Raw genomic sequence first — 72089 nt, 5'->3', positions numbered from 1 at the left:
AGAGGCCGGCATGAGGAATTTATGCGGACATTCCACTGTTTAAGGACATTTTTTTTAATGAAAGACGTACGCGCAAATTCGCCGAGTCGTTTCCCGTGACGACTCGGCAAATCTGTGTGCGCCGCGACAGGAAAAACACCTCTGTGTTGAAAAACCATTTGTAGAATTCAGGCGGCTTTTAATGGCTTTCACAAGTGAGTAACTGAGAAATTGTTAACAGCTTGGGCATGTTCCAACTTGCCCGTTAAGATTTCCAACGGAGGTGTTTTTCCTGTCGCGACCCCCCCCGCGGTCGGGTCCAGCCCGACATGCGACTCTGCCCGCACGTTCTTTCATTACAAAATGACCGTTAACAATGGAATGTCCGAATAAACTCCTCATGCCGACTTCTTCTGAAAGTTCTCTGTTCTCTGACGACTTACTGCGTCAACAGAGCCTGAAATGTGGAAGTTTTCAACTTGAAAATGGCGAGACGCCTGCCGCCTCGAAGCGCAGATCGCCGTCAGGCGCCGTGGACCGTCCTTAAAGCGACACTACCAGACCAAAATCTCTCATCAGCCGTTAAATTTTTACCGAAACCAGCTGAATTTATTGAATGGTGTCCACTCAGTTGTGCCTTACAGTTTTGAAAAAATTTTTATCAAACAAAGCAACAGTCTCTGAGCCATTCCTAAACACTGAAAAAATCGACGAGGGGTGTGGGCGACTCCTCACTCAAAGACTGCCCACAGGCGAATGACGTAACCGACAGGCGTGAAAAAACTCTGGCATGCCCACGAGGGTTCAAGCATGTCTGATGTAATCAACGTGATTCAAATCCATATGGTTTTTGAAAAAATAATAAGGTCGGATACTTTTCTAATAGACCTCGTAAATGCAGGTCTATTTACCATTTGTGCTGAGACGGGTTGTTTGAGGGTGTTGTACCTTTATGGGGGTCCATCATGATCAGAGCTGTCCTGCCCTGTGTTAGCCAGTCTGGATGAGTACCTGCTGTTAGTAGCCCACCCAGTTTAGCCTAGATTATGCTACATTATTATAGCCCCCAGTGGCACTAAAGATGAACAGAGCAAAATGATGAGTTACGTATTCAAATATTTTGTTTGTTGGCAAATTCATCTGTCTCCTGTGGAGTTGGGGCTCTAATGGACAGATGACATCACATTTCCACAGAGTTTTGTGGTGAGCAGAACTATTTTCCCGGTTTTCAGACAAATACGCTGCATTTGAGCAGAGTTTGGTGCTCCAAAAGCATGAAGTTATATTTCCTCACTCGAACAGCTCCACTACGTCTCCTCACTCAGAGAGAGACAGACAGAGTGAGACAGAAAGTGAGAGACAGAGCGAAAGAGAAACAGAGAGAGTGAGAGACAGATATAGAGAGCTACTGTATATTTGTCTATTTCCTCCAGACACGGAGCTGCACTTACTGTGTCAGTCCTTTTTCCACTTGCTGGACTTTTGACCAATCAGAACACCGGAATGAACAGGTGGACAACAGCAGGAAAAATAAATGACATGCAGAGGTCAAAATGAAAAAAAAAACACACACACACACACAAGTAGTGGCAAAGTTCTCCGCCTGATATCCACTTAAAGTTTTAAACACGCCTAAACTTTCAGACTTGGCGGACATCAGCTCGCAAGGTGCATATTTTGCAGATGGGAAAATGACTTTTGTCTGACAAAAATGAACACAAACATATAGAATCAGTTCCTCCTATGTTTCTTTAGTATGATTAGGGCTTATCATTAAAACTACAATGGGTTTACATGGCTAAGAATTGCTGGAAACAGGGGCTAGGCTGGGCTGAAGCCCAGGGCCTATCACGATGCGAAAAAATGTGCAGTTAATATGTAATTTGTTGATTAATCTCTCAGTCACTTTAAATTGTGGCGTCCGGTTGAACCCGTGACAAAAAAAACTGCCCACCATTAGGTTGCCAAGCAACAGCGAATCATATTGGAGAACGTTCATCGTGAATGGCAGGTGTGTGTCAATACGCTGAATGCGACCCTGCAAGAACAACATGTCGGGACAGCAGGCTCCAGGGAAGAGAAAGTTTGAGAGTGGGGCGCTGAAAAGAAAGGCCCTTAAAGAAAAGGAGGCCCGTGGCAAAGAGCTATTAAAGCAGATGCCCAAGTTAACCGGGTATTTTAAACCTGTAAGTGCAAATGCCACAAGCGAAGAGGAAGGTGTTTCTCCCGCCGCTGTCACTGGTGATAATGGCAGGGATGGTGTCGGCGGTGTCAGAGTGGAACCTGCGGCGGTTGTGGAGTGGAGGAGGAGGGGGGTCTCAGCGAACTGAGCGAAGAAGAGGAAGAAGAGACCTCATCATGTCCTGGGACTTTAGCAACTTTACATCAGGAGGAGTCAACGACACACCTGCTGCTACTGAGGCAAGCAGCAGCGCCAGCGGTGCCGAAGCAGGAGGACAGACGAGGGTGCACGACCCTTACAGCACTGAACCCGCTCTATGGGGACTGCCTGCAGATGAACAGGTACGCGCCTATTAGGCTAAAATGGGACCCACTTCGTGTCAAAATAGAGAGTCTGATGTGTCCTGCCTCTGAACGCACATACAAGCACCAGCGTAGATTTTTTTCCAATGCCCATTTTAATCGCAAATTGGTCAATGGAGAAAATGTGCACAGAGATTGGCTGTGTTACTCACCACGACAGGGAAATGTATTTTGCTTTGCATGCAAAATATTTGGTAAGAGCAGAAACTGTCCCCCTTTTCCAACTTGGGCTTCTCAGATTGGAAGCATGCCACAGAAAGAATTGCAGAGCATGAGAACAGCCAGATTCACAGAATGGCCATACATTAACCAATCAGCTGAACGTGAGACTGTGGACACAGAGTTCATTAAACAATTCAGTGAGGAATGTGAATATTGGACAAATGTTCTACAAAGAGTAATGAGTGCTGTGACATTTTTATCAGAGCGAGGGCTGGCTTTTAGAGGAAGCAGTCAAAGATTTGGTGATAAAGACAATGGGAACTACCTGGGATGTATGGAACTTATCAGCCAGTTTGACCCCTTTTTTAAAAGCCCACATTGAGAAATATGGGAATGCAGGAAAAGGAACACCCTCATATCTGTCATTAAACATTTGTGACGAGTTCATTCACTTAATGGGAGAGAGTGCTCAATGAAATCATAAGCAGGGTAAAAATAGCCAAATATTTTTTCTGTTAGTGTAGACTCAACCCCAGACATTACTCATGTCAATCAGCTTACATTTATACTCAGATATGTTTCACCAGGAGATATTGAAGAGCGCTTTGTGAAATTTCTACCCATTTCTAGCCACACTGGAGATACACTATTCCAAACAGTTACCAAGGCATTAGAGGACATGGAAATAGACATCAACAACTGCAGGGGGCAGTGCTATGATAACGCAAGCAACATGTCTGGGACATATAAAGGTGCACACATAAGGCAGGTCAACTCATTGGCTGAATGGGTACCATGTGCAGCTCACACACTAAACCTTGTGGGGGTAAACACTGTAAACTGTTGTGAAGAAAGTGAACAGTTTTTTAGTTTTGTTCAAACGCTGTACAACTTTATTTCAAAAAGCACTTCACGTTGGCAGATAATCACAGCAGTGCTGCAACCTAATGAAAGCCAAAGAATAGAGACTTTAAAGTAGACCTGCATTGAAATAAATGTGGTCAGATCTCAGAAAGAAATAGCTGATATGTATTCATAAGACCTTTATGAATCCAGTAAAGTAAATCTGTAAGCCCAAATTTGTAATTCAGCGGAGAAATCTTCGTTTAAAAATGACAAATTTGCAGCTAAAATTTAGCCCTCCGCAAAAACAGTTTGTACATCCGGGTCATTTCCATGACGTCGGGGAGAAGACGGAGCGCTCGCACCTTCAGTCCGATCCGCATTGAAATTGATTTTATCTGTTGGTAATAGGGCTGCTTGATTACGGAAAAAATCAGTATCACAATTATTTAGGTAAATATTGAAATCACGATTATTCAAACAATTTTTTTTTTTTTTTTAGTTACACAATGCATTTATTCAGCATTTCTCTCTCTAAAAAAAAAAAAAAAAAAAAAATAAATTGTTATAGACAATGTGCGCAAAACCTCTAAATTGAAAATGTACTGTACCTTACCTGTATAAAACATAAAATGAATAAAATAAATATTAAAAATATCATATTATATATTATTTTTCTGTTTTCCTCTCCCTTCCCTGTTGTCACTGACCAGTTGGTCAGTGTCTTTGGGCATCTCCCTGACTTGTGCTACTAGGACATAGTGCGACTGCATTGTTTTTTTTTTCAATTTATGTATATTTGTTTCAATTTATGTTCATTAGTTTGTGTTTTTGTCATCATTCCCTTGACCACGTCTCCTTATCTCCTTTTGGAGAAATGTATCCGTTCATTTATTGTTAAAATATAAAATGAAACAGCTTTTTTAAAAATAATAAAATAGTTGCTGTTGAAAGAGCCTTTTATTTAGAAGCAGGTGATGTTCTGCTGAATTCTCGGGACCAGATGAAGGTCTCTTCTGCAGCTTTGAACTCTGGTGCTGTTTCTTTCAACTGGACGTAGTGTTCAGCTCATCAATGGAAGTTTGGTTTTCTGCACAGCAAATGTTCCTGATTAGGACAGATAAAAATATTTCTTTAAATATAAAGAAACACTAAGTTTATATATAAAAAAGGGAAAAAAAAACGGGGAAAAATGATGGAAAAAAAACACCCGAAAAAATAAGTTATTTAAAGTTAAGCTTTTGTGGTGTCTGACAAAAGCTGTAGGTTTATTTGGTAAAAATAAAAAAGACTGAACCATTTACAAATTAAAGCGTTCACTCAGATCAACTGTGCTAAAAGGCTAAGCTAATGTTAGCCGATCATTAAACTTTCACAGCATTTCAGTAAACGTCAAGTTTTATTTTTACATTATTCTCACCTCGATAAAGCTGCAGAACTAAACTCTGTTGGGCAAACTGGGACTTCGCATATATCCAAAAGTGGGAGATTTCGGACTGAGTGGGTTGCTCCATCACCTTCGCTGCCTGCCTCGGTCTGCCTAGAGATGATGCCTGAAGGCCGACTTCTCCATGCGAATTGGCTCGCTGTCGCGGTTCGATCGATATCCCAAGTCGTCAGTCCTCCCTCGGTCGGCGTCACTCCGAAAAGTAGCTGAAAAAAATCTTCTCCCAGCAGGGTGATGGGAGAATCGTTCTACTGAAGTTTTTTAAAGCTTTTTTGTGGTTCATGCGACGCAAATTCAAGAAGGTGATCACTAAACTTTTTTCAGGTTGTGGAAACAGCCAGAGTGTGACGTAGCAATCCCGCCCCCTTGCCGCTTCCGAAGCGACGAGTCTGACGTCATGCGTCTTGGGACACATTGACGGATTGGCCTGATGAAAGGCCCTTAACTCGTTTCACTCGATTATACGAGTTTGGAGATCATTTGATACAGATATCGATATCGCGATCGAAATTTGGTTAATTGCACAGCCCTAGTTAGTAATGTTACTGTTATACGCATCCTGGTTTCAACATCTAAAAGTAAGCTGCAATGAATGCGAGATACAGTTCTGCAATCATTTTCAAGCAACAATAAAAGAAATGTGTACTCACCAAATGTACCGCAAGACAATATGAAGTTTTAAAAAAAGTTGATCCTTCTGTATAATACAAAATAAAAGGTGCTTTTGTAAGAGATGCAAACTGACGTAAATCCACAAATTACAGTTGATGCGCGCAATGCATGCTGAGATAGGGTCTCCTCTCTTACGTCTCGGCAGCGTCCAGGATGTGCTGACAGTTTTGCGGAGGGCTAAATTTTAGCTGTAAATTTTTAAACTAAGATTTCTCTGTTGAATGACAGATCTGGGCTTGCAGATTTACTTTACTACATTCAGAAGGATCTTATGTGTAAATATGTCATTTTTTGGTCCAAAGATCTGACTGCATTTATTTCAGTGCAGGTCTACTTTAAAAACTTTATCAGACACTAGTTGGTCTGCTCATGCAGATGCCACAAAAGCCCTATGTGGCAATTATGCCAACATACAAAAAGCCCTCCAAGCAATCGTAGCTGATGAAAAACAGGAGAAGAGGCCAGAGTTCTAAACAAAAAAATGGACAGAATCGAAATTGCTCTGCTATGCAATATGTGGAATACCATTCTAGGACGGGTCCAGAATGTCAGTACTGCTCTTCAGGCAGTCAATTTAGATCTGTGCAATGCAGTAGATTTAGTGAAATCATTACGGGACTATGTATCTGGACTGAGGGACAAATTTCATTTGTTTGAAACTGCTGCTAAAAACATGTCCCCCACTGTATCAGCTGAGTACAGGGCAGACACACAGAGACAAAGAAAAAGACATGCAGATGAATCAGCTGAACCTGATGTACAACTGACGGGTCAACAACGGTTCCATACATTTGTTTATCTCACTGTCATTGATCGCCTTGTGTCAGAGCTTGACAGGAGATACGAGTCCTATAACGGTCTGTGTGAAATCTTTGGATTTTTAAATAATTTGAAATCAATTTCATCCCAAAGCCTTCGCATTGCTGCAACCAAGCTATATAACGAATATAAAACTGATTTAGCGGAGGACTTTGTTGAAGAGGTTGTACATTCTCGTGATTTCATAAAAAACCAAACAGGGTGCTCCCTGTTTGGTTTTTTATGAAATCACAACTCAGCCATAGACTTGCTTAAAGACATTTGGAAAAAACAACTCCAGACAGTATTTCCAAACACAGACATTGCGTTAAGGTTATATTTGACACTGCCAGTTACAAATGCTGCTGGTGAATGCTCGTTTCCAAACTGTCCATTGTTAAATCCCGGTTACGATCAAGCATGCACCATCTTTCACTCATGTCTATAGAGCACGACATCCTTCGGGGGCTAGATTTTAAAGACATCATCAAAGACTTCTCTACCAGAAAGTCAAGAAAAACGCATTTCTGAGAAGGTAAGACTCCACTGGTTTATTTTAGGTTTTAAGTAGAAATTGCGATTGTATATGCATCTGTTAAACCAGTTTTATAGTTGCTTGCTCTATAATATTTATAATTCTTGTATAATGTTTAAATATCTCATCTCTTTTTTTTTTTTTTTTTGTCACTGATTTTTAGCTGTTTGCACAATTTTGTCTTTCTATGTATTTAACAGGCTTAAGAGCTGTCCCTCCTAATGGTGCTGAAGCTGTGGCTCTTTCCATGGTCCTTAGTAAGAAGGTCTATATGGTATGTGCTTTTAATTATTATTATTGATTAGTGGTGATAGCTCTGTGTTTGCTTTTCTTCATTCAGGCTGCTTTATTTTATGTTTGAAAATTATGTTTTTTTTTCTGACAATTGTTTTTATTTTAGCTATAGTTGGTGATTTAAGTTGTGTAGACCAGTGCAATATTTAAGTAATTCTACTGTTCCTTGTTTATTGTATGATCCTTTTGTATTTTGAAGTATTTATAGTTTTGACAGTTTACAATCAATTTCAATTTTAATATATGCTGTGTATAATTATTGAGGTATTTACTTTTGAGTGCAATTTTTTTGTAGTTTTATATTTTATTTATAAATGGCTCTTTGGTTTATGTTGTTAAGTGTTGTTCATAGCTTTAAAATGTTCATAACTGATTTCAATACTATAAGTTTACTTATTAGAATAATACTTTACATTTCAACTATTGCAGTTTGGTGGTTAGAAATATTTATATTTTGCTATTGGGTTTTTTATTTTAATTGAGTGTAATATTTTAATAGTTCTATATTCCATCACTAAATGGCACTTTGATTTATAGTATTAATGGCCACGAGTGCAATATTCTAAACAAATGTACATGTTGATTGTTAAATATGTTTTGCACTTTATGTTTAATTGTATTTTTTTGCTTGTGTTTGGTTATTAAAGTGAGTTTGTTAAAATTTCACCATTGTTTGTGCAAAATATTTGTTAGGAGAATAATACAATCTAATGTAACAATGTGGTATGTTCATTGTGTGCAGTAGGGGGCCTACAAACATCACTCAGCCCCAGGGCCTCTAGGCAGGTTAAGGTGGCCCTGGCTATGCCATGCAGATGTACTAATGTATTTGGTTTATGTTTTGAATTTTAGCATTAGTTCTAGTAACAGAAAAAGGCAGTTGCACACATTGCTATTTTAAAGCAATGACAAGACTATTTCCAGCCTGGTAAAACCCAAAAACAGCAGAAGAGCGATGATGAGCATACCTGTGATGCATTACAATTGATTGATGTATCAAAAAAAGGAGAAAAAATTTAGAAGACAAAAAAATCTCATTGTTATGTTCCATAGATTCATGTAATGTGGGGAGTGTAGGTTTTTGTTGCTGTTCGTCAACTGGTGGTGGCCAAATTGAGTGCAGGTATGAGGTTCATGGCCATGTGTGCGCAAGTACATATTTCTATTTCAAATAAAGAATTCAATGAGAAATGTTTGTTTATACTTTATTCTGAGAAAAGGAAATGAAATGAATGAACATAATCCTGACTAAATTTACTGTTGATTATACAAATAATGAATATTAATGAGTTCAAAGGTATTCACCTCGTTGAATGGTACATAACATTTTCAGTTCATAAAATATTAGTTCCATTGAAAGAATGAAAAAAACATTCATTTTTGTTTTATATAAGGGTGAAAATAGGTCCTTGTCATTTAATATTTTATTAATTTATAAACAACAGAAAAGGGACTTACATTTTGGTGTGTCACTGGTGCTTTGACATCAACAGTCCAACACAAACTTCAGGAGTCCATAATTGTTCTCAGTCAACTTGCAAAAAACAATTTTGACGATGTAGCCCGTGGTGCCGTGCACAGACTGCTGTCTGCTTTCCTCACTCCAGTGAAAAATCGTGTTAGAAATTTGTCCAGCTTTTCATCCTAACAGCTCTTCTTGCCTCCGAACGGCTGTGTGTGTGTGTGTGTGTGTGTGTTAGAAGAATTAGCACCATCTATTAGGGATAGGTATTGATAAGGTTTTATCAATATCGATGCCATTATCGATTCTGCTTATCGATCCGATTCCTTATCAATTCCCTTATTGATACCTCGTGAATTTTGTACTAAAAGTAGGCTTTACAGGTTTTCTATGTATTTCATTGAGTCTTAAAGTAAATAAATATGAAATTGGTCACTGTATCCTTGATCTCTGGACATAAATAAAAATAAACAAAACAGTGTTTCGCTTTGAAGTTATTAATTCAGACTGGATTCTATCGTTCTAACTTGACTCGTCAGAGAGCCGCGGAACGTTTGGAGCTGTGTGAACAGATCGGAGGATGATTCTCGTTTCTTTCTCAAAACAAGACAGGAGTCCCAGTTAGTAACTTTAATCCGCACAAAAGTGACTCATGATTGACATATTCAGGGATGAAAGTGGTGAAAAACAAAAAAAGCTGAAACCCAAAATTACCCCCCAACACCACCTGCACAAAAATGTTTCAATTCTAGAAGCTCTGAAATGCAATCTGGGACTATTCCAGACGATAAACTGGAGTGAGTGCAGCATCCATTTAGGTGAGAAAAAAAAAAACCAACTTTCCTTATTCAAATTCATTCCAGTAGTATTCTGCTCTTAAGCCCCAGTCACAACCCACCGTGCGTTTTTTTCGCCATACGTTTTCTGCGGTAACGATAAAGAGAGTTGACAATAAAGCAGTGTGTGTGTGTGTGTGTGTGTAGGGGGGGTCGCTTTTCTTTTTTATGAGCGGGACCGGAGCGGCAGGTGTTTTTCGGCGTCTGCGATGCATGAGGATGTCCAGCCTGCAGCGGTCAGTTGTACGAGTGTTTCCTTGCCTCGAAAAGTTACAGCTAGTTATCAGACTGAAGCTGTGGAGAGTCTGTGTTGCTGACGTTATAAAGTCCAAGTTCAAGTGAGAAGCTGCGTCATGCATGCAAGTCTGTCAGCCTCCATAGTATGTGGTGAGTGCCGTAATCCGTACTGCCTATGTACGGATTTGGTTAATTCAATAGTAATTGAATGAAAATGCGCTGCTTTGAATCCGTACTGAGGCAGTACTCACAATGTGCGTCATCTGTACTGCTGGTGAATCTGCAGCCTGACCGCAGTGAACGTTCTGCACGCACTAAAACCTCTATGGCGTGTCTGCGTGTGTCTGCATGCTCCTAAATTTGTACTGAGGCAGTACTTAACGACGTACGGATCTCCAAATTTAGCCCACGTTTTTGCAAGTAGACTGCACGCACGTGCAAGTATGGCGGGTTGTAACCACGGCTTTACTAGGATGCAGCAGTTTTCTAGTTTGGCAGATAGTTCTGGAAGAAATCACTGAAGAAATTAACACATTGAAAATATTGTTTGACCGAAACAAACTGTCATTAAACTTAAATAAGACAGGGATGAAATGGAGGTGTAAGAGTCACTAGGTGTTCACAGGAAACATTTATTTCTGTATGTATGTATGTATTTATTTATTTATTTATTTATGTTCATGGTTAGTTGCTTTTATATTTTCTGTTGTGTTTCTATTCAGGTTCTTTTTGTCTCTTTCTCTAAAACTGTATATAATAATCATTAGATTATTAATATATAAACAAAAATAAATTTAAGTATTACAATTTGAAAATAAATTCACCCAAACGTGATGACAGCGGCAACTGCTTAATGCTAACTTTTAACATTGAAAATGCCATAGACATGCTAACGTGTTAGCATCGCTCCCGTTTTTAAGTTATAAAATACATCTATCAACTGTTTCAGAAGACCATAACAGGTCGGTTTAACATAGAAAAGGTAAATAATACTCACAGACGTATACTCTTTAGGGTTTTAGCGGGGGGAAAATTAAGCGAAAGAAAGAAAGAATAAACAAAGCAATAGATCAACGCATTGCTTCAATCTGCGAACCACTGCTTCGATTGGTTCAAGGTTCAATGCAAAGCCGTGCTGCAGAAAAGTTGATTATGGACCCGCTGCAGGGTCTGTAATCAATGTAGAGAAATGATCATTTTCCTGACAAACACCCCTCAAAACAACGGCCACTCTGAAGGACCGATAACAGAATCGTTAAGCACAAAGCTTATTGATGTCGGTGGATCGAATCATTTCTTAACGATACCAGAAAGGAACCGGTTCTCGATACCCATCCCTACCGTCTATTAGCTCAATCAAATCATCATCCTTCAGCTAAACAAACTCTGCCATGTTTAGCTAAAACGTCGCCCCCACTACAGTGTGCACAAGCGGTGTGCGTGGGTCGCAGCGTGCAATGGTACAAAACATATGGAAGCAAATTTGCATGGTTAATGGAAGCAAATTTGCACGCTAAATGCAACGCAACACAAATGGGAAGAATAATCCATGTTGCGTGACACACAAGCACCAATCAAATGATAAGGATCCACTTAGCCGTTATATAAAAAGAAACCTGTAGGAATGCAGCCAGTCAGCTCTTTGAAAGCCTGATCCATTCCTGTCAGATCTCAGAAGCTCAGCAGAGTCCTAGTTGGTACTTGGATGGGAGACCTCTTCAGAAGCCCAGGGGCTGTGTGTTTCTCCAGTTAAAACTGGAGTTGCATCAGGAAGGGCATCCAGCGTAGTTTGCCAAATCCCACATGCTGTTAGAGCTATGAATGCAACTGGAAATACCAAATAGACGTGTCTCGCATGAAATGAGTGCAATATTTGTTTTTATATAACAGCTGAGTAGGTCTTCGACATTTGATTTGTGACTTCTATGTCACGTGACATGGATTATTCATACCATTTGCCATTGTGTCTCATTTACTCAGCATGCAATTTTGGTTCTGTATGAAATGTGCTATTACACACCCTGACCACCACACGTGCTCACACTACCGGGGTCGGCGTTTAGCTAAACATGGCGGGGGTTTGTTTTGCTGATGGATGACAATTTGAATGAGCTAACTGACGGTGCTAATTCTTCTAACATATACACACACATAAAAAAACTAATCCACTATGCCGTAAGCCGTCTGGTGGCACGAAGAGCTGTTAGGATGAAGAGTTCGACTACACGAAGTCAGTGTACGGCATCACGGACTACATCGTCAGAATTGTTTTTGAACTATCAGACATTTTTGCAAGTTGACTGACAACAATTTTGGACTCCTATTTAAAGTTTACGTTGGACTGTTGACGTCAAAGCACCAGCGATGCACACGATGCATTAATATTTTCTGTACGGTGAATAAACTGTATCTTGAATGGATAGTGCTGTTTAATTTCACATATTTGTAGCTCCATGTTTTCTCCACAACATATTCCATTTTCAGCTTTTAAAGTCTGTTTTTTGGGGGGGGTTAGAGCCAAATGACCAAGCCAAAGCTAACTAATAAAACAAGCCAAAGCTAACTAATAATTTTAGCAGTTTAGCAGTTTTTTAGTTTGTGGATTAGTTGTTATTGAAGCTAACTTTTATGTCAGCTGTGCCCACAACTATAGGTGGGCGGATCGATCCTAATATCGATAATATCGATACCAATGCTGGTATTGATATTGAATGATCCTTGTGTAAAAAGATTGATACTCAAGCTTTTTTTCTGTCTTGACACATTGACTGCTGCGCACCTAGATTAATCAAAGTCTACTCTCTGTAAGAGCAGCACTGCGCTGTGTCACACAACACGGAGCAGTGCACCCTTGTATTGTGGTTTGTCAGCCCTCTACCTCAGGAGATTTTAAGTTGTGTTGAGTGATTTTTTTTTTTTTTCATGTTGATTGTGATAATAAAGTATTTTGTTGTCACGTACAATGTTTGGCAAAATTCTATCCTAGGTCTTTTGAATCCTTTGGATCTATGAGCTTAAATATGAAAAAGTATCGGTATCGATATCGGCAATACTGGGCCTGTATTTACTTGGTATCGGATCAATACCAAAATTCCCGGTATCGCCCACCTCTACCCACAACTGCACAACACTAATTAAAAATGTAAGGGATAATATATTTATTCATTGAGATTTTAGTTTTTTAGCTCCACGCATGCTATATTGTATATTAAGACCAAATTTGCAATAATTAGCAATCAATTTTTCCATGTGAAGTTATGCTGTGTTTATATTACACACTTATGCCCTATAAATAAAACCCCTCATCCATTTAAATGTGTGTCTGGTTACTTTTTGTGTATTTTTGTGGCAATGAGCAGGAAAAGCCAAACAGCAGCTCTGCTCTTGACCAGTGTGACTTTCATTGCGTTACATAATCATAATCTCTTTTTCTGAGATGATGTGAAAGTAGAATACAAACTGCATGAGGACAGAAAAAGCCATTTCATCTTTGGACATTTCCTTTTATTCCTCTTGACTGATCTCTTCCTCATATTTCTTCTGAAAACCACCTGCGTGGCGCGGCGGGGTTAGTGCTTATTACAGCCTCGATTTTCCACCAATACGAGATATTAATATTATGCAATCATTTCAGCTCCATCAAAAGCCCGGTGGTACAAATGTGTTGAAACACACTATTATTCTGCAGCAGCAAAACACGGGCTGAAATTGAACTTTAACCGATTGCTTTGGAAATGCAGGGGAAAGTGGAGGGGGTTCGAGATCAATGCCCTAATGGTGGAAATACCAATCTTCCTCCTTGTTGAGGTGAGAGTGTTGAAAGTGGCTGTAACAGTGAGCCTTTCAGTCCGTCCACACACACACACACACACACACATACACAAAGAAAACCCCTGCAATGATTTTGTATGTGCTTCGATATCTAAGATTTCAGATTTCTACGGTGAGAGTATAATACTGTGAAATGAAGCATGTGCACGCACACGAGAGTCCATCAGGGACACATTTACATCACTGTATGCTGTGAATTTTTTATTGAACTCATTTACTGCAATAAATTGCCTTGACTTGATATTCTTATGAAGCCAAACACCACAGTATAACTACGTACAATATTTCACTGATCGACAAGGGCTAAATCACAAACAAGTCATTCACTGTATTTGAAATGGACTCGAATTGGCTGAAAAAGCATTTTTGTTTTTTTTTTTCAGTCGTTATACCGTTCAGCCAAAATTACTTGCGGCTTTGAAAACACTCAAAGCTCCTGCTAATGAATAAATAATTACATTTTCACAACTGCAGTTCCAAAAAATGCAACAAGAAAGTTAACAAATGTGAAATGTTAACGTTCCCATGACAAACACATCCATCATTACATTTAAGGCGCCGTTCGGCTGCCCATCAAAGCGCTAAGGGGGCGGAGTCGCAGGTTTTGGCAGATTCACAGCACAGCAGAGGCAGCAGAGGAGGGAGGGGAGGAAAGCGCGACAAATCAAACAGCAAGCAGTCAGTACGTCGGTGTTTTTAGCTCCGCAGCTCTCACCACCGCACGACCTGGCTGCTGTAGTCCTCCGTGGTGGCGACCACCTCCGGCCTCTTCCCGTCCTTTTCCTCCTCCTCCATCCCTCCTCCTAGTCTCCACAGGTCAGCCAGGTAGGTCCTGTGCAGCCGCTGCCTCTGCTGCCTCTTCTGTCGCCTCCTCAGCCGCTCCTCCTGGTGCTGTTTCTGCCTGGTGTACTGGTAGCGCCGCAGGAAAAGCTCCTTAGCGTACTCGTACAGCTGCATGTCAAGGGCGTTCAGGCCCTCGATGCGCCGTCGCACATTCTCACTGATTCCCACGCTGGCGGCACGTGTGCTGTTTATTTGCGTGAAGGCCCTGATGAAGTGCAGGCTGAACGTCCGCTCGAACAGGTACTGCGTCTTGCGCTGGAACTCAGTCAGGCCGTAGAACGCCATGTTGCGCAAGTTAGCCTTTGCGCTGGCTAGCAGCACGTGGCCGCGCTCCAGCTCACTCATGAAGGACATGTTGTAACAACCAACCAGGCTGAGGTCAGCCAGCATGCGAACCTGGCGGTTGTTAGCGAGGTTGGAAGGGCAATTCATAAAGTCCGCCAGGGACACGCCTGTCCAGTCTTCACCGCTGTAACAGGCAGGGAGCTCATCCTGAGTGGGCGGACGGCCATCGCACATATGAAGAGCGGTTTTCCAAGTGGCACCACGCTGCACGTGCTTCCACTCGCTGAGGTAGCGTGATACGGGGTCGCGGAGCATGGTGATGTAGTAGAAATTCCTGGGGAGAGAGAAACAGAGATACATGAGTTAAAGTTCCAAAGTATTCTTGGACGTTGTCCAGAATCCAGTAACATGTGCATGAAGTATCAGTATTAAGCTTCAGTTCAAGGGATTCAATAAAACATACTGCATTAGCCACTCAGGAGTTATACACAGTTTTCAGCGCCCATAAGTAATTGGACAAATTAGTTGTAAGGATTTTTGTTTTATTCCAAATATCACTTCAATATCCAAATCTTTTTTTTTTTTTTTTTTTGAGACATCACGGGATGGACAAATGAGCATTCCCAAGTCACTGAATATGTCCTGGAATTTATGTATTTATGTATTTATTTATTTAGAGCAATCATTAATAAACACAAGCAGTATGCTACCATTTGGTAAATCTGTCCAGAGGAGGCAGTTCTCAAAAAATGAGTGACTGGGAAATAAGGAGTCTCATGAGGGAAGCCACCAAGACACCCAAAACAACTGTGAAGGACTTAAGTTCTTCTCTGGATGTGAATGACAAAACTGGGAATAGTGCAACTTTTGTATTCTGTATCACCCAGTGATGCCGGTAACGTTTTACTTAGTTTTATATTATATATATATATATATATATAAACTTGTTAGCAGGCTTTTAATGAGCCTTTCATTGGATTCAGGTGTGTTGGAGCAGTGGAGTGTCAGGAAGGTAGAGCTCGAGGACCGAACTTGGGCACCCCTGCTCTACAGATTCCCTGCAGGTGATGAGCCCACATGGAGAAGACACGATGTTGTTTATTCTGGCTGAGCCCGACCGAGCCCCTGGTGGCCACCAGGGGCTCGCCTGCCAACCCCCCCTTCCCCAAGGCCAGGTACCAGGAGGAGGCCCCAGTTTCCCTGATCCAGGCAAGGTGGCTCCATCCCTATTTGCGTCTGTCATAAAGGGTCATAAAGATCGCCCTTTGTCTGTCTCCTCACCTGGGACCAATTTGCGAGGGTGGCCCTCCCAGGAGCTAATCCTCCAGACAACACAGCTCCCAGGATCACACAAACCTCCATCACGATAAGTTGGCAATCCAGGGAGGGAAGCTTATTTGCTCATGCAAAGACTGAGTATGATGTAAAAATGTTCTTTAAATCTTTTCCCAGTGTATTTGTTCATGATTACATTCCACCAATGCATAGAAAATATTTCATTTATTTCAGTCTGTCAGCCCCAGTAATTTCTTTGAAACTTGATTCCTTACACTGGTTTACAACAGAATTCAGTATTACGTTTTCAAAAATGTGTGTGTGTGCGTGCGTGCGTGCGTGCATCCGTGCAGTGAAATTACTGTCTGCCAAAACACCACCAGCCATATTTTCTGCAGAGTAAAGGAGGACGAAACTATACATCAAGTTGTTCATATCCTTCTGCAGTTTAAAAAGAAATATGAGTTGGAAGAAATCCACAGCAGCACTGGGAGTGTATACAAAAATATAAACGCAACACTTTTGGTTTTGCTCCCATTTTGTATGAGATGAACTCAAAGATCTAAAACTTTTTCCACATACACAATATCACCATTTCCCTCAAATATTGTTCACAAACCAGTCTAAATCTGTGATAGTGAGCACTTCTCCTTTGCTGAGATAATCCATCCCACCTCACAGGTGTGCCATATCAAGATGCTGATTAGACACCATGATTAGTGCACAGGTGTGCCTTAGACTGCCCACAATAAAAGGCCACTCTGAAAGGTTGCAGTTTTATCACACAGCACAATGCCACAGATGTCGCAAGATTTGAGGGAGCGTGCAATTGGCATGCTGACAGCAGGAATGTCAACCAGAAATGTTGCTCGTGTATTGAATGTTCATTTCTCTACCATAAGCCGTCTCCAAAGGCGTTTCAGAGAATTTGGCAGTACATCCAACCAGCCTCACAACCGCAGACCACGTGTAACCACACCAGCCCAGGACCTCCACATCCAGCATGTTCACCTCCAAGATCGTCTGAGACCAGCCACTCGGACAGCTGCTGGAACAATCGGTTTGCATAACCAAAGAATTTCTGCACAAACTGTCAGAAACTGTCTCAGGGAAGCTCATCTGCATGCTCGTCGTCCTCATCGAGGTCTCGACCTGACTCCAGTTCGTCGTCGTAACCGATTTGAGTGGGCAAATGCTCACATTCGCTGCTGTTTGGCACTTTGGAGAGGTGTTCTCTTCACGGATGATGCGAAGGAGATGTGTTGCACTGCATGAGGCAAATGGTGGTCACACCAGATACTGACTGGTATCCCCCCCCCCCCCCCAATAAAACAAAACTGCACCTTTCAGAGTGGCCTTTTATTGTGGGCAGTCTAAGGCACACCTGTGCACTAATCATGGTGTCTAATCAGCATCTTGATATGGCACACCTGTGAGGTGGGATGGATTATCTCAGCAAAGGAGAAGTGCTCACTATCACAGATTTAGACTGGTTTGTGCACAGTATTTGAGGGAAATGGTGATATTGTGTATGTGGAAAAAGTTTTAGATCGTTGAGTTAATCTCATACAAAATGGGAGCAAAACCAAAAGTGTTGCATTTATATTTTTGTTGAGTATATATATAGCGTACATTTTAAAAGTGTGATTGGGGTTTAAATGAAAAACATCATTGAGTTTGCCTGAGACTACTGGAGAATAATGACACAGAAGTAATGCAAGCCAAGCATGCACAACATTTAATATCCTGCAGACATAATTATTTGTTTCTGTCACACCAATTTACTCGGCTTTAACTCGTGTAATAGGTTTTCTTGATTCCAGCACCTTTCGTGTTTGTGTATCATTCTGACCTCCGAGTTTCAAACCTCTGTATAACGCAGGTACATGAAAACATTTCAGCCAACAAACAGCTTTCAGCTCTTATCTTTTCACTCCAGTGATGACCAGCACAGCGAGGTGACGGAAGGAGTCAGAGAATTCTCAAAAGTTTTTTTTTTTTTTTTTTTCCGAAAAGCAGCAAGAGATGAAAGTGAAATTGGAAATGTTCATCTGGTGTTCAAAGATCGCGGTGACCTTACCTTACGTGACCTTATATAGACGGAAAAGCAAATAAAAAGTGGATGTGAAAAACCTGAACTTTTTATTTCCTCCATTTCATAGCATTCTGGGAACATTCAGGGCAACAGCTAATAAAGAATTTCAGATTCAAGTACATTTATCGCAGCTCTGCAGACACCATAACATTCCTTTTTAACACCCTGTTCAATCAATATTCAGTTTGATTACATGAACTTGTAGATGATTCGGTCATCAACAACCTGTTCCTTTGTTGCTGTGCAATAAAAACTCTCTGTGGACTGAATCTGGCTGAGAAGAGAATAAAATATAAAGAGGGTGGACGGCTCCAAAAACACAGATCTCTTATGATTTGTGGGTTTTCTTAAGCCTCGGTCACACGGCACTAACGAAGGGCACGAAACAAGAAAACGAAACAAGAAATCTGGACTTACGAGGTCTGTGAGAAAAGTATCGGACCTTTTTATTTTTTTCAAAAACCATATGGATTTGAATCACGTGTGATTGCATCAGCCAAACTTGAACCTTCGTGCGCATGCGGGAGTTTTTTCACGCCTGTCGGTTGCGTCATTCGCCTGTGAGCAGGCTTTGTGTGAGCAGTGGTCCACCCCTCTCGTCGGATTTTATTGCGAATAAATGTCTGAACGATTTAGAGCTTTGCTGCATCAATTTTTTTCCAGAAACTGTGAGAGACCTCCAGGTGGACACCGTTCGGAAAATTAATATAGCTTTCAGGGACGATTTTATGGGGATTATACAGATTAAGGAGTGTTACTGCCGCTTTAAGGACGGCCCACAACTGCTGAGAGCGTGGCGTGCTCCCAGCGCCGATCGACATGCTCAGACCCCGCTGAAACAACCAGATAATTTCCAACGTGAAGGCTTTGTTGATCCAGGACCTCGTCTGACTTTCACAAAAAGGCAGGAGACGTGGACATCAGCACTTTTTCGGCACATTCCACCCGTTACAGGAGTTTTTTTCATGGAAAGAAAGCGGAGGGATGGCGCCACGGAACCATTCATTACGCGGGACAAAACCACCTCCGTGTTGGTCTCACAGGACGGCTTTCAGGTGGATTTCAGACAGATTCCGGTTGCTTTTCGGTCGTGTGATTATCCGATTGTGATTGTGCATGAGCTGGACATGCCCCAACATGTCCTGGAAGGCTTCATCACGGCGTTGCTTTGCGCCATGCGGCTCCACCGCGACGTGCGGAACTCCTCCGCACGTCTGTCTTAATGTGCCAAAAAATGTGCTGATGTCCACGTCTTTCACATTCCTGTGCTAGTCAGACGGACATACCGGATCAAGACAGCCTCCAGTTTAGAAATGAACCGGCACATCCAGTTACAGGAGTTTTGTCATGGAAAGACATTACTTTTGACTACAACAAATTGTGCTTTAACATTAACTATGTGTTTCTTAACAAACATGACACTGCCAGACATCTCACTGAAATGTAACCTGTGGACACCAGTAACAGAACTGAAACTGTCCATCACTAACTTTACTTATGTCTGTGAGCACCAGTGTTGCCACAGTTACTTTGAAAAGTAATCCAGTTACTGATTACTCCTTGAAAAAGTAACTTAGTTACTTACTGATTACTCAATTTCAAAAAGTAAACTAAGTTAGCTTACTAGTTACTTTATTAGTTACTTTCACCAGCTGCCGACAACACTCCTCACGCCAACCCAACATGAAACTGATAAGTTTTGTCAATACTCACTTTATAGTCACCCTTTCTTGACTTCAAGAACATAAATACTTGTTTTATAAAAAAATAAAACGAAGACATGTTTTTTGACCTCATATTTAAATGTTGACAGCACTGTAACAGTAAAACTTACCATTTATAATCTAGATTGTTTATAAATATAACTATTAAATTCTTTTTCTAACATTTAAATTATTTCTCAACATTTTAATTGTTAAAATTATTATTATTATAGTAGTAGTAGTAGTATGAAAAATTGTCATCAAAAGTGGATCTTTATTCTCGGGGTGTGGAGGGGGAAGCACGTGCCCCCCACCCCCACCCTTTCCATCTGGAATCGCCCCTGATTTGCCGTCTCAGCGAGAAGAATTGACAACATGTATTTATGGAAAAAGCACCACCAGATTGACAGGTAAGGAAATTTTTTTTTTATGTTTTTCGGCATTTTTTTTACTTCATGTCATCCTCAAAAAGAGACTTTAGGCGCATTTGGGTAGAAAAAACAAGCGTTAGCATTTGTTAATGCGTGCGGATCAGCTGTTTTTAGTGAGGACACACACAGCAGCACAGAGTTTTAAAAAAAGCATAAAAATGTCTTTGTAAAGCTCAGTGCAGGTGTGCTGCCGTCACCTTGCTTTCAGAGACAACTGTTCTCAACTCTGAGCTGCACTGCAGAAAACAGATGAAATGCTCGCAGCATGAAACGTTTTGTGGGCGAAGTGGGCAGTTGCGTCGAACCACGGCCTCCGCCTGCCCACAAGCTGCATTGACAGGTTGACATCACGTTGCTGTAAAGGGGTATCGGGTGTCTAGTATCAGAGCGGTTTTATGATTACAAGTACAAGTAAATACATACGGGATTGGGCCAATACCCGATACTGGTATCGGGATTGGTGCATCCCTAAAAAAACTGCACTTTTCGCAACTGCTTCAGTGATTGCAGCCAAAAACAAAACAGTACACCATCTTTCCGTGTGAAGTGATGCTGTGTTGTGTTGCGCACTGGCAGGGCCGTCCCAGAAGTTGGTCAAATCCCGCGATATCACGCAGGGGTTCGAACGAGACTGTGCTGCCCCATTCAGTTTTATTTATTGTTTGTAAAATCACAGAATGGGTTTTGCATTTTGCACAATAGGGGTGGACAGAACATTGTCACTGTCACCACTGGCGTGATAGTGCGCCACGATATGGACTGTACAATATGGCACTGTGACATGTCACCCCAGCGAGAACCCCTGCAAAATCAGAAATATTGCTTCATGACGCTAAAGAAAAATAACACAGATGAAATTATGAAAAATAATGCCAAATATCCATTAATTTGGAAGTCAATAATCATTTTGACACAGCTCCAGCTCATATCAGCCCTGCAGCACTAAGGCTGTGATAATCACAGGTGGGGTTCTTTATCCTGTTCTGCTGAACTACGCACACAACTCAATACAGCTCTTAAAATACTTCTATTATAGATGTAGTGGCTATAAATACATTTGCAAATGGAAAAAAATAACATGCAAGAAAGTGGTTAACTGTGATTCTGTTGTGGCACCAGCACACTTTTGTGCTGCTTACAAGTTTGTTGATGCTTAATTGGTACATTAAATGTAGCCATGGATTGGTAAGAATTTAAAACTGTGTAAAATCTCTTGATTCGTGACGTTTTTCATCAGAGTTTAAAGGAGCAGATCTGAAAATGAAAATAGTCCAGGTTGAACTCTTGTTCAACTGAGCAAATTATTAAAGGGGTTCATAGAGTGCAAAACAAGTAATAACAGCTGGATTTTTTTTTACTTCACAGTATTTGTTACTCAATACAACAACAGTTTGAAAAAACATCTATATTATACAAGTGTGAGTGAGAGTGCATGTGTTGTCTGTCTGTATTGGCCCTACCATGGACTGGTGGCTGGTCCAGGACCCTGCCTTTCGCCCAGTGACCACTGGGAAAGGCTACAGCCCCCCCAAATGTAGCTATTTTCCTGCATTAGATATGTAGACTGACATTAATATGTGCTGTGCATACTATATACAGAATAACAGGTATATGTATTTACTAATAAAGAAGCCAGTGAGTCCGTGTACAAACAAATAATTACATCCACCAAGGACGCAATAAAATAATCTGTGTTTATTTATTTGTCTGTCTGTTAGCAGGATTACATCAAGACTACTGCACGGATTTTGCTGAAATTTTCACCACAGGTAGATATTGGGCCATGGAAGACTCCATTAAATTTTGGAGGTGATCTGGGTCTGGATTCTGGATCAAGATTTCACTTTATATAGGCTTTGAAGGATTACGTCAAAACTACTTCACGTATTCTCACCAAATTTGCACCACAGACAGAGTTTAAATCTCTGACTGCTCTTGTTTCAAATCATTTCAAACATTTCAAAACACTTTTGCACAAACATTGGGCCTTATGCAAGAACTACTCATATGAAGAGTAATAATACTGCCATACTAATGTGTCAGTGTTCATTCGGCTGCTCCCCGTTTTGTTCGGGGTCGCCACAGCGGATACAGTCAGATCCGCATTGGTAGTTGGCACAGGTTTTACGCCGGATGCCCTTCCTGACGCAACTCCAGTTTTACCTGGAGAAACTAATGTGTCATTGTAATAATAAAATAATGGTGTGTTACTGTTTATGCATTGTTGCATGTCTTTTCAAATGTAATGCACATTCACAAACATCCGATGTGTGAAAAAAACATCAAATCCAAATTGAACATTTCCAAACAGTTTCCCCAGATATGGGTAATTTAAAAAAATAGCCCGTCATATTTTAGAATTCACTTACACAATGAGACGCTAACCTGTTTCAAATAATGTCCAATAATGAGGTCCAGAATTTGATTAACAGTATTTAACAGTATTTTTTCTTGATGCTTTAAAAGGTTATTAAAAAAAAGTGGCCAAACTTGTCAAGAGTGTGACACAATTTACAATCATGATCATTATTCTTGTGGAACCTATGTTTTCTGTCTTCTTTTAGAAGTTGTGGTGAGATGTGGTATGAAGGAAGAGGAGGAAAACAAAACAAAACAGCAATTTTAATCATCTGCATATATTCAATGTGAGATTCTGTAAGTGTTGGCCACATTATGTGTAATAACATTTACCAATACTGTTATTTACCATAATTCTGGAGCTCATTATTGAGCATTATTTGACATTATGTAAGTAAATGCTAAAATGAAGGGAAATTAAATGATTTAAATTTTTTAATTACCCAAATTTGGTTTATATTTAGGACTAAAAGTGCTACAAACCTTATCAAAATAAATAAATCTGGCTTAGATTCATAAAAGTTTGTCACTTGTAGAGGAAAACATTGTTGCTCATAGCTCGGGGTCTGGAGACACCCGACCCCACTACCCTTGTGTGAATGTCCACATTTGAAGACATATTTTGAGACTTTTTTTGGAATGTTAAAATGCTATTTAGACAAACTACGTCGCCTAAACAATTTTCATGTTCAACACGGTCAGATCCAGGGGGTTGTGGGGTGTGCACGCTCCCCACGCCCCCGCTTTTCATGGACCAAAAAAAACCCGCTGACTGCCATTTCTGAACCCTGTAATCAGCAACAAGTGACTCAGCCTGATAAATTTGTACCAGACCACGATTCAGCAATGTGTACCAAGGGTGGTCACCTTTTTAGCCACAGACATTTGAAATGTTCTCTGTTACACATTCAAGATTGTACAAGTTAGAATGAATAATTTTAAAAAACAGGTGAGAAAGTATCTTTTCTCTGTGAATGCATTCTGGGGTGAAATACGTATGCACCAAAATGCAGGCAATGGCACCTGAAAATTCTAAATATTGTAGGGGGGCATGCCCCAAGATGCCCCTTAGGCATGCCAGAAACACAAATCCACATCTCTCCCCACCCCCTGCCTTTACAAAATCCTGGATCTGCCCTGTAGAGGTGGGCGATACCGGGAATTTTGGTATTGATCCAATACCAAGTAAATACAGGCTCAGTATCGCCGATATCAATACCGATACCGATACTTTTTCATATTTAAGCTTCACAGATCCAAAGGATCCAAAAGACCAAGGACAGAATTTTGCCAAACATTGTACGTGACAACAAAATACTTTATTATCACAATCAACATTTTTGTTTAAAAAATATCACTCAACACAACTTAAAATCTCCTGAGGTAGAGGGCTGACAAACCACAATACAAGGGTGTGCTACTCTGTGTTATGTGACACAGCACAGCGCTGCTTTTATAGACAGAGAGTATACTTTGATGAATCTGCGTGCGCAGAGAAAAAAGCTCGAGTATCGATCTTTTTACACGAGGATCGTTCAATATCAATACCAGCGTTGGTATCGATATTATCGATATTAGGATCGATCCGCCCACCTCTACTGCCCTGTTCAATGCCACATCTTTACATGTACAATGAATATCATTTGGTGTCACACGGCCAACAACAACGTCTGCACTTCACATGTCTAAAAAAGTTAGCTACGATCTTGCAGCATCATCACTCAAGAACAGCCTTGTGGTAGTTGAAAATCATTGTTGCAGAAGTCACTGGTGTTGTGCAGCAGAGTACAGCAGTGTAGGATTCAATGGGGAAATGTGATTAACTGAGATGGAAGTTGTCTTACTGAACAAAGAGCGCAGACTAAACCACCTTTAAAAGGTTTCCAATTTAGCAATTATCCAGCCAGACGGCCGACGTGAGCCAGCTGTGATATACGTAAGTGAGTGCGATGATGAAGATATGATGGCAGAACAAACAGACACACCAGCGCACACCACCCACAGATAATGGCCATCCACAGTGGAGGCTAAGTGAATTACCACGCAATCTTCACCGGCTTGAACGGACAGCAGGAGATGATGGATAGGTGCGAGCGCTTCACAAAGCTGCCTTTGTTTGACTCCTGGAAAACAACTCAGTCGTTCCCTCCTCCTGTACAAGTAACCACAAGACAGCCAGATCAATGCGTCTACAAAGCCCCGCCTTTCTCAATCTGTGCTTTCACTGTGACCTATTGAAAAGCTGCAAATGTCAACGTTCTCCTCTTACCCGTGTCAGGGACAGAGCCAGGGTCAAATTATGAAGGTCAAGCATGAGCAATGAATGGATGAATGGAAAAAAAATGAAGTGGTGAAGGGAAGTAAGTAAGTAAGTAAGTAAGTTTTATTTGTATAGCACCTTTCACAGACAAGAGCCACAAGGTGCTTCATAACATAAAAAGCACAATACACCACACAGTGGCCAAGACATTTAAAAACATAGCATAGCAGCCCAAAACCTAAGCAAAAGCTTGTGTAAAAAAGAAGGTCTTAAGTTGGCTTTTAAAAGTGTCAACAGAGTCCAGTGAGCGCAGAGAGAGCGGGAGACTATTCCAAAGCCTGGGAGCAACAGCCTGGAAGGATCACTCTCCTCTGGTTGAAAAACGGGTGCGTGGAACCATCAACAAATTTTGATCCACAGACCTCAACACCCTGGCAGGGGCATAAGGCTGGATGAGGTCACAGATATAGGAAGGCGCCTGACTATGTAGAGCTCTAAAGGTTAAAACCAAAATTTTAAAACTGATCCTGTAGGACACTGGCAGCCAATGAAGCTCCTTTAAAACTAGGGAAATGTGAGTCCTCCTGTTGGCTTGTGTCAGAATTCTCGCTGCAGAGTTCTGTACCAACTGCAGTCGACGCAACTCCTTCTTGTTTAGACATGAAAACAAACTGTTACAATAGTCTAAACGTGTTGACACAAAAGCATGAATAATAAGCTCTAAATCATTTCGTGACACCATTTTCCTGAGCTTAGAGATGTTTCTTAGTTGAAAGAAGCAGTTCCTCGTCAGCTGTTTACAGTGCTGTACTAAAGACATATCTTTGTCAAAGATGACACCCAAGTTTCGAAGACTTGATTTTGCAGACTGGCCCAGGTCACCCAAGTACTGTTGAATACCTGGAATATGGGCATCAGGGGCAATAACCAGTGTCTCTGTTTTGTCTGCATTGAGCTGAAGAAGGTTATTCCTTAGCCATTGTTTTAATTCCACTAAACAATGGAGAAAGGAATCGAGCTTCTTAATCTCAGACGGCTTAAAGGAGCAGTAAAGCTGGATGTCATCCGCATATACCTGGTAAGAAACGTCAGTGAATCTTTGAATGATCTTACCTAAAGGGATCAAATACAATAAAAATAAAATGGGGCCCAAAACAGAACCTTGAGGGACTCTACATAACAGGTCCGCAGACTCTGACCTTATCTGGTTAGCAGAAACGCTAAAGCTACGCCCGGACAGATATGAGAAAAACCACCGAAGAACTGACCCCGACAGTCCGACATGATCCCTCAATCTACTCAGCACGACCTGGTGGTCAACAGTATCAAAGGCAGAGGACAAATCCAAGAGTACTAACACAGTGCATTTCCCAGCATCAGCAGACATCATAATGTCGCTGGACACTTTCAGAAGAGCCGTTTCCGTAGAGTGTTGTCTACGAAAACCGGACTGAAACCTGTCGTGAATGTTATTCTGATCCAGGAAGAGTGTCAGTTGGTCTGAAACCACCCTCTCGAGGATCTTAGACAGAAATGGGAGCTTAGAAATAGGTCTAAAACTACTTAGCTCCATTTGATTTAAACTTGATTTTTTCAGTAGAGGCAACACTATGGCATGCTTGAAAGCACTGGGAAACACACCGGTGGACAGAGAAAGATTTACCATTTTAGTAACACACGGACCTATTACCTCAAATACTTTAGAGAAGAGCCTGTAGGGAAGGATGTCCAATGAGCAAGAGGAAGGTTTCATCTTGTTCACCAATGCCGAAATATCAGCAAGTGTCACAGCCCTAAATGAAGACCAAATGCTGGGGACAGGCTCAACAACAGTAGAAGTACCACACGGTGGGGTGGGATTTTTTCCTTGATCAACTTGATTTTGTCAATGAAGAAACTCAAAACGGCATTGCTGTCAGCTTCAGAAAACACAGGAGTAACTGAAGCAGCAGGACATACAAGAGAGTTGATTGTATCAAACAACACTCTGGGATTCTTCTTATTAACAGACAGCAGCTGACGTATGTAGACAGAACGGGCACTCTCAGCCATTTTGTTATATGATGAAACTAGCAACCTGAGATGAAGCCTGTGAACCTCAAGTTTAGAGGATTTCCACAGGCGTTCAGTCCTACGACACAGTCTCTTAAGACTTAAGAGCTCTTCGTTTATCCAAGGGCAGTCATTTTTCTGTAAAGACACATTGTATTTAACAGGAGCCAACTGATCAATAATAGTTTCACAGTGTTGGTTAAAACACTGAATTAAATTGTCCACATCAAGGAAATCAGTGAACAAACAAGGATTAAACATAGAAGAAAATCCTTCTGCAGTATCAGCAGTGATGATACGCCTCCGAGACTTAACTTCTAAGGGCTTCTGATCAGAGCTGAAATGCAGTTCAGACAAAACGAGACTATGATCACTCAAGTGGACGTCATTTATAGACATGTTTAAAATGTCTAGGCCAAGTGTAAAAATTTAATCTAAAATGTGACCCTTTTGGTGAGTGGGCTCAGAAACATGTTACACAAAATTAAAAGCTTCAGTCAACGATAAAAGCTCCATAGCAGAGCAAGATAACTTGTCATCAACATGAAGGTTAAAATCTCCAAGAATTAAAACAGACTCCAACGTTATAATAGAGGATAAAAAGTCACTGAAATCCTTAAGAAAGGCAGTAGCAGGGCCTGGGGGCGGTAAACCAACACACAGAAAAATGGGTTTGAAAAACCCACCTTGACCAACTGTGATTCAAAAGAGGGAAAATCCTGTGACTGTACCCTTTTACAAACATAATCCTCCTTATAAATGATGGCAAGGCCCCCACCACGGCGACAGGGGCAGGGCTTCCCAAAGACACAGAACCCAGCAGGGCAGAGCTCATTTAAATGAAGAAATTCCTCTTCTCTCTGCCAAGTCTCTGAAAAGCACATTAAGTCCAACATTTCCGTTGATATAAGATCATTCAGGGAAAATGATTTATTGGCGACTGAACGCGCGTTCAATAACCCAAGGCGCAAGGTGGAAGACGTCACGTAGGCGCTGTCTGAGGCTCGCAATGGGATAGGACGAAGGCAGCGGTCACGTGGACTCCAGCTGGTCCGTGCAAGCGGAGACGTAAACACGGAAGTGCACAGTGGCGATGGAACTCCGCCACCAGGATACCAGCGCTGAGAAAAGTCCAGAACACCTGTGTCCATCCGAACAGGTGTCGATGCAGATGTGCCATCGCACACATCAAAGAGAGGGATGTGGTAGAGCAAGCGAGCCCGTCCTCGGCCACCAGCGCTGGCGCCCGCGCCCCAAGCGCGCCGCTGCATGCCTTCTCCTCACCTGGACACCGGCCCGCGAGCCTCTTCTCCTCTTGTCCAAAAAGCCTCTTTTCCTCAGTCTCCTGCGGATCTTACACGGAGCCCGCAACAGCAGCGGATATTCAGGTGAGTCAGAGCCGATAGTTAGGGGCGGAGGAAACGCCTGATTGTACCTGTCTCGTGTAACAAACAGGCTCTCCGTCATCTCTTTGATATGAAACAAAGAGTCCCGATCGTAAGCCCGTAAAGCCAAGACACCTCCATCTGTTAGTCGGGCTGCTAAAATAACATATGTTGTAAAAGTGGCCATTAGTAACCAACACAAGGGAATAAATACTAATGCACCAGCAGGTGGCGCTCTGTAAAAATATTCTGATCCAAAAGTTACAAAGTAGTCACTGTAAGGTGTTACATTTTAAGCACGTATCTTCAGGGGTAGACTGGGCACCTTCCAGAGTTCACTGGCTTCCACAAAGATACAATGGTCGAATTCCCAAGAAACCAGATTACACCAATACCAGGTATTTTCTTAATAATAATAACAACAACATCAAGATAAATCACCGTGTTCCTTAAATAACCATTTTTAAAAATGTATAACTTGTAGGAGTGTGACAAATTGCTGATACAAATCAGGAAACAATTTTTAAGTAACAAATTCAACTAGGACTGCAAGCAGTCATATACGGGCCCTAGTTCCGCGCGACCGCCTACCCAGGCCAGTTAGGGGTCAATGAAGAATTACACAGAGGTCAAAATATAAAAATGCTCCAATCATGTTGAAAACTACACCACATTATTTATCTGATTATAACATTCCACAAAGGTATAGTTTGGACTATCTATGGCTGAATGTTCTGGAGTTATGGGGTAAAAACAGTAAAAATGGTGACAAAGGTCAGCTTCAGTTTGTACAGGAGTCAAAAGTTAAAGTTGCTCCAATTTCAGTGGGCATGTGTGTAGAGGGGCAACCACTCATCACACAGTTCAAATTTCAAGCAAATCACACAATGCATGAAGGAGTTATGACATGTTGATGGTTCATCCACTAGGGGGTGCTCAGTGTACAAACAGAGGGGCTGGGTGTGTTCAGGGGCTGACCCCCATTATACAAGTGAAGTTTCAAGTCAATCAGGTAATGCATGAAGGAGTTATGATAAATTGATGGTTCATCCACTAGGGGGCGCTCAGAGCACAAGCAGAGGGGCCAGGTGTGTTCAGGGGCCAACCCTCATCACACATGTGAAGTTTCAAGTCAATCAAGCAAAGCATGAAGGAGTTGATAACTTGATGTTCCATGGCAAGGGGTCAAAATGGCGGCGACATAGCGGCCACACCCTTCGACATAGAGAAAAGCTTATCGATCCAGGCACCGCTGTCACTCAAAGCAATCACACCCCTAATTTTACAAAACTTCATGGTAAATGGACTGCATTTATATAGCGCTTTTCCATCTGCATCAGATGATCAAAGTGCTTTACAATAATGCCTCACATTCACCCCGATGTCAGGTGCTGCCATACAAGGTGTCCACTACACACCAGGAGCAACTAGGGGATTAAGGACCTTGCCCAAGGGCCCTCAGTGATTTTCTGGTCTAGCTGGGTTTTGAACTGAGAATGCTCTGGTCTCAAGTCCAACATTTAACCACTAGACCATTATGGTTTAAAACATCTTAAACTAAGAAGTTAGAAAAACACACCCCTATATATACTTGTCACGGAGGAGGAAACCATCTTTAGAGGCCAAAACCGTTTTCTGTACCAGGCTGTAAAATGTTTATTTCTGCTCTAAGGCTGGACATTTTAACATGGACTCCTATGGAAATGTGCTCTGTTTTGGAACTGTCAAGGAACTGCAATGTGTTCTTCTTCTGGGAGGGTTTCATGCAAGGCCATCAAAGTTCACAGTTACAAAAACCTCAAAGGGTCCCTGGTTTTTCATGAAAAAACATATTCTTAATACATATATATAATACACATCACACCGACTCAAATCACATGGAATCAAATCATTCCAAGATTAAAAAGTATCATCGCTGAATTGTCTAGACACGTATCTGATCATTTTATAAGAGAGAAATTTCCACCTCAGTTCGGTGGAAATTGCTCAAAAGCACACAGGGTGACTATTTTCCTGCACTGCAGTTATTCTTCTTGCCGTCAAGCTCCTGTCAAAGCATCACTTTTACCCATTTAATCAGTGACAAAAGCAAAGCTCTGTGCTAATGTCCTAAATGGCTTTTCAGCTCAAACAGGACAAAGTGGGAACATTCTGGAAGCGCAACTGATGGAACAAAAATCCGCTGGCAGAGAAATGTGAATTAAAGTAAATGAAGCTGAATATTGTCTAAAAGAACAATCATTGTCACCTCCTTCTCTAAAAGTATGGTTGGCCTTCCTAAAAGTAAAGTTAAATCAGTTTGTGGCATTTTGCAGCCGATCAATCAAACGCCTCGTTGCTGCCCTTCTTGCTACCTGTCACCTTTTTTTCTTCACACGGCAAACCTGCAAACACTATCGATCTGCCTCTATCTCGCTCTCAGTATCTCTCGCTAACATTTTAAATCACCGTCAAAAAGCTCACAGCAGCTGCAGAGGAAACTTCCATCCAGCAAGCGATCAATATGTGTCTTGTTAATTCACTCACTAGCATCAAGGACACTGTCAGTCTCCTGATAAAAAACCCATTTGGAAACTATTTATGCTGCGAGAAAAGGAATCACCTAAAATATACGGATCGACAAGAATCCCTGGTATGTTTTTAAATATTCTGAATGCAGCATGTCACACTTTTAGTCTAAGAGCCAGTCATCAATTTTGACCTAATCGCTACCACGTATGGTGATGAAACAACACTTAGAATCCAGCCTCAGTGTATCATGGCCTACACAAAAATGTATGCTAACCATCCCAGGGTGGTAGCTGTAGCCAGTTAGGGGTCAATGAAGAATTACACAGAGGTCAAAATATAAAAATGCTCCAATCATGTTGAAAACTACACCACATTATTTATCTGATCATAACATTCCACAAAGGTATAGTTTGGACTATCTATGGCTGAATGTTCTGGAGTTATGGGGTAAAAACAGCAAAAATGGTGACAAAGGTCAGCTTCAGTTTGTACAGGGGTCAAAAGTTAAAGTTGCTCCAATTTCAGTAAAAAAAATGATGCAAATTATTGGTTGAAATAAAAGGATTAAAAGGTTTGGTCTCCAAAGTAAAGGTCAAACAAGGTTGATGTACATTGGATTCTATGACATGTGACATATGTTACACTGTAACGTGATAACTAAACATGACAGACAGTGGAAACTATTCCTTTTTAAAACCCTATTAACCCAAGCAGCTTTAACTTTTGACCCCTGTACAAACTGAAACAGACCTTTGTCACCATTTTTTGCAGTTTTTACCCCATAACTCCAGAACATTCAGTCATATAGTCCAAACTATACATTTTTTGGAATCTTTGTGATCAGACAAGTAATTTGGTATAGTTTTCAACATGATTGGAGCATTTTTACATTCTGACCTCTGTGTAATTCTTCACTGACCCCTAGTAGTTATTTAGCTGTAAGAAATCAGAAATGTACATCTGTACTCCAGTCACCTGTTATCACACAGTCCATTCCATTATGTTATATTTATTTAACAGTGAATATAGTTTTGCCTATTTGACTCTTTCACTTATTACAGAAGTGTTTTTCTTTTCTTTTCTTATTGTTTATGCACCAATAACACCACATCAAATTCCTTGTATGTGCAAACTTATTTGGCAATAAATCTGATTCTGATTCTAAGAGAGGTTCTCGTCTTACTGTTTAAATATCAGCGAATTATCCATTTCAGTGACATTGCTGGTAGCGGTGTGAGGAGCAGATGTGGCTTTTAGAACAAGCACAGGGCCACACGCAGATTTCACACTGAAGTCAGGGTGTTGATAACTCGCACAGTTGGAGCAAATCCATTCTGAAGGTGTTTCTGTGGCCACGAGGGATCCCTCAAGACTGCATTCAAAGTGGAATTACCTCCTGACCAGCAAATCCTTTGTGCATGTTCTCTGTTTTCCCATAATTACAATTCACCTTTATGCCATATTTGTTGTCATAATGACAGCTTTTGACTTCTGGACTGATGTCCCTCGATTTTTTTAATTAGTTCTTATTCGATTTATTTATTCATTACATTATTAACCTTTTATCATATTTTTTATGTTTACGTCTGCCAAGGACATATTAAAATCATCAGCGTTGTCAAGGTTTGAGTTTTGCTAGGTGTTCTGTTTTGTTCTTTCGTTCTGTTTGTTATTTTTGCATTTCGTTGGGTTTGGTTGGTTTCTTCTCTTGCTGGGGTTTTTCTGCTTGGGTCTGCCTGTCTTTCTTTCTCTTGTCTCTCTCCCTTTGATGTTGGTGATGGGTGTTTCTCTCTCTCTCTGGCCATGCCCTAGTTCTGGTGCTTTCCATGCATACTTGTTCCTGATTTGCTGATTACCACCTGCGGTTATTTAAGCTCACTAGGTGTGTTTGTTTCTCACCAGTTTGTCATTCCTTGTGCCCTCATTTCAGCTCTGTTGCTGCGTTCCATAGTCCTGTCTGTCTCTTTGTGTGTACCTTCGACCACGCCTGTTTGCCTGATGTTTTTTGTACTGTTGTTTTTTTTCTGGACTGCTTACTTGTGTACCAACCACCACTATCCTGAAGGTCTTTTAAAAAAATCAGTTGTAAATCCTTCATGTTTTAATGGGAGCGTTTGTCACATTGAAATAATGGCCTAACACCTGCTTAGGGTTCACTAGAGGACGCTTCCAATAGAAAACCATGTCTTAGGAATGAAATAAATAAAAAAGTCGAAGGAGGAGCGATGCCCGCGGGTCTCCAATAAATAGACGAGCGCGGTTGTCATATTCAGTCTCTCTAGAGGACTCAGTTTGTCTAAGCTTTGTGTCGAAGGCTTAAATAAACTTAAAAACTCTGTGCATTTTATCTTGCTTAAGGCTGAATTATTCTAAAGTGTTGTGTCTTTTTCTAGCATATCACTTGCAATTAGTTTGTGTTATCTAAAAGAAGACATCCCGAGAAGACTAAAGACGAGCCGCGACAGAACTTGGCGAGCCAGCTTCAGGAGGGTCCAGGGGCATTCCGGCAGCCTGGGGCAGTCCAGCTCATCCCTCCAGACCGTAAATAACAGTGATCACGACTAAAAGGTAAGCAGAACCTTTTATAATTTCTGCACGATCTGGAGGAGTGAGTCGGGATTTCCGCCCAAGTTGACAGGTGATATTTTTTAATTGCCTCTTACCCAAAAGAACCTGGACTAAGAAAATTGATAAGAGACTAAAAAAAGATAAGATTGAAAATTATCAGGCCTTGTAGATAAAATGCTCAGAAGGTGTGTGTGTTCCCGGGAAAAAGAATGTCTATGTGAGTGAAAGTTCAGGAATGTTCATGAACTCTGGTGCGGAAAGAGTGCGTGGAGAACTAACCTGGATGCTTGGGGAATAATTGGTGTTGAAATTCGTTACTAACGTGCCGGCTGATAGCATGCGCTGTAGGGGTTAATTTAGGGGAGTATACTGACAAATAGATACAAGGTAATACAAGGTTATTTAAAGAGTTTAACAGAGACTGAAGTGAATAAGTGAGAAAAAAGAGTTTAACAAGAGAATACGTGCAGAGAAAGCACAAGATAAGCGCCTGAGGGGGCGCAGTAGAAATACCGTACGTGATAAGAGATTTAAAGAGAAAAGTGCAAAGAAGCACAGCTGACAGTAAGTAAAAGAGCTCAATAAAGGACGTCATTTTTTAAGAAAAGAGAAAAACTATAAAAAATAATAAAATAAATAGAGAGTTAGTGCAGAATACATGAGAATTAATGAAGCAGAAAATAGTGCAGTAAGGCACCAAATACACGCTTGTGGGGCGTGGGAGAAGAATAAGTAATTAAGTACACAGTAATATGAGTTTTTTTATAAGAAAGAAAAAGAGAATATTTTCAGTGCAAAGGCACATTAAGCTCACGAGGAGCTCAGTAAGTGAAAAAAAAAAAAAGGCAGAAGAAAGTGCAGAAAGGCACAGGATACGCACGCGAGGCGCGGTAAGGCGTAGAAGTAAATAAAATATTGTATGCTCAGAAAGGAGCTGGTGGAAAATAATATATTAAGCACAGGATACGCACGCGAGGCGCGGTAAGGCGTAGAAGTAAATGAAATATTGTACGCTCAAAGAGGGCTTGAAAAAAGTAATATATGAAGTTGCTGACAGCGCCGGAGAAGCTGTCTAACGTGAAGAAGAGATACATGCTTAAACAGAACACATTGGTGTTAAGTGAATAAAAAGGTTGTTTAAAGCCGCGAAGTGAAAAGTGGCAGAAGTCTAGATAGAGATATATAGAAAGTTGTTTTTAATAATTTTTGTGTATAAAGCTTTTGAAGATTGGTGTGTGGGAGAGTGGAGAGCAATCTGTGTAAAGCTGTGAGAACTTGCAGGCTGGCTGACATACAAGATTAATGTGAAAGAGTACGAGGGGGAGGTATTTAGACCCAACAGGAGGACTTGGGAGGTGCATGACAGGCAGAGAGGAAAGTGTGAAACAGACAGTGAAGAAAAGACAGGAGAAGAGTGCTATGTAAATACAGAGAAGGTAGATATTATTTCAAAGAGAGAAAACTAATAAACAAACATAGCAGAAAAAGACGAGAAGCAGAAAGTTAAAAAAAAAAAAAAAAAAAAATTAAATTAGAAGGGAAATAGAAAGTCGGGAGCAAAGACATTAGGAGGTGTTAGGGTTGTAAGAGGATTAAATAAATAAAGTTGGTTATAAATCAAAAGAGTTAAAGCTTAGATTATAGTGAAAAAGCTGACAGACTGATCAATGCTTGGGACAGTCTTTGATGGGAGACTTAAGTGATGATGAAATAATACTCCCAGAACATTACTTGACTGACGGAGACATCGAAACCCAGGGAATCAGGACACATTTTTGGCTGGAAAGGACCTATTTGACAGGGTAGGAGCAGAACATTGGCAGGACGAACAAGAGATCAATCAGAAATTATGGCAGATTACTAAGGTAATCAATCTGAAGCAAAGAAAGAACAATTCCCTCTAATTAATTGGGAGCTGCTGATAAGACGTCTGTGGCATCAGGGTTTAACCCCGTGGCTGGAGCTGCTTTGTGCTGACCCTAATAAAGAACTTAGCATACCATTAAATCATTTAGTAACACTACCAACCGATCCAGGTGAAGAACTGTTTCCTAGGTTGACTCTGACTGTGGTCCCAAGGAAGGTTCGGTGGGAAACAGGTAAATTTTCATATTTAGTTAAAGAAAAAGAAGACGGGCATAGCAGTTGGAAATTTAATCCTTTTAAGGGTTTAAAATACAAAACAGGTGTTACAGCCAGCAAGTTATTGGTCTGGATCAGGACAGCCCCTGAGGGACTACCAGAACACCATAGAAACACCTCACATAGCGTTTGTCAGGGTTACATGGGTAACTCTCAAGGTCAAGGTCGGGAAAGTACCCCGCTAGACTTAGTACTAAGAAATATCCAGGAAAACGCACTAAGGCCAACCAATGTATGAGAAAGTGGCACAAAAGGTCACATGGGGGCAGGCAATGGCCTTTGGTGGGATCATTTGATCCGGTGATGTGTGAAGCAGTTGCGGTAGAAATACAGAAAAAAGAAATTAAAGATCAGCAGAAGAACGTAAAAAACAACAAAAAACGCACTGAAGAAAAAGAAGTTTTGGCCTTGTTCAAGCAGGAAGCACAGAGGCTACAGCAGAAAAGAGAAAAAATGACAGAGGAAAGATCCAAAGAGACTAAAGCCAGTGCACCGAGCTGGGAAGCAGAGCCACCCTCATATAAACGTCATGATATGGGGAAGACAGCTGGACAATTTGTATTAGGAACTCGTGAAGAGGACCAAGGCATGGATGTGGAGGGCAAATTCACACTGACACTAAAAGCTCGAGAGCCACAAGGAGACAGGTCCTCAGTCTGTCAAATGGATCATACAAGGTCTCCAAGTCCGAAAGTAAGTGGTCGCACACCACGACCAGCAGGGGGGGCCACAAATAACAGTGACACGGAGGCAGACGAGGATAAAGAGAGAGACCTGAAGGCTCCGCCTGCACATCGAGGTCCACTGAAAACCGTCCCCTCCCACCATAAGTCAGCCGACTGGACCTTCACAGGCTATAGAGGCTCCGAAGAGTGGCACAAGAGCTTCTGTAACACACTGGATCTGGCCAGAAGAGATAATGAAGAACTAGCTGAGCAACTTCGGCTAGCGAAGGAAAGAATACAAAGACATAGGGACACCGAGGAAAGAAGAATATTACAACAGTCGACGCCCAATCAAGGGAATCACATTATACAGCCACCCACCCGAAAAATTTCTGGTGAGATCATCATTGAGAGTGCAAAGAGGCCCGACTCAGGCAAAGACAACAATGTGTAGCCAAAGACATAGCGGCTTTAGAACAGAATATAACCGACTGGATAGACTGCCTGGAACCAGTCAGTCGCACTCGATCTGGAAGACAGTATGGAGCCCGCACAGAAGAAGAGGAGGACGAAGACCTCATATGCCCATTGGTGGTTAGAAATGGTCATCATGTGTATACCCCATGGAGCTGGACAGACATGGTGGGGCTGGCCAACAGACTGCCAGACATCACCCAAGGAGCTGGGAGATGGATAACTGCCTTAGAAGAAGGCACTGCAGGGGTAACCTTGTCTTTAGGTGACATAAAAGCCTTGCTAATGCATGTCATGGGAAAACATGACACTGAAGAATTAGCAGGAAAGGTTGGACTAACACAAATGATGGGCACAAATCAACATGATGAAGTCCCCTTTAATCGCTATAGAAACTCCATGTGGGAAGGACTGAGAAGAAAGTACCCTGAGGTCTTGGATCCCTCTAAATTGGATGATGAGGAGTGGACACCTGAAGAGTGCCCAAAGAAGTTCCTGCACCGATTCCAGAAGAGATGGGCGGAGGAAACAGGAAATGCATGGAACCATTCTCCAGCAACTGAAATCCTGTTTAAATAACTGTAAAAAAGGCTCTACCAGATGAGGTTCAGAAAGCCCTAGATGGAGTTGTGGGACTATCAAAAATGAATTGGGCTTTATACTCTGAGCATATTTGTCACCATCTTGAAATCTACAAGAAAGAAAAACAAAAAGAAGAAGATGCAGCAAAATCCCTGACGAAAAAATTGGTGCAGATGCAGTTGGGAGAGCTAACCAAAGTCAAGAAAGAAAAAACAAAGACCCAGGCACCAATGATGACCCCTGTTCCTTCTGAGTCGGCAAGCACAGGCCCTACGGCAAACACTGCTGCCACCTTACAGGCACCTGTGGTAACAGCCACACAGAGCCCCCAAGGAGCAGCAGGGAGCACTGCTGCAGGAGAAGTCTCAGCACCAGTGGAGCATCACTATCACTACCATAGCACTGGCACACCCGGAAATGGACCCACCTACAGTCATGGGTGGAGAGGAGAGTCACGGAACTTTCAAGGTCAAAGAGGAGGGTGGCGAAGAGGATCTCGCCAACCTTCATTTGGAAACAGATTCCAAAACTCAGCTCCCAGGAACAGTCAAGCGGGACCGCCTATGGACCAACACCCCCAATAGGGGATCAACCCTCTAATGAGTGTTGGAGCTGTGGACAACCTGGACATCGAATGAGAAATTGTCCGGCCCGACCTTGGGTTGGACCCTCTGCCTATTGGCAATAGGGAGGCCTAGAGAAGACAGAGGGGGAAACGGTGGCATTGGCTATTTCGATGATACCTAAGGAAGAGCCAACCGTCACTGTTAATATACAAAACAGAGATTTCCCTTTCATGTTGGATACAGGGGCAACATACTCTTGCATAGGGAAAATGGGCGCTCATCTCCCCCTCTCTGGGTCTGTAATTAAGACCATCGGCTTCTCTGGGAAAACTCAAATAATACCTTTTACACGGCCACTTCCTGTAACGATTGCAGGAAAAACAATTGAAGCACCCCTGTTATACTCACAAAATACACCTGTGAATTTGCTGGGAAGAGACATTTTATGTAAGCTACAAACCCAGATAGTGTGTACCCATCAAGGACTGCAAATACACTTTCCTGACGAAGCACTCGCCAACATTATGGTGCTTATGGACATGGAAAACAAGGTCCGACCTGTGCAACCCATGGTATACTGGCTGAAGTTACAACCAGAAAATTCAAATCTTCAACTGCAATGGGAAAATGGAAGCCCTGGGCCGAACAACACTATGAAGCAGTATATACACCTAGTTTACCTTTACATGTCACCCTGATGTTCGATGCCAAACAAGAACAAACTGACTATGCATGCTGCTGGGATGCATTGATGAATCAACGGCTGTTTCACATAACCACCACAGAAATTTATTAGGCCCCCAAGGGGCCGCAGCTTCTGTCAAGCTAACTTCAGCTGAACAACAATGGTATCAAGTGCCGAATGCCACGCCTCATGTGACCCTTTTAGTCTCAGAAAGTACGAATCCATGACCTAGGTCCAATGGTAAAGACAGCCTCAGAAGTTGAAGAATGGCAAAACATGGAAAGTCCACAAGTACATCTGTCAAAAGACCAGCAGTTTATACGAATTAATTAAAAGTAAATGATGAGGCTATAGCTCAAAAAGTGGAGCTCAATCCTAGACCAGAGGGACAGATGGTGTTATCGGCCCAACAAGAGAAATTGTTAGAGCAAATACCACCAGTGGTGTGGTCCAAAAGCAAAACGGATGTAGGACTAGTAAAAACAGCCTTACCAGTAAAATAAAAGTAAAACCGGGAGCAAAACTGCCTCACCAAGGCAGTATCCATTAAAACCTCAGGCTATTGAAGGCATAAAACCAGTAATTAAGGGACTAATGGCAGCTGGAGTTCTAATAAAAACTGCAAGCCCATGCAATACTCCTATCTATCCTATCCCTAAAAACAATACCAAAGAGTATCGGCTGGTACATGATCTGCGTCCTATCAATGCAATAATAGAAATGGATGCACCTATAGTACCTGATCCGCATACTATACTATCAAGCATCCCTGCTGGAGCAAAATGGTACACAGTAATCGATCTGTGTTCAGCCTATTTCAGTGTGCCTGTGCACCCAGACTCACAACATTTGTTTGCATTCACATTTCTGGGACAACAGCTAACGTATACACGGCTACCTCAGGGACTGAACCTGTCCCCAGCCATCTTTAACAAAGTCCTGGCTGAAGATTTACAACACCTTGACATACCCAGTACATTGGTGCAATATATGGATGATCTCCTTATTGCATCAGAGACTCAAGAACAGTGTGAAAAAGATTCATTAATTGTATTGCATGCATTGGCAGATGGAGGTCATAAAGTAAGTAAGGACAAATTGCAGTTCTGCAAACAACAAGTAGAATACTTGGGAAGACAGTTGTGTGGGACCACGCGATGTATAGCCCCAACCCAAGTGGAGGCTATAATCAAGGCTCCCAAACCCCAAACAGTGGGACAGATGCTTTCATTCCTTGGGATGGCAGGGTACAGTCGGCCGTGGATTTGTGATTATGCTATAAAAACTGCACCTTTGCGTGCCATGATTAGAGCAGTGGGGCAAACAAGCAATGCAGCTCTCCTCGTCTGGACAGATCAGGCAACGGGAGCTTTTGAGGCCCTAAAAACAGACATGCAATCTGCTCCCGCGTTAGGTAACCCAGATTATGGGAAACCTTTCCATTTGTATGTTACTGAAAAAGATGGTTATGCTTGTGCTGTACTAATGCAGGAAACAAATGAAGGAAAACAACCATTGGCCTATTATAGTACTAAGCTTGACAACATTGAAACAGGATTGCCACCATGCTATCAGGGTCTAGCAGCAGCTGCCTTTGCATTTCAAAAAGCATCATCCATAATCATGGGACATGCAGTAACGTTGTACACGTCGCATCAGTTACATGCCCTGCTAACCAGTCAACGTTTTGTCTTAACACAAGCTAGACGCACTGGATATGAAGTTGTGTTGTCCGCTCCAGAAATAACAATACAACGTTGTCACACGGTGAATCCTGCCACCAAATTGACCACACCGTTAGATGGTACTCCACATAACTGTGTGGCAGAGACAGAGAAATTTTTGAGAGCCAGAGAACATTTGTATAATCACGCCATAGATGCAGATCTAACCCTGTTCGTGGATGGCTCATGCTTTCGGGATGCCGCGGGATTGCATGCGGGTATGGGGATAGTTAAACTAAACACGGATGGCGAAACCTTTGAATTACTGGAGTCCCAAGGAATTGATCAGCCTTGTTCAGCCCAACTGGCAGAAATCAAAGCCTTAACTATGGCTTGCCAGATAGCTAAAGATCAACGTGTTAATATCTACACAGACTCAGCCTACGCTTATGGCGTATGTCATGTACATGCAAACATTTGGAAACAAAGGGGATTCCTGAGAGCAGATGGCACCACTGTCACTCATGGAGAAGCGATTTCCCAACTGTTACAAGCTCTCCAATTACCGTCTGAGGTAGCCATCATTAAATGTGCAGGTCATCAAAAGAATAATAACATCATAGCTCAAGGTAACAATCTAGCAGATGACGCAGCTCGCAAAGGAGCACAAGGAGAAAATATGTTTCCCCTGCTAACTATCCAAGATTGTGCCCCACTGGTTTCACTTGACGCACTGATAGTGGCTCAAAGTAGGGCCAGTGGAGAAGAAAAACGAATGTGGGTTAAACGAGGCGCTATTGAGACACGCAGTCAGGGGCCAGCGGACAAGCTGTGGCGCAGTAGTCATGGACATTTTGTGTTACCCACCAATTTATTACGACATGCAATCATTTGGGCCCACGGACCCCGATCATTGTTCGCGAGTCCAAATTATGAACAAACTAAAAGCTGTCTGGTGGTCACCATATATGGCAGCTACAGTGGACCGTTTGTTGAATGAGTGTGAGGTATGTGCACAGTACAATGTCCGGAAATCATTCACAGCCCCTTTAGCCCACATTCCGGTCCCTGATGGGCCATTCAGACATCTTATGATGGATTTCATAGACATGGGAGCTGAAAACCGAGTTAAACGAATGAGATATGTTTTGGTAGTGATATGCAGATTCAGCCGATGGATTGAGGCAGTAGCCTCTGCAAATCAAGACCATAAAACGGTAGCCAAATTCTTGTGCCGAGACGTCTTTCCAAGATTTGGCATTCCAGATACTATCTCATCTGACAACGGTAGGGCTTTTGTAGCCAAGGTTACACAAGAAACATTCAAACAATTGGGTATCAAACAGAAGTTTGGATGTGTTTATCACCCCCAATCAAATGGGGCGGTGGAACGGGCTAATGGCATTTTAAAGAACAAACTAGCAAAAATCATAGCAGACAGCAATGGCAAACTACCTGGCTGGATGCGTTGCCGCTTGCTTTATTGTCAATGCGCTCACAAACTAACCGACTAACCCATTTGACACCATTTGAAGCTCTTACAGGTCGGCCGATGCCTATTCCATACCTGAGAGGACCCTACGAAGGACCATCGCTGGAGCAGCTACAAGACGAATGGCATAATTATCTGAGACAGTTAACCCAAATACACAAAACTATCTTTTTGCAGGTCAAAGGTGCTACAGAAGACAGAGAAGCAGAGATTCCACTCGAAAATCAGAGCATCCAGCCTGGTGATCTGGTTTACGTCAAGGTGTTCAAAAAGAAGTGGGACAGGCCCCGTCGAGAAGGTCCTTTTAAAGTTATTCTTGCCTCACGTACAGCAGTCAAAGTAGACGGTAAGGACACTTGGTTTCATTTAAACCACTGCTGTAGGGTTGGTGGCCCAGCGCCCCTGCGGCCTCGGCAAGCTCGTCTTGGCAGAGCCGCCGGGCCAAGGGGGGAAGCAGGAGAAGCCAGAGACCCTACAGCAGCACCGAGTGACGGCCACGCCTCCCTGCAGCCAGAAGAAGCACAGAGGGAAGGCCACGCCTCCCTGCAGCCAGGCGAACACTGGCCAAGGCGCTCACAGAGACTGATTGAACAAAGACGACGCACAGCTTCAGAGAGTAGTGGATCCCTGCCAGATAGAGCAGCGACAGACTCAGATGCAGACTCAGAAACAACTGGAGAAGCAGGCCAACAGACAGACAGAAATACAGACCGACAGATAGACAGGCCACAGGAATTACAGACTCGGACAGCAACTCAGTAGATTTACCGACAGAAGAACCGCAGGAAGTACAACCCAGACAAAGCACAGATACACCACACATCCCTAGTGACAGCTCATCTAGTGACGGCTCACTTAGTAGCACATCTAGTAGCACATCTCAACAGTCATCAGAGCAATGATTAAGGAATTATTCAAGGGATTGACAATACTACTGGTGGTCAGTATGGGAGAAAATAGACATCCAAAACATACAACGGACTGTGCCGTGGCCATGGCCGCAATAGCAGCTAAACAAGGCATTCTAAACACAGGAAAAAACATATAATTTGGTATACATTAAATCAAAAGCCTACAAGAACATAGGAATACAGGGAAAGCTGGGGGATTACATATTAGGCGAAGCCATTAGCATCAAATGTGAAGAGGAGGGAACACTCAACATAGAGGTAATTTGTGATAAAAGAGGATGCAGGGAAACCAAGCAAGACGTAACTGTTACAGTACATGAAGCCACAAAATGGGTAAAAATCAAACCAAGGAAAAAGAGGACAATTAGAAGCCTAGAAACAAGCAGTCACTTAGGGAGATGGGATCCCAGTACAGACCTAGCCCGCACGCAAGGGTTGAAGACCAATTTATTTTACCAATGGTTGAAATTTTCGGCTAGGCAGATCAGTGAAAAGCCTTGCATAGCCTGTCACCGGAAAGGTGTGATACCTCAGGCTAAACCCCTACCTGATATCAACAACTGTTATAGGAGTCCCCAACATAACTCAGACCAAGCAGAATGCTATACACAATGTGTTATGAAAATGGCAGTAGGTGATGAAAAATATGCTGCCGACAGTAAACTTTGTCCAGTGCCCCTAAGTACAGAAGGAACCGTTCCACCTATGATTAAATAGAGAAAGGGATGATACACCCATTCTGTATAGCTAAAGGCTTAGTAGCACAATACATAAGCGATTGGCAGGTAGGGACGACCCAGCCAAAACACCACATACAGTGTATGCAAAAGCAGCAAGAATACAAACCGGCCAAAACAGCATGGAACATTACCGTCTGTCACACCCTGCTAGCAGCAGGCATACAGTGTGAACAAATAGTACCGGCCACAGGGGGGTCTGTAATTGGACTGAATCTCACCCATGCTTCATGGGTATCTACTCCAAATTTAGCTAAGGGAACGGTACCCTTAGCTGACATCTTTTGGATATGCGGACAAAAAAGGAAACTCCTGTCATCGCTGTCCCCTAATTGGAAGGGCCTTTGTGCTCCTGTGATGCTCACAGGAGCTATAACAGTAATTGAAATGCCAAATTCAATACAACCCATGCCACAGAAACTTCGTAAGAAAAGAGGAATAATGACGTTTAAAACAGACTACAACATCACAGTAAGAAACGGGATACCAGAAGGGATACCCCGACAGTTAGAAGCCATAGACAGTAGCAGAGTTAAAGCAGATGAAGATGCGGATAAATGGGGATGGGCATTGGCTCTGTTCGGGGTTACTCCAAAAATCCGTTCTAGGTTCCAGGAGGTGCAGTGGATTAATTACTTGTGGTATAATCAGCAAAGATACCTGAACTGGACATTGGCAGCAGTAGGAGCCTTAACCGAACAACTGCACGCCACCTCGCTAATGACAATGCAAAATAGATTAGCTATCGAGATGATGATGGCTGATGAACAAGGAGTTTGTATTATGATCAAAGCCACCGAATGTTGCACAGCTATTCCCATGCGTACAGGGGAAGACGGAAATTTGACAGAGCTCTTAATCACACTTGAAGAGATGCAACAGGAACTGTTAAGTAACTCCATAGGAGGGAGAAATGAAACTGACGATTCTGGATACATTGTAGGGAATGGAATGAATATTGGCCCACTGTTTCACTGTTTGGGACTCTAAGGAGAGGGTGGATATCATGGAAAGACTGGTTATACCAGATAGGTGTAATCTTGGCACTAACAGGGGTGGCGGTCTTGCTGGTAATATGTTGTGGTATTCCCTTGATAAAATTTCTGGTCAATAAATTGCTTTCATCCACAGTAGGACAGCTCCCACTGTTAGCCATCCGAGCCCTAGAAGAAAGCACAAACGAAACAGACAGAGAACCAGAATATATGGAAATGGATGAAATACCAATTATCCTCCCTGACAGCCCCCAGCTCCCTAATATTGTGGCGTACACCCCAGATAGGGAGGACTGGGATGGACCGTGCTTGGTGATATTGTAGACGAGGAAGAAGACATGCACGCACATTTACATTCACACACATGCACCCACAAAAATGAGGGATAGGATAGACAATATCTGAAAGAATGATATGGAGCTGTAATAATGAACGTATATGTATATTACTAGGACACAGGAGTATGGCTGAGAGACCAGACTCCTCTGATCAGGGACCTATGCCTGATCTGCCTCTATCAAGTCTGATTGGACTCTCAGAACTGTTTGGAGAAGAGGATATACAGGAGGGATGGTCGAGACATGCTTGGTCGCCACAGCCGCCTTCCATCCAGCAGCTAAACCAGTTGGCAACAGAAGGATCTTCATCGTTCCAGCACCTGGCGATGACGGCTTCACAGAATCTGCCTGCAGCAAGAGTCGGCCCGAGGACTCCACCATCACCTGAAGGACCCTTTGGACTCAGGAACACACCCCTTCCGCAGATGCCATGGAGACAGTCACATGTGCCAGTGGCAACGATACCCTCCAGGGGAGGCAGCCAAGGTCGGCCATATGCAGCAACTGCCCGAGTGCATCCTAGACCCAATTCACTGCTAGGACCTGTCCCCAGCTTTCCACCCCCAAGGCAGGAGAGATATTCTGATCAGCCCAGTACCTCTGGAGGAGGATCAGCAGGGGTAGACCTTAGCCGAACTCACCCACCAGGACAGAGGGGAGCTTTGTACAGGCTGCTAAATGCCCAGAGTGTCCCACCCACTTGCCTGTGCGACATCAACAATACTCCCCCCACACACGAAATGCCTTCCCCCTTGTACTTCCTGTCCCCTGGACAGCACAACCTTAATCTGGTCATGGTCACCCCACAGGACATGGCAATCTTGGTTCGAGAGCTTCGTCTTCCACAAGAGTCTGTTCCAAAAACCTTGGAGCAGCTCCTGCCCCTCACAAATCACATTCCCCATGAGCTATTTGAGGAAATCATGCCACAACTAAGTCAGACAGCTGCATACCTGTTCAGGATACACCGTGACAATGCCAACATCTCTTGTGCTCAGGAGGGCCTCCATACTCAACTGTGTGGTCTTCAGTCTAGTATGGACATGCTAGCCAGCATGATGGAGCATATGGAAAGGGAGCAGCTAGGACTGGCCACCACCACCCTGAATGTGGGCAAGAATTCTCTGGGGGCCCTGTACAACCTGGCCAAGCAGCACAAGGAGCTGGAAAGATCCATCAGAGAACTGCACGACTGTCTGAAAGCCAGAATTCCTGATCCTCCCCCCACTACCCCTGAAAGGCCAACCTCCCCATGTTCCCCAACTTCTCCCAAAACTTCAGATGCTGAGTAAATGCTGAGGAGCGCGGACTGACGTAATGGCACTGAACACGGACTATGATCTTGGTTCTTGAGTTTGAATTGCGGACTGGTTTCAGAAATCTGAGTGTAACTAAAAACAAAGAAGGATATATGTTAGTAACGAAGGTTGGGTAAATGTCTGTCCTTACCATCATCTGCGTAACACAGATAAAGCTAAATGCATACACATAGATATCACATTGCAAAGTTATAAAAAGGGGACCCTTACACGGCGTGTTTGTAGATTTAGTAGTAAAGATGCACCATAGGGACCCCTTTTTCTTAAATTATAGCATGCCTCAAGAGACATGCATCGCCTAAATTTGGCGTCTGGCCAAAAAGGGCATTAGAAAACAAGCTGAAAAAGAAGAAAAACAAAGTGGAGAATGTTGAGAAATGGCCTATAATGAAAACCATTATATGATTGACTAAGGCAAATGACTTAAGGACGGACATGAAGGGAAACCATTTATTGTGTTTATCATTTAACTAGACATAGCTGCGCTAACCTTAGAATAGTTTCTTGATTGGTTGACTAAATAGTGGTAGCGTAGGGGTTATTTGATGCATTTAAATAATAAATGTGTGACGCTTTAACAAAATAATATGTAGAACCAAGTATAATGGGTTGGAGCCTCTGGTTGAGTGAGTCAATAGATGCCAGAAGATGATTGGTTGCACTGATGTCAATGTGAAGCCTTTACTTTGCCATGATTAAGAGGTTGATGTAACTTGTTTTATGTGGCCATTTTAAGTGCCTTGAAGTACACCAAACCTCAATGTTTGAATGTCACCTTGCGTTGATATAATCCAGCTAATTGCTCACCTTGTGCCTTAGTATGTAGGTTCACCTGCACTGCAATATATTTACCGTGTGAAGTATCACTGATAGTCATATCCGCACCAGAGTTATCAGTAAGTCGAGTGCTGTGTTTTTTTTTTTTTATTGCAATGCACAAATGAGGATGTCTTGTCAGTAAACAACCCAAGAGTATAGTTGATGTAATGGGACTCTTTCGAGTCCCAGAGGAGGGACTGTAGAAGAATTTTTAGGTCCATATTTGAACTGTGATGAACTATCAAGTGTCCTGATCCGAACTGTATGTCCTCTGGTTGAACTAGCAGGTGTTCAACCCAAAAAAAGGGCTCTATTAGTCATTTAGTCTGTCAGGGGCTTTCCAAGGCCTTTTAGGTGCTTTCCCGCAGGCCACGTGCGGGGGCCTCAGGCCAGCTGCACGTGTGGCTGAGGCCACGTGCGGAGGGGGCCTCAGGCCAGCTGCACCTGTGGCTGAAGGTCTTTTAAAAAAATCAGTTGTAAATCCTTCATGTTTAATGGGAGCGTTTGTCACATTGAAATAATGGCCTAACACCTGCTTAGGGTTCACTAGAGGACGCTTCCAATAGAAAACCATGTCTTAGGAATGAAATAAATAAAAAAGTCGAAGGAGGAGCGATGCCCGCGGGTCTCCAATAAATAGACGAGCGCGGTTGTCATATTCAGTCTCTCTAGAGGACTCAGTTTGTCTAAGCTTTGTGTCGAAGGCTTAAATAAACTTAAAAACTCTGTGCATTTTATCTTGCTTAAGGCTGAATTATTCTAAAGTGTTGTGTCTTTTTCTAGCATATCACTTGCAATTAGTTTGTGTTATCTAAAAGAAGACATCCCGAGAAGACTAAAGACGAGCCGCGACAGTCCATTTTCCAAATTGAGGTGATGTGAGTGTGTGTGTGGTAGCCGCAGCAACATGTCGTCGTGCTGCCGCCAGCTTGGGCGGAACGGGGGCCTACCGTAGTTAAAACTGCACAGCCCCCAGAGGGGGAAGAGAGTGGCGTGAACGGGGGCCGGGATGAGGTGGTGGATGGGTGCAGGACGGGGGTAGGGATGATGTGGAGTATGCTTCAGTCTCTTGTCCTTGTGTGAGTCAGTTGTTTTTCTGTCCGTGTGGGAACTAGAGAAGATAAGAAGGCAGCCGAATGTTTACCAAGGCCATAGAGATTTGTCTGGAGGAAAACAACGGGGCATTTTGTCCTTCAGAGACTGATAAGCTTGCCGTGTTTGTGGTTGAGCAGTGAAAAACACTTTTACAGTCTCACATGAACAAACCAGATCCCAAATTATGAAAATTCCCGGTCTCTGAAATATTCATCTTCATCTGCAAGGTGCGCTTTTGCTCCGAGATGCCATCCAATTTGCGTCTGAGTTCAAGGGTTAACGCAGTCTGAGAATGCATCGCCTTGCCCAACTCATTAATCATGACGGACAGGTGAGGGGCCGTGGTTCTGGTGGCAGCCGTCTTGCCAATTTTCCAGTAGGTTAGGGCAGCACATAAGCCAATAAATACCAGCCCTCCTACTATGAAACCAAATATGAATAAATCCTCGCCGTCCTCCACAGAGAATGGCGCAAAGCATGCGACTCGCCACGTCTCCCAGGCATCAAGAACATAGCCCACAGGGTAAGTTCCATCTGGGCATGCAGTGTTCCCCGGCCCTGATCTTCTTGTAGAAAAAAATGGTGTCAATCGCATTCAGAGACCAGCTGATCAATTCCATGCTTAATCCAATATAGTCTGAAGAATTCACAGTCTGGTGAAGTAGGGACTTTGAAGGTTGGAGCAGAGATAGAGGAGAGAGGAGGAGATGTGTCCACCCTCGCTGGAGTCCCAAGCTGAATGACTGGCCACTTGAATTTTCAATAGGCAGCCAGGTAGGGGTCAATTGAAGAATTACACTGGGGTCAAATTTAGGGCTGCAGCTATCAAATATTTTTGGAACTGAGTATTCTATTGATTATTTTATTGATTAATTGAGTAATCAGATAAAAAGTACTTTTGAGTTTTTAAACAATATCAGTAGTGGCAGTAGTTGCTCCCTAAGCAATGGCACAATGTCGCTGTGCCATCATGCAGATTTTTAAGTTTAGAGTGTTCCCTCTCTCTCTGGTTTCCCAGGTTATTATTTATTTTTTCACATTATTAAGAGTTTTGGAGCTTTGCCACCCATAAGTCCAAGTGGTCAGTGAAATCTTCAGTCTGTGGACAGGACATTCTTCTTTTTTTCTCTTATTGCACATTTCATTTGCACTTTTTATTACTGTAATTTATTCAGTGTTTAGTGTATATTTAAACATGCCGTACAGAAAGCAGCTCAAACCGAAGTCAGATTCCTTGTTTTCTGTGGATACTTGCCGAATAACAGCCTTTGAAAAACAGCTGTGGATCGCAGCATTTCCACAAAAGCAGCCTGTTGATAAAAACTCTTACCAACTCTGAATAAAGGATCTTTTAACATGACTCATTTAAAGTGCACGTCCTTTCGATACATCTGCAGAGGTGGAGAATGGCCAGTGGAGCAAATCGTGTTTTTAAAAAAATATATACAAACACACTGTTTCACTTTAAATGCGCAATAAGTCAGTGCAGAGCCTTTCTCTTAAAGGGCTTTATTTTATTCGGCGTGTGGCTTTGTAAACTTGTAGCATCACCTACTACATTGATTAGCGCTATGGTCTTCTTCTCTGTTTTTGTGGGAGCATTACAGCACCACATACAGGCCTGGCATATGTACTACAGCTTTAAATGAAGCCTCGAGGCAAAGAATTTGCCTCAAACCTTTTTTGGAATCGAATTATTCGAATTATTCGATGAATCCTTTCAGCCCTAGTCAAAATGTAAAAATGCTCCAATCATATTGAAAACGATACCACATTATTTGTCTGAACATAAAGATTCCAAAAAGGTATAGTTTGGACTATGTATGACTAAATGTTACAGAGTTACGGGGTAAAAACAGCAAAAATGGTGACAAAGGTCAGTTTCAGTTTGTACCGGGGTCAAAAGTTAAAGTTGCTTCAATTTTGGTAAAAAGTGATGCAAATTACTGGTTGGGTTTTAAAAAGGGATCATTTGCACCATGTGTCAATTATAACACCACTTTTTACACAATGCACAGTGTTTGACATTCTAAAAAAAAAAAGAAGAAAGTAAATGAAGACAGAAATTAGACCAATAAAGTGGGAGTGTGAGAACATCTGTAGCAGCCGCATGTCTACAGGTTAGCTGAGATGTTACCAACTTGCATCGGTACCAAGGACTCCTCATGTCAATCTCCAGACCAAGAGGTCAACAAGACCCATTTTCACTCATTCTCTCTGTAATTTAATCTTTGTGCACCAGTTACAGGCAAAATGGTCCCAGGACCCAACTGTGCACAGCGGGTTCGATCTCCAACAAGCATACAAGCTGGAAATGTGTGAACTGAAAAAGAATTGTCCCTCACAGTTACTGGGTCAATAGCAAACTTTGCCTTCTATTGCAGTTGTGTGGAATTTTGGCAAGTAACACTACATGATGCATTGAAGTGGAGTAGAGACTGAGAACACAATGGAAACAGACATGAAGAGAATGGAAACTGGTGCTGCACTGTGTTCTTCATCGATCTCACATATGACGTGCTATTTTGGGCGATAAAAGAAAAGCCCCAGGGATGCTGCTCGCAGACGAGGCAACTGAGATTCCTCCAATAAGAACAGGTTGTCCATGCAGTGCACAAGAAAGGATGCTTTGCTGAAAGACCAAGTGGAGATGACGTCCAAATCAACCTGCACAGCAAATATGGTTCTCAAGCTGAAGCAGGTAAATCTCCAAGATTCATCCAATATGGGTGACAACATGTGCATTTGTTGAAGCATTTGATCTGGATTATTTTAAGCAGACTGGTAGTAGGTTTTCTTTTCAGAATTTGGTATATCCGTCTATCCTTGTATTATTCACCACTTATCCACAGTGGAGTGGGAGCAGGCTAAGTAAGGTAGCTCATGTGTCCTTGCCCTCCAGCTGTATCGTCCAGCAACTCCCAGGGGATCCCAAGGCAATCACAGGCCAGATGGACTCTATAATCCTTCCAGTGTGATCTGGGTCTACCCAAGGGTTTTTCCTCAGCTGCACATGCCAGGAAAAGCTCCAAAATCAGGGTTTGCAGGGACATCCTAATCAGATAACTGAACCACAACAAGCTTCTTCCTACTCCATGTTCCTTCCCGATGTCAGAACTCCTCACCTTGTCCATAAGTGTGAGTCCTGTCACCCTGAAAAGGAAATGCATTTCACCAACTTGTATTCCCAATTTCATGATTCGCTCATGACTAAGTGTTCATTATAACTGGTGAGGGTTGGAACATGTACGGATTGCTATATTGAAAGATTTGCTCCTGACTCAGGTCCACCTTCATTACGACAGTCTGAAACAATGGTTGCATTAGTGCTCATGCCACCAAAGTCTGCTGGTTAAACCTAAGTATCCACACTGAATGAAATTCTCGTCGCATTTAATGTTGTATGCTAACAGTGTTGGTACTCTTGGCAGCTATCGGTAGCCTGATCTGTTAGAACCCGTTAATGCACGATTATTGAGAAAATAAGCGGCATATAGCTTTAAAGTAACACCAAACCGTTAGGAAAACCACCACGCAGTCCCCAATAATATAATTAAATACACACCAGATTTAAGGTTAGCCTGTTAGCTTAGCTGGTTCAGACTCAAAGAGAGGGATGTGTTGAGGCGCTTACATCACACAATGAGCCAGCCATACATGGTCCACCCCTTTATGCATTAATAAGCTCATAGTGATGCTGCCTCCACTGCTTACATGGCAACGCTCAGATATGTGCTTCATATCAGCTGTTCCAGGTCTCTGTAGAAAACCAGTATATATACACTCTGTGGATTCAACGTCAATTCAGAGTAACACTGGAATAACATTCAATTAGAGCTATAGTTGTTACCATTCGATCCCAGTAGACCCAGAGGGGTATTGACAATTAAAAAAGAAGCATTATTTGAAATAATAAAACAAAAGTAAAAATATTCAGACTTTCTAGTGTAAGATTGCTGATTCAAATCATAATGTTAACAGTATTTTTCTCCTAGGTTTATATGTGACACCTTCAATTTGTATTGAAAATACAGACAAAAAATAACCACAATAAGGGCGTCCATGGCTGCAACAACCTAGTTTGTGTGCAGCTTAGTAGCTTTAGCGTCTTAGTCTTAACCTTTACTTGACATCTTAATCTTTGCAGCTTTGTGCGTTGTCAGTACGTCCTCCAGGTACATGTAGATATGGAATGGATAAATGGGAGACTATGTTCGTCAAAGGTCACATCGACCCACACAGGCTACTCAGAAGACTCTGGAAGGCAATACAATTTTTAGGAATTGACAAAGCCTGCTTCAAACACAATGTATGTTGCATGTTTACTTGCAGCATTCTGGAATTCTATATCGCTGGAAGTCTTGCAACAATTGCAGCTTTCCTCCTTCTTAAAATAACCACCATTAATATTTACAACATTTACTTGTTCCATAATAACCATCTTCTGGCAACTACTCTCACAAAAAGACACTACATTTAAATTGTGTTTCTCTGCAATTGTTTTGGACTCTTTCGCGAAATAAATCTTCAATCCAGTTGACAGGTTTTGGTATACATCTAAACTTCTGGTTTAATCCCCCAATTCCACCCACATAAATCCTCCCCAATAAATCCTGTCTGTCTTCAACTGCCCCTAATCTTCCTAAGGAGACCAGAGATTACAAGATTGCTTGAATATCTCACTTTTCTAACAATACCAAATGTCACTGTTGTTGAGAGGTTGGATTTAAAACTACCAACCTCATTATACATACATACATACATACACACACACACACACACACACACACGTATATATATATATATCCATTCATCCATCCATCCATTTTCTTCCTCTTTATCCAGAGTCGGGTCGCGGGGCAGCAGCTCAAGCAAAGCCGCCCAGACCTCCCGATCCACACACACCTCCCCCAGCTCCTCCAGGGGAACCCCAAGGCGTTCCCAAGCCAGCCGAGAGATGTAGTCCCTCCAGTGTGTCCTGGGTCTTGCCCGGGGCCTCCTCCCAATGGGACGTGCCCGGAATACCTCTCCAGTGAGGTGTCCAGGGGGCATCCGGAAAAGATGCCCGAGCCACCTCAACTGACTCCTTTCGATGTGGAGGAGCAGCGGCTCGACTCCGAGCTCCTCCTGAGTGACCCTACTCCTCACCCTATCTCTAAGGGAGCGCCCAGCCACCCTGCGGAGGAAACTCATCTCGGCCGCTTGTACTCGCGATCTTGTTCTTTCGGTTATGAGCCAAATCTCATGACCATAGGTGAGGATCGGAACGTAGATCGATCGGTAAATTGAGAGCTTTGCCCCCCTACTCAGCTCTCTCTTCACCACGACGGTCCGATATAATCCAGGTTTTGAGTATATTTCTTATTGTTACATGGGAAACAAGGTACAAGTAGATTCAGTAGATTCTCACAAATCCAACAAGACCAGGCATTCATGATATGCACACTCTTAAGGCTATAAAATTGGGCTATTAGTAAAAAAAAAAAAGTAGAAAAGGGGGTGTTCACAATAATAGTAGTGTGGCATTCAGTAAGTCAGTTCGTCAATTTTGTGGAACAAACAGGTGTGAATCAGGTGTCCCCTATTTAAGGATGAAGCCAGCACCTGTTGAACATGATTTTCTCTTTGAAAGCCTGAGGAAAATGGGATGTTCAAGACATTGTTCAGAAGAACAGCGTAGGTTGACTAAAAAGTTGATTGGAGAGGGGAAAACGTATACGCAGGTGCAAAAAATTATAGGCTGTTCATCTACAATGATCTCCAGTGCTTTAAAATGGATGACAAAACCAGAGACGAGTGAAAGAAAACAGAAAACAACCATCAAAATGGATAGAAGAATAACCAGAATGGCAAAGGCTCACCCATTGATCAGCTCCAGGATGATCAAAGACAGTCTGGAGTTACCTGTAAGTGCTGTGACAGTTAGAAGACACCTGTGTGAAGCTAATTTATTTGCAAGAATCCCCCGAAAAGTCCCTCTGTTAAATAAAAGACATGTGCAGAAGAGGTTACAATTTGCCAAAGAACACATCAACTGGAGAAATGGAGGAATATTTTGTGGACTGATGAGAGTAAAATTGTTCTTTTTGGGTCCAAGGGCCGCAGACAGTTTATGAGATGACCCCCAAACTCTGAATTCAAGGCACAGTTCACAGTGAAGACAGTGAAGCATGGTGGTGCAAGCATCATGATATGGGCATGTTTCTCCTACTATGGTGTTGGGCCTATATATCGCATACCAGGTATCATGGATCAGTTTGGATATGTCAAAATACTTGAAGAGGTCATGTTGCCTTATGCTGAAGAGGACATGCTGTTGTGAAAGTGTAGGAACACGGACCCACAACAGGGGGCGCAATGAACGGACAATGGAGAGAGTAAATAACAAGATTTACTACTGAAACAAGCACGAGTAATACAACAAACACAATTTGGGGTCGAATCCGCTGGTGTCGTGTGGGCAGGCTCGAAGGTAGGAGACGTCTGTCTCAGTCGAACCGGAACCACCCAGATCTCCTCTGCCACCGAACCCTGGAAATACTGGAACCGCCAAGTCCCGAATTCCCAGGTGGCCACTGCCTCCGCTCGTCGGATCCGGTACTGCTGGCAGGAGAGAGCAACAACACACAGGAGTGGATGAACGCACCCAGTAACAGAGAGGGGAGAAGCCGCCTCCACCTCTTGGCAAAGTATAGCAGGAAGGTGAGTACTTATCCAAAGAATGAGGTTTTCAGTAGTCACCAGTCCTGAAAAAGGTTTTAACAGTCTTAGCTGATGATGCAATGTATAACTGCAGAGAATACTACCTTGGTCTTAGGCGATATCTCGGCACTGAGGTGGAGACGCCGTCCTCCTGATATACCTCGGTGCTGAGTAGAACAGCTGTGTCTGGTGATGGGTGACAGCTGTCACCCAGGCTACTCCCATGATGCGGCAGCGCCCTCTGGTGCCTGGAGCCCGCACTCCAGGCAGGGCGCCCTCTGGTGGTGGTGGGCCAGCAGTACCTCCTCTTCAGCGGCCCACACAACACATGCCCTTGAAATGGGTGTTTCAACAAGACAATGACCCCAAGCACACTAGTAAACGAGCAAAATCTTGGTTCCAAACTAACAAAATTAATGCCTCGCAGATGTGAAGAAATCATGAAACACTGTGGTTATACAACTAAATACTAGTTTAGTGATTCACAGGATTGCTAAAAAAGCAGTTTGAACATAATAGTTTTGAGTTTGTAGCATCAACAGCAGATGCTACTATTATTGTGAACACCCCCTTTTCTATTTTTTTTTACTAATAGCCCAATTTCATAGCCTTAAGAGTGTGCATATCATGAATGCTTGGTCTTGTTGGATTTGTGAGAATCTACTGAATCTACTGGTACCTTGTTTCCCATGTAACAATAAGAAATATATAATAATGATATATATATATATATGTGTGTGTATATATATGTATATATGTATATATATATATATATATATATATATATATATATATATATATATATATATATATATATATAGTGTGTGTGTGTGTGTGTGTGTGTGTAACTGCTAACATCTCATTGAGATGTGCAGCTACGAGGGGGAAACACATGGACAGGATGCTATATTTAAATTCCTGAGATGTAATCGACAGGTTGGAAAGGATATGTGGTGTCATAATTGTGAAAAACCCAAAATTCATAATGTGCATGTCTTACGTAAACACTGCATTAACAAATATGTGATGTCACGAGTCACCGCCTTGTCCTTCACCGGAAGAAAGTAGGTGTTGTGTATCGTCTCATCGTGAACACTGACGGAAACAACATTACCTTAGATAACATGAGTGTTTTATCAACCTACATCAAAACATCATCCCCCAGAAGACCCTGCACATTCACCCGATTTGCTCAAAATAAATTTCTGGTGTCAGGATCACATAAGCTTTTCCACCTACAAGAAGTGACGAATCAAACTTTTGAGTGAAACACACACAGTCTCCTGCAGGAAAAACCCACAACTCTTCAATTCAACTCAGGATTAGATTGTTGCCCGGGAGAGTCCATAGAGGTTCTGGAATTACCTGTGCAAGGTCAAATTTGCAAAAGGGTTGCAAAGGGTGGGTTTTTTTGTGTGTTTGCTTGTTTGTTTTTTAACTCTAATTTGTACTGATCGTGGCACAAATATGCAGGTGATTCCCAGAACTGCCCAGCGTGGTCAAATTTGTCAACAGTCAATCATCTTGGTCAAGCTTGAAACAATTAATAGGCTCTACTGTACAGCACTTTTAAGTCTCCGAAAGCACTTTACAAATAAAATAATAAGAATAATACAAAATTATTATTATTATTATTATTATTATTATTATTATAAGGTCATCTCTGCATATCTGCTGGTTGGCATTCTCCTCCTTTTGATGATTTCTACCAAACATGTTATGTCAATGAAAGTTGGCTCCGAAATTGCTGTTAAACTCTTAGAGCACTATGGGTATTTTGTTGATATTACCATACCTTAAGAAATTTCCCTTAAACATACTTTTTTGTTTGTTTGTTTAATATAATGCCCATCAGTTGCATATCAAAATGTTCAGAACAATCTCAGCTTTCTGAATGTGAGACATATATTTGTATAGAATGTTGTGAAAAGATATGAATAGATATATGATGAAAAGTTGATCAGGATTGATCACGAGTGGCTCTGAAGAATAAGCAATACATTTTGGCAAAGGTCAATGTAAATTAATTTCATATTCAATCTGATTTGGACCAAATGAGGCACACACTTTGGTGGATCCCAGAACTGCTCTGGCAAGGTCAGCCACAGGTCAATAATTTAGGTGGAGGTCAAGGTCATGGAAGACAATTGTGAAGTTGGACCGGTCCTTAAATTGGACCACCACTCCTTCTCAATTCCATACAAGGCTATTACATCATCATTACGTCAAAATAACATGTCACATGAGAGTTTGTCTGGTTGAGTTGTTGTTAGTTCGCATGCATTACTTACATGTAGAGCAGGTAGCTCAGTGGATAAGGAACTGGTTTGCCAAATTGTAGACTGGGGTTTGAATCCCACTTATGCTACCTGTCTATGTTCTTGGACAAGCTTCTTTGTCTGCATTGTCACAGTTCACTTGTGCTGGCTGTGACTTGGGGAGCAACTTTTGTCAGATTGGCGTCTTGTCCACAGGGGGTGGTAGATTCTCATTATGGTCAATTTAAAGTTTTTAATTCAACTAACCCACACGTCTTTGGAGATGGGAGCAAGCCACAGTACCCAAAAGGGAATCCATGCAAACACCACACAAAAGGACAAGGTCGGCATTTCCTGATGTAACTCCAGTTCTATATGGAGAAACGTGAGCACCTAAGTGATCTTCTAGCCAAGTCCAAGTACTACTGAGGACCTGCTCTACATGACTTCTGAGAAGTGATGGGATCAGGCTTGCACAAAGCGGCATGACTACATAAAGTAATGACAAATAATAGATATTAAGTACAAACTTTTTGTATGTTTTTAGTATTTTGAGTTTTTCTCCTTTTACAGATCTTACAAGGTTAAAAGACTGATAGGGTTTGCCACTGCCACTGTCAAACTAAAGGCTTCAACCCGTGCATACACTAACTGTGCCCACAATGAGCTGGGCTAATTAGAACTGGGCTGATCTCTGTTTTGGCCAGTCTGCTTTCTTTTCTCTAATCTGAAATAATTGGGTCAGTAATGAGGTTACACTCCCTGACTCTGGGTGTGAAGTCCAGCAGATGGAGACGAAGATGGCACCTCAACCACTTAAGCAGGCTTGACATATGCCCGAACAGCAATTTTATAGCCTGCTGTGATGTGAATGGTGCAGCCTCACGCTGTGCACAAAACACTCTAAGAGCTGTTAAAAATGGATTTAAATTGTTTGTGTACTGTGCGCTTCAATAACTTTTCACTGAATTCACGACCGGCAGTTTGCTGATATGTTTTATTAACAAGGGCCAATCATTCTGACAAGATGTGCTGGGTTACTTTCGCACTACTCATTAGCTTAAGGCAGTGCTAGTTGTATTAAAAAAGTAGACGGTTGCTATGCCAACTCTTCAGGTGGCCAAAGCGCTAATTAGCAATCACCCTGGCTTTCTTCATTTCTATTATTTGCATGTAGTTTAAAGAAACCCTTAAAAACATATGATCGCAGTGATGGAGATGCTGTGCAATAATATTGTGTTTTGGTTGCAGCTAATATTTTTCAATAACAAGTTTGCATCTTTGCTATCTGCTAGAGAACAAAATTGATTTAAAGGCAAAGAGAGCTGCAAAGCAAACAGCTTATAGTCAAAACACAGTTTGCCAATGTGTAAAATACTCATGGCACTTTACATAGTGTAGCAACAAGGTAAACACAATTTAATGCCACTGCAAGCAATACACTAACTACAAAAGAGCAACAACAACAAAAAAATACACACAAGGAGGACTAACCTACATTTTTTTTTAGGTTTTGAGAGTTGTGTACCAAATAACAATGTTTCCGGAGAATGTTTCAAATAGTGATACAAGCACCAAACTTGTCAAAAATATTGCTGAGTCATTAGCCTTTTTTTTTTTTTTTTTTTGATGATGATGAAAACTTTTTATTTGATTAGCATTCAACCCCCCAAATGAAATACAATTACATATATACATACATACACATATTCAACAAAAAACATTTCAACAAGAGATGATGCTAATCAAAAAGGTATAGGCTGAAGCTCAAGCTTATTATGCCTAACCTTTTTACAAAACAAATTCAACAAGGTAATATGAAATATAAGAGCAAAAAAGAAAAAAAAAAAAAAACCTGAAGCACATTAGAAAAAATTATATATAAATATTGGGCAGGCTTTTGAAAAAGCCTGCCCAATATTGATGGTCCTAGTATCAAATTCTACCTTTTTAACCATGTAGAATCCAAATTTGGAACTCCTCAAGACATTCCCCAATCATGTAGCATTACTTCAGCGTGCCAAGCATGCTGCCTAGCAAGCATGCTGCATATGGAGGCAGGTGACATTTGAACAAGTGGATCTATGGGGTAGGAGTTGAACTACCAATATGTAAGCCTGGCTTTGATTCCCTGTCATGATACCGCTCTGTCTTTGAGTAAAGCACTTAATCTGCATCATTGTAGCCCACCCACCTGGGTACCAACCTTGGCTGCGAAAGAAGCAATGTGATGCCCATCAGTTGCATATCAAAATGTTCAGAACAATCTCAGCCATCTACATCTATGACTTTCCTTGAATTGGGCTGGCATCCAATTCAAGGAAAGTCGTAGATGTAGATGGGCTCGATGTTCATTAGGGCTGGTATAGAACTTACTTCTTTGCAATCAAAAACCGTTTTTACCTCTTTTGTTGCTTGTGCCACCATTTGACAAATTATTCCAATTTCCTGCTGCACTATTGCGCAGTCCAAACCAGGAAGCCCAGGACAGTCGGCCCGAGAGCCCTCAAACTGCCTGCTTGCTCATGACGGTCTGATACATCTGATCTGAGATGATCTCATTCGGATCAGGGAGACAGACACCCTCTCTACTTTTAAGACTAAGCTTAAAACTTTCCTTTTTGCTAAAGCTTATAGTTAGGGCTGGATCAGGTGACCCTGAACCATCCCTTAGTTATGCTGCTATAGACTTAGACCGCTGGGGGGTTCCCATGATGCACTGAGTGTTTCTTTCTCTTTTTGCTCTGTATGCACCACTCTGCATTTAATGATTAGTGATTGATCTCTGCTCTCTTCCACAGCATGTCTTTTTCCTGATTCTCTCCCCTCAGCCCCAACCAGTCCCAGCAGAAGACTGCCCCTCCCTGAGCCTGGTTCTGCTGGAGGTTTCTTCCTGTTAAAAGGGAGTTTTTCCTTCCCACTGTCGCCAAGTGCTTGCTCACAGGGGGTTGTTTTGACCGTTGGGGTTTTTCTGTAATTATTGTATGGCTTTTGCCTTACTATATAAAGCGCCTTGGGGCGACTGTTTGTTGTGATTTGGCGCTATATAAATAAAATTGATTTGATTTGATTTGATCTCCATGTATGCCATAATGGTGACTCCACATAAAGATTTCAGTCACCCATTGGCGACTGCAACTATTTAAAAAGTCTGATGTCTCAATGGTAGCGAAGCCAGTCTAAAAGTCAATTCTAAACTCTGTAGCATATGTAGAATATATGTCAGTTTGAGATGTACGAGGGCTGTCAATAAAGTATAGGTCCTTTTTATTTTTTTAAAAAACTATATGGATTTCATTCATATGTTTTTACGTCAGACATGCTTGAACCCTCGTGCGCATGCGTGAGTTTTTCCACGCCTGTCGGTGACGTCATTCGCCTGTGAGCACTCCTTGTGGGAGGAGTCGTCCAGCCCCTCGTCGGAATTCCTTTGTCTGAGAAGTTGCTGAGAGACTGGCGCGTTGTTTGATCAAACTTTTTTCTAAACCTGTGAGACACATCGAAGTGGACACGGTTCGAAAAATTAAGCTGGTTTTCAGTGAAAATTTTAATGGCTGATGAGAGATTTGAGGTGATACTGTTACTTTAAGGACTTCCCACGGTGCGAGATGTCGCTCAGCGCTCTCAGCCGCCGTCATCAGCCTGTTCAAGCTGAAAACCTCCACACTTCAGGCTCTATTGATCCAGGACGTCGTGAGAGAACAGAAGTTTCAGAAGAAGTCGGTTTCAGCATTTTATCAGGATATTCCACTGTTAAAGGAGATTTTTTTAATGAAAGACGTGCGGACGGGTCCGCGCGTCGGGACGCAGCCGACGCGGTGCGGCGGCACAGGAAAAACACCTCTGTGTTGATAACCATTTGTAAAATCCAGGTGGCTTTTGATGGCTTTCAGTGGAGTGAGTGTATGAGAAATTGTTTAACAGCAGGACATGTTCCAACTTGTCCTTAAGGCTTCCAACAGAGGTGTTTTTCCTGTGGCGGAGCGTCGCGGCGGCTGCGAGCCGACGCGCGGACCCGTCCGCACATCTTTCATTAAAAAAATCTCCTTTAACAGTGGAATATCCGGATAAAATGCTGAAACCGACTTCTTCTGAAACTTCTCTGTTCTCTCACGACGTCCTGGATCAATAGAGCCTGAAATGTGGAGGTTTTCAGCTTGAACAGGCTGACGATGGCGGCTGAGAGCGCAGCGCGACGTCTCGCACCGTGGGAAGTCCTTAAAGCGACAGTATCACCTCAAAATCTCTCATCAGCCGTTAAAATTTTCACTGAAAACCAGCTTAATTTTTCGAACCGTGTCCACTTCGATGTGTCTCACAGGTTTAGAAAAAATTTTGATCAAACAAAGCGCCAGTCTCTCAGCAACTTCTCAGACAAAGGAATTCCGACGAGGGGCTGGACGACTCCTCCCTCAAGGAGTGCTCACAGGCGAATGACGTCACCGACAGGCGTGGAAAAACTCACGCATGCGCACGAGGGTTCAAGCATGTCTGACGTAAAAACATATGAATGAAATCCATATAGTTTTTGAAAAAAATAAAAAGGACCTATACTTTATTGACAGACCTCGTATATGGAAGATAAAAGAAAACTACCAACAAACTGCATCACGCCATCCTGGATGTAGCCTGCAGATAAGTGTGGGTGTTTTCTGTTCTTGTCATGTTTGATCCCTGACTATCTGCACTCCCGTAGCTATATGTGGCTTGTATAAGATCGCACTTCCACATCCACAAGTTTGACTATTTTCTGCATAGAAAGAAAGAATAGCTGAAGTGATTTGTAAAATCCATGCAATTTAGGGCTCATGAAATACTCTTGTAATCAATGATTATCTTTCAGAGTCAGGTACCTACTATAATACAACGAGGATTATATATTGCAAAAAAAAAAAAAAAACCAATAAAAAAAACAACTATAATACTCTTTAACCCCTCTTAACCCTGGTGGATTGAACAAATACGAGCAAAGGCATCAAAATAGAAACAAATCTACAAAAGCAGAGCTGTCTTACAGAGTAGAAGAGAATAATATTAAATAGTGCTGCATTCAGCTGAGCCGTCAAGCGTGCACGCAGATGCACACATGCATCATCGTGCACATCACAGTCTGTCAAGGAGGGGCTACATCGCCCAGAGCGACAGAACAGGAGATGAAATGCAGAATGCAGAATAAACTCTGCAGTCTTCATTCAGTGCTTTTAATGTAAAATGACAGGAAGGAAATGTTTAATTGTTCATCCGTTGCCAACTCTGCAAAGTAGCCCGATGTTTCTGAAAGTGTACGGACAGAATATCAGGCAGGCAGTATGGCGGGGAAGTAAGAACAGCATGTGACAGATTCATGTCTATTAAATGAGTGTGACTCACAACTGTTCAAGTTAATGGATGGAGTTATGAGTCATGGTGCATGTGGCTCAAAAAGTGTGTGTGTGTGTGTGTGTGTGTGTGTGGTGTGTGGTGTGTGTGTGTGTGTGTGTGTGTGTGTGTGTGTGTGTGTGTGTGTGTGTGTGTGTGTGTGTGTGTGTGTGTGTGTGTGTGTGTGTGTGTGTGTGTGTGTGCATATATATATATATATATATATATAGAGAGAGAGAGGATGTAATTCAGATTGGATAAGTTTGGCCAAACATTACCAAAGAGAGGGAAGGTGAGCTGGATTGAGCAGTGGAGTTGCCAGAAGGCAGGAAAGCAGACATACAGGACAGGTACAAGTACCTGGAAATCCCACAAGCCAGTGGGAACCATGACGAAGATACATGAAGGTCAGTCACAGCCAAAGACCTCCAGAAGGTAAGACAGGCGCTGAGAAGCGAGTTCAGTGGTAGGAATAAGATCTGAGCCATCAATACATACGTTCTACTAGTCATTGGAAACCCAGCTGGAATAATAAGTTGGCCACAGGAGGAGACAGATGCCAGTGATGTCAAGACATGAAATCTCCTCACAATGGACAGAGGTTTCCACCCAAAGTGCAGTACCCTGAGGCTCTATGCGCAGCAAAAAGAGGAAGGGTGAGGGCAGGGGCGTAGGTTTGCATATGGACCATAGGGACAAGTCACAACCATTATTTTGGGATGGCAAAATAGTCCCTACCAATATTTAGCATTTTTGTTTATATAACATAATCATTCACTATTTTTTTTTGCGAACTCGATACTATAATTTTAGTCGTCACGTTTTGTGTTTTCGACGTGCCAGAGTGACAGGGTTACCCATGTTGCAATTTCATTGGCTCACGTTCTTCTCACATGGCCGTAAACAAAGCGCATCTCGTGGCAGGCAGTGCTTAATTTGTAAAGTGGGAGGTCCCGGAGCAGAGAGGATGGGTGGCTCCGGTGCAGTGTTGCCAGATGTACGATAATTATCGTATTTGTACGATAGTTTTGCCCTCTGTACGATGTACGATCAATAAATGTATGATCAATAATGGGAAAAAATCCAATATGTACGATAATTTCAGTTGGTTGCCCAAACACGCATCTCTCTCTGACACCCAAGAATCATTTTGCAGGTGTTGCACTCAGGCGGCATCAAAGACACAACACACACAGGGCTGCTGCTGGCTTTGGCCGCCCGAGACAACGTCATTTGAAAGCCCGCCCCCTCTCCATACAAAGTAATGAGTTCCCATCCAATCTGTGCCGTGACAGGAAGATTCCCCAACCAACATCTTTTTTTTTTTAAACTTTATTTCAACAAATGCAACAACAAACAAACAAAACACAAGAGCAAAGAGATATACAAGAAAAATAAAAAAAAGTTCAAGTTCCTTATGGAGGTGTCAACATTTTTTCTGTGTTCAACAAAATCTGCACAAGTGGCCATGGCATCAGATGACGACAGCGACCTCGAGGTTGAATTCGACTCTTTCTAGTCTGGTAATTAACACGTTTGTGTCCCTTCACAGAAAAATAAATCTTTCTAGTAGTGCGTTCTAGTTTCCCCATTACTATAATTACTGTTTAAAAATGTGACATAAAATTCTTTGGAAATTAAAAAAAAAAAAAAAAAAAAACGCTAAAATAGCTACGTTGTATGCGTTTTGTTTGTGTACGATCATTTCTCCCAAAATACGATAATTTTGAGGTTTTGGAACGATAGTTTCATATTTCATATCTGGCAACACTGCTCCGGTGCAGAAAAACAAGAAGGGCGGGGTGGAGGGCTGGCGAACAATGCTGTGCGCCACACTTAAAATAAACTGCACACCCACACACACCTTCACAAATGACACTAACATCCTGCCTTTTCCTCAGAAATTACTACATTTATGTTTGCTGTCTGTCTCTGTACTTTTTTGTCACTTTTGCGCTCTTTTTCATACTTTTGCCTCATTTCAAAAGTCACCGAACGCACTTTACCGTAATATATGCAACATATAGCATACTGTTGGAAAGCACGGGTTCTTGGCTTGCTGTCAGTGTTAAATTTTTCAGAGTGAGGGCTTACATGAGAACTTACGGTAATGAGAATCAGCGGCGCATTAGTGTGAAACTTCCGTGTTTTTCCTCTGCGTTATGACATCACAGGCTTCGTTTACCGTAATACACCATATATATCATTGGAAATCCCTTTTTTTTTTTTTTTATTAGGTTGCCAGATACCTACAACTGCATTATTGATGAAGAGAATAAATTATACATCTTGGTTGCAAAAACTTTTTTTTTTTTTTTGTTAGCTCCACAAGTATTTTTTTGTTGTCTTGTTCTCTCAGGTGTAGGCCTATAGAATAGATTCGTGATTTTGGGTGCAATTTTGTTATTTAAGCTATTTGTTTGTTTGCCTACACGCTTAATATTGTAAATAAAGTGTTAAATTATTCAGCATTATGTCGTCATATGTTATGTATTATGCTGTACTTGTGCGTCTAATGGTATGAGTGGGTTAGGGGGTGGTGGTGGTGGGCAGGGGGGGTGGTATTGTCCCTACCAAAGCTGAGACCAAACCTACGCCCTTGGGTGAGGATAAGTGAGTGTCAGAGCCACAATCCAGGATGAGACGAGAAGCATCCATGAATACATCAGAAAGATGGCCCCCAAAATCAGCTGCTACAATAATGCCTCAGCTGAAGCCAGATTGTGATAAGGAACAGGAGGAGGAGGTATCATGGAAGCCTAAACCCCTCCATGGGAGGTACCATCAACAGATAGAGGAAGTGGCTAACATCAAGAAGTCCTACCAGTGGTTAGAAAAGGCTTGTGTAAAGGACAGCACAGAGGCTCTGATCATGGCAGCACATAGAAGCCCATGCTAAAATGTCCAACATTAGAGTGGAAATGAACATGTTTACAGTCTTGTACAGATTTTGGTGGATTTTGATTTTGGTCTCTTTAGCTCATTTCCTCTTCCATGAGAACCTGTACAGGGGTGATTTTTTTTTCTTCTAAGATGTTTTAAACATTAAAATTATGCATAATTCAGGCATGCCCACACCAAACCAAACCATTATGAGAATCAATGCACAGTGCCCAAAAATATGATTTAATAAATACTGGAACTGAGGTTAGCCTGTTAGCTTAGCTTGTTGGTAACGTAAAGATGGGGGGGGGGGGTATACTGGCTTCTTTCATCCCCCAGGACATAGATGTTGTCGCCTATGCTCCAACTCTTTATCCATTTATGGGTTGGTTGTGACGTTGGCAGACTAAGCGACAACAGTCACAAGCAGCAATTTTTGGTCTTGAAAACAGTTCTTCCTGGTCTCCAAAGAAAACCTATGAGTGATGTCACGCAGGTCTGTTCAGTATATGGATACAGTCTATGAGGTGGAGATGCTGTCAGCATGTGTCCTGAAGACAAGGTACTGTAAGTGACTCCTGAACTTTGGTGACGTGCTTTCCTTGACACTTCATACCTCCCCAACTGAAACCAGTCTGGTACCCCTTTGACTTCTGGTTAAGCAGGAGAGAGCACCAGGTGCTACTTCCATCCACCATATTAACTGGCACCATCCTGCACACAAAGTTGGCGTCATGAAACCAATAATTACCCCATGGAGACTGATGAGACGCTTCAGACAAAGACCCATTTTCAGGTTTCTGTGAGACAACCTGTTTCTGTGTCTGTGGCTATAAATAGAAAGAATCGGATGCTGGCCACGCCCCTTTTGTCTGTTTGGAAATGAGCTCTCTCTGTGGCCGTCTCTCAAACCGCGGTCTGTCACAGACCAGATGAGGAGACTGACGACCAGTTCAATGCATTATTAACATTAATGTCCTGCTTTTATTATTATTATTATTATTATTAATATTATTATATTGTCACTGACAGATCCCTATCACTGTCTTTATCTGGATCTGCATGAAATTCACAGAAAAAAGTCTGTTGGATCAACATGATTTAAATATGTACATTAGCTACATGTGATCAGAATGTGTCCAAATAATATAATTTTAAGAAAACATCAGAAAATGATGTTATTTGCACACATTTTGATCATCTGTTTGTTTAAATCATGTAAATTCAAAATAATTTTTAAAGTGTATCTGATCTGATCGCAGTTCTTAAAAGTTTTAGTGATAATAAACAAATCTCAGGTCAGTTTTTCTGGGTTTTGTGAAAATAAACAGCATCATCCCCAAAATGTAAAAACCTTTTCCCCAATCCATTCCATTCAAATAATTTGTTTTGTTTTAGGGGTGTTTTTTAAAAGATATCCTGCTGACCAACAGACAGTCAAACACAGTAAACAAAATAACAAGACAATAGAAGGTCACTAACAGAGCACATTCTTCCCCTATGGTCCAACAGAATTCTGATTATATCATCTCCATTGACTGTTTCCTTTTATCGCTTTCATTATCAGATGGTTATTTCTCTATTCTCTCTTATTCTTTAATTCTGCTCAATGACCTATGATCATGATTGCTAATCTTTGATCCTGTTCACTGACCTTTGATCCTGATTGCTGATCTTTAATCCTGTTCACTGATCTTTGATCCTGTTCACTGAGCTTTGATCCTGAATGGCAATCTTTGATCCTGTTCACTAACCTCTGATCCAGATGACCGACTTTTAATACTAATCACTGATCCTATTCACTGAGCTTTGACTCTGATCACTGATCTTTGATCCTGAATGTGGATGTTTGATCTTGTTGATTGAGCTTTGACCTGATTGCTGATATTAGACCCTGATCAGTCATCTTCAATCTTGACTTGTGCTCCTGATCAATCATGTTGAACTTGAACTTTGATCCTGATCATTCATGTTGAACTTTAACTTTGATCCAGATCACTCATCTTTTCTGTCACCTCTGATCGTGACTGCTGGTTTCTCATCCTGAATGTTGAACTTAGCTGCTAACTGCTGGTTGCTGATTGTTTTGATCCTGTAATCAGGATCAACACAATCCAAATGAGAATCAAGAACTGCCTGTTATTGCAGATCTGCAGAAAGACTTGGGCTCTTCCTTGACCAAAGTCTTTTTGAAAAAAATCTGCTGTCAGACAGATAAATGCCAATAAAACCTCCTTAACAAAGTTAGAAATGGGTGGCAATGGTGTCTTAGAGTTCAGTGCAAATGTGTCCGTGAGCAAGAAACAGAATTACTATAATCTGGAGCTATCAAAGAGCTGACGATGACCTCTGACCCCCCTCTGGAGGGGCCCAGGCGAGTGGAGCATTTTGTTGCCAGGATCAATAAAGTATCACATTATCAGCAAGGCACTTTTGAAGATTGCTTTGTGTGGTGTCACATTATATAGGGTGCTGCTGCCCAGTGGTGTGATATTTGAGCACAACGATAATAACCCACCGAGAAAATCTGAGTGTTTCTGTAAGTCAACACCTACAAGAGTGAATTCTTCGCTTATTAGCTCTGTTTAACGGAATCTACACTCAACACTTGCCATAGCAAAATAAGTGTAAAAAAAAAAAAATAAAATAATCAATACTTAATATTTGGATAATTGCAAGGGTTTGCTCAAATCTTAAAAAATATTTTTTGAAAGCTTCTACATGATAAAGTGCTAATGCTAATGGGCAGTAGTGATTTTTCAGTAACTACTGAGTTGACAGTGGCTTCATTAGCAATGCAGGTCTTATCAAACTATTTAAAAGTGTTAAATTAACTCTGAAGGTTGACAAAGAGGATGTTTAATGAATTGGAAAGGTGCCTGAAGATGCTATCCGTCTTTGCCAATCCTTTTTAGTGCTCTCAAGAGCATGTGGACATCTGCTCTCTGAACCAGCGTCAAGGCTAATTAGCGTTAACAGGTGGTTCACTTCACAGGGCGCTGCCCTGCTTAAGTGAGTTACTGTCGTAAGATAAACCCGTATTGGTTCTGTAATTACAGTAAACTGAACTGATCTGTCTGCTGGCTCTGTGTCTTCTAACTGTCATGCACAAAACATGCTTGTCTTTTGCACAACTGGAAGATATTAGCATCAAATAACACTTGTTAGCATCACAGAAAGTATTTTTGCTTGCTCTTATCGTGCCATGGTGATATGTGGAGCTAACTGTCATACCCAAATGTCCAGCAGCATGACAAAACACACACACACACACACACACACACACACACACACACACACACAACAGCAGAATACTCTATTTGCTCATAAACAACGAAAATAAGCTATTCAAGACAGCGACATGCTAACTATCCAACCCAGATTACAACCCTCGTAGTAATCTGTGCGAAGTCGCTAGCAAGCCTTGATTTGCAGTCCAAACCCCACTGCAAACTCTATTCTCTTTTTGGAACAGTTTTATCTTCAGTAGAGCTCAATTTTATAAAGTTGTATGATATGACACGGCTAGCCAATGCGAAAGCACCACCATAAGACTTTGGTGAAGCCTTTCTCACACCTGGTTGTTTTTGGTATGTGACTGATTTACAATTTGCTGGAACTTCAGCTGATTTTTCCGGTTACGTTTGTCACCGAGTCCTCCCACGCAGGAACACCACTAGGAAAAAGTTGATAAAAGTCGCTGTGTCCCGCCACAAAAGCTCTCAGCTCGAGGACTGTGTGGAGTACACACAGGACACACAACTCCAAACTACAGCACAGATTTGTATTGTGAATTACCTGTTTTTTTTTAATAAACTACAATGATTATGCTATGAGTGAGTGAGTGAGTAAGTGAGTGAGTGAGGAGTCCAAACAATGAGTGAGTGAGTGAGTGAGTTAGTGTGTGAGATGTCCAAACAGTGAGTGAGTGAGTGAGTGAGTGAGTGAGTGAGTGAGTGAGTGAATGAGACGGTGGGAGAAAGTTCAAACAATGAGTGAGTGTGTGAGTGAGTGAGTGTGTGAGTGAGTTAGTGGGACACGGGGAGAGAATTCAAACAGTGAGTGAATGAGAGAGGGGGGAAGGAGAGAGGAGTTCAAACAGTGAGTGAGTGAGTGAGTGAGTGAGTGAGTGGGGTGAAGGTAGCGAATATAAACTGAGCAAATGAATCAGTGAGGGAGGGAGGGATGGAAGGAGAGAGAGACCAAATAGTGAGTGAGTGAGTGAGTGAGACGGTGGGAGAAAGTTCAAACAGTGAGTGAATGAGTCAGTGAGTGAAAGAGGGAGGGAAGAAGAGAGGAGTTCAAACAGTGAGTGAGTGAGTGAGTGGGATGAAGGGAGCGAATACAAACTGAGCGAATGAATCAGTGAGGAAGGGAGGGAAGGAGAGAGAGGAGACCAAATACTGAGTGAGTGAGTGAGTGAGTGAGTGAGTGAGTGAGTGAGTGAGTGAGTGAGTGAGTGAGTGAGTGAGTGAGTGAGTGAGTGGGGTGAAGGGATCGAAAACAAACTGAGCGAATGAATCAGTGAGGAAGGGAGGGAAGGAGAGAGACCAAATACTGAGTGAGTGAGTGAGTGAGTGAGTGAGTGAGTGAGTGAGTGAGTGAGTGAGTGAGTGAGTGAGTGAGTGAGTGAGTCGGTGGGAGAAAGTTCAAACACTGAGTGAATGAGTCAGTGAGTGAGAGAGGGAGGGAAGGAGAGAGGAGTTCAAACAGTGAGTGAGTGAGTGAGTGAGTGAGTGAGTGAGTGAGTGAGTGAGTGAGTGAGTGAGTGAGTGAGAAGGTGGGACAAAGGTCAAACAGTGAATGAATGAGTCAGTGAGTGAGAGAGGGAGGGAAGGAGAGAGGAGTTCAAACAGTGAGTAAGTGAGTGAGTGAGTGAGTGAGTGAGTGAGGGAGGGAAGGAGTTCAAACAGTCAGTGAGTGAGTGAGTGAGTGAGTGAGTGAGTGAGTGAGTGAGTGAAAATAATTTTCTTTTCATCCACTCATTCACTTTTCCAGTTTGTAACTCAGCTGCTCACAGCTGTTCATTGATTCATTCATGAATTCATTCATTAATACGTATCTTCCGAAGCTGAGCTTCCACTTAAACTCAGCTCTTAACTGAAGCGTGTGAATGAGTGACTAAAAACTGGTGGTGAGGCAAAGATAGACTGTGGGGGGTGATCGAGTGACTGAGTGAATATGACGGGGTGAGCGGCTCACCGTTTGCTCTTCGGGCCGTTCTTCTTGTCCCTCCGGTTCATCACTCCGGGGACGCAGCTGGTCAGTTCGGTCCAGTCGGCGTGCAGCCCGCAGCTCCAGCCGGTGGAGAAGCGCGAGAAGAGCCAGGACTCGGCTCTGCCCGGCCGGTGGCAGGTGCACTTCCTCTGGCCCGGCATGCAGTCGCACGGCTGCTCCAGCTGGATGTTCTTCACCAGGTGCCGCCCGAAGGTGGTGCCGCCTGTTTTCTGGATGTGCAGGAAAACCATCACGTCCTCTCCTCGTATGTTGAAGTCGGCGCGTCGGTCCAAGTCTCGCTCGGTGAAGTTGAATTTGGACGTGACTTTGGAGGGGAGCTCCTCGTCCTGGTCGGTGGAGACGAAGTCGTACGCTGAGGAGAAGAGAAGTTCGTCGTCTCCTGTGGGGGAGCAGGTGCTGCTGCCCGCCGGACACACGTACTGGTACCCGACCATCAGGAACAGAACGGCCGCGATCGGAACCAAGATGAGTCTGCTGAACGTCTCCTCCATGGTGGAAAACTGTCAATCACAACATGATGCCCGCGTGTCTCCTCTCTTCTTCGCCTCCTCGCATCGCGCTGCTTCACTTTGGCTCTTTAGTTGAAGAAAAGCTCCAGCGGAACATTTCTGCAGGAGCTGCGTCCTGCAGCAGAACACCTCCAACACTTATTTAAAACAACAAAAACTCACACATTGTTTCCTTAAATATGATGGGCAGCGAGCACGACTTCGTGCGTGTGTGTTGCGGCAACACCTTGGAGACGTCAGTGCGAAACGGAGCATCGGTGCGGCGCCGCCGTCCAGCCGGTGCCCGCTGGTGAACCGTCAAGCTGGATAAAATCACCGGAAGCGCGCATCTTGTTGACTTTTATTTTGGCAGTCTTGCCAATGTGCGTTTGGCACCCCGGTGCGTGTGAATTTCCACATCCTATGATGCGCTTGTTGGTTATATGCTAAAACAGGTCACCCAAAGTTAACAATAACCCACTTTTATTCATTTTACTATGAAACAACCTGTTTCTGGGCTAGTTTTAAATAAAAAAGGATTTACTGTTTGCCGCACTTCTCTTCATTTTCAGAGCGGGAACTTCCCTGTGCAGCACCGTTCAAAGCAGCAACCTTCGGTTCTGAAAAATGAAGGTGACAAGGAAGTGTCAAAACCTGCAGTGATTGGTTCAGTAAGTCTATCACTAATCAGTGTACAACTTTACAGCAGAAACAACAGCCTGGTACCAAAAACAGTTTTGGTCTCTATATGTAGTTTCCCCATTCTGATTACTGCACAGGTGTGGTGGGGGAGTTGGCAGGGTGGATTTTTATACACTCAACAAAAATATAAATGCAACACTTTTGGTTTTGCTCCCATTTTGTATGAGATGAACTCAAAGATCTAAAACTTTTTCCACATACACAATATCACCATTTCCCTCAAATATTGTTCACAAACCAGTCTAAATCTGTGATAGTGAGCACTTCTCCTTTGCTGAGATAATCCATCCCACCTCACAGGTGTGCCATACCAAGATGCTGATTAGACACCATGATTAGTGCACAGGTGTGCCTTAGACTGCCCACAATAAAAGGCCACTCTGAAAGGTGCAGTTTTATCACACAGCACAATGCCACAGATGTCGCAAGATTTGAGGGAGCGTGCAATTGGCATGCTGACAGCAGGAATGTCAACCAGAGCTGTTGCTCGTGTATTGAATGTTCATGTCTCTACCATAAGCCGTCTCCAAAGTCGTTTCAGAGAATTTGGCAGTACATCCAACCAGCCTC

General features: G+C 42.3%; 1 protein-coding gene across 1 annotated transcript; it reads right to left on the bottom strand.

Moving 5' to 3' along the window:
• Nucleotides 1-14097: 14097 nt before the first annotated feature.
• On the bottom strand, nucleotides 14098-70925 carry LOC117515736 (heparan-sulfate 6-O-sulfotransferase 3-B-like). Its single transcript, XM_034176442.1, has 2 exons — nucleotides 70294-70925; nucleotides 14098-15102 (listed from the first exon to the last, which is right to left on the bottom strand). The coding sequence occupies exons 1-2, from the start codon at nucleotides 70818-70820 to the stop codon at nucleotides 14352-14354; spliced, it is 1278 nt and encodes a 425-aa protein (XP_034032333.1). The 5' UTR covers nucleotides 70821-70925; the 3' UTR covers nucleotides 14098-14351.
• Between the last annotated feature and the right edge of the window lie 1164 nt (nucleotides 70926-72089).

This window comes from Thalassophryne amazonica, chromosome 1 (assembly GCF_902500255.1).
Source record: "Thalassophryne amazonica chromosome 1, fThaAma1.1, whole genome shotgun sequence".
NCBI classification, from domain to species: Eukaryota; Metazoa; Chordata; class Actinopteri; order Batrachoidiformes; family Batrachoididae; genus Thalassophryne; species Thalassophryne amazonica.
Note: the sequence above shows the minus strand (reverse complement) of the source record. Positions and strands in the feature narration are given on the sequence as shown.

Bases quoted from the DNA above. Each gene is read 5' to 3' on its own strand.
- LOC117515736 (XM_034176442.1), bottom strand. From the start codon at position 70,820: ATGGAGGAGACGTTCAGCAGACTCATCTTGGTTCCGATCGCGGCCGTT. The intron at 15,103-70,293 runs GTGAGCCGCTCA...CTCTCTCCCCAG, and splicing joins AACGGCCCGAAGAGCAAACG to GAATTTCTACTACATCACCA.